The 52,376-nt window shown below is 45.6% G+C and overlaps 1 protein-coding gene and 1 long non-coding RNA gene across 6 annotated transcripts; both read right to left on the minus strand.

Annotated features, from left to right (window-relative positions):
* Nucleotides 1-22,492: 22,492 nt before the first annotated feature.
* LOC128852329 (uncharacterized) lies at nt 22,493-28,816 on the minus strand. The gene is made up of 4 exons (XR_008450090.1): nt 28,610-28,816; nt 27,545-27,642; nt 25,784-25,844; nt 22,493-25,424 (listed from the first exon to the last, which is right to left on the minus strand). It is a non-coding gene; the product is annotated as an uncharacterized LOC128852329 (long non-coding RNA).
* An 11,531-nt stretch (nt 28,817-40,347) lies between these two features.
* Nucleotides 40,348-45,162, minus strand: SRSF5 (serine and arginine rich splicing factor 5). Of its 5 annotated transcripts, none has more exons than XM_054068738.1 (8): nt 45,013-45,162; nt 44,163-44,311; nt 43,902-43,972; nt 43,611-43,706; nt 43,187-43,253; nt 41,830-41,903; nt 41,406-41,516; nt 40,348-41,248 (listed from the first exon to the last, which is right to left on the minus strand). In XM_054068738.1, exons 2-8 carry the CDS (start codon nt 44,286-44,288, stop codon nt 40,999-41,001), a joined length of 795 nt encoding a protein of 264 aa, XP_053924713.1. In that variant the 5' UTR covers nt 44,289-44,311; nt 45,013-45,162; the 3' UTR covers nt 40,348-40,998. The 5 variants fall into 5 exon arrangements, with proteins under 5 accessions (XP_053924713.1, XP_053924714.1, XP_053924711.1 ...); XM_054068739.1 differs by having other exon boundaries at nt 40,348-41,245; nt 43,187-43,256; XM_054068736.1 differs by having other exon boundaries at nt 43,187-43,256.
* Nucleotides 45,163-52,376: the final 7,214 nt, after the last annotated feature.

The raw sequence follows: 52,376 nt of genomic DNA on the forward strand, positions 1-52,376 counted from the left end.
CCTTATAGCGACCTTCCAGTACCTGAAGGGGCTACATAAAAGCTGAGGAGGGACCGTTAACAAAAGCTTGTAGTGACAGGATGAGGGGCAATGGCTATAAACTGGAGAGGGGCAGATTTAGACTGGACATAAGGCAGAATTTCTTTGCCATGAGAGTGGTGAGGCACTGGCACAGGTTGCCCAGGGAAGCTGTGGATGACCCATCCCTGCAAATGTTCAAGGCCAGGTTGGATGGGGATTTGGGCAGCCTGATCTAGTGAGAAGTGTCCCTGCCCATGGCAGAGGGGGTGGAACAGCATGGGCTTTAAGGTCTCTTCCAACTCAAGCTTTTCTATGATCTTTGTGTATAGGGACATGTAGTATACAGTACACAGTATATAGAACATAACATAGTGTATATGGCATATACTATATACTACAGTATATATACTATAGTGCGTATATATATGTAGTGTATATATACTGTAGTATGTATACTATAGTATATATATAGTATATAGAGTATATATGCTATATACACTATATAATACATATATATACTATAGTATATACAGTGTGTATATACTATAGTATATACCATATACACTGTAGTGTATATATATACTATAGTAGATGTAGTATATAGTGTGTACTATATAGTGCTTTGGACACACTGATGGGATGGTTCTGCCAGCCAGGGAGTAAGTTTGGTGCATGGCCCACGTGCTGTTTTCCATTGGTTCGGCACTCTTGGGCCAAAGCTGCTGCAGAAACAACGTTGTGTCCCAGGGAGTGTCGGACCTCTTGTCACTTCCGTGCCAGGGTTCAAAGCGTGGATCCTGCACAGCCACAGAGATACCCATCGCTGAAGATCTCCCTTTGCTTTCCCAACTGCAAAAGTAGCCCTACAGCCCATCACTCTGCATTGCCCAGCTAAGCCAAGAGACTGTGTTGTGGAGGTGGTGTGCTTGGAGTCTTTGGTACCACCTTGCACCTGGAAAGTCATCCCAAGATCAAGTTTGACATCTCTTGAGACAATGCATACACTAGCATCCCAAGATAAAGTTTGAGTCCTCTTGGAAGCAAGACCTTCTGGGCTGCATGTGGGCCCCAATATGTCCAAGCTTAACCAGGCAGTCTGTGAAAAGTGGATAGAAAGTGAGTGTTCCATCACACAATAGGCAAGTAGGTGCAGCTGGGGAGCAGGAAATAAATGGAGGGTGGGCATATACCAGCAGGGCCCAGCCTCTGTCTAATTAGGTGCAGGTATCTCTGTCTGATTAGGTGCTGAAGAGAGATACATGGCAGTATAATGGCAGTAAGATGTAGACCCCAAGCAAGAGAGGCAGGGAGCAGTGCCAAGCCTCTCTCTACCTGCTGACTGAGTGATGGGGTATCTTGTGAACTGGACTGACTTGCATTTACATTGAGGTCTTCCTTTTTAAATGACAAGCATGAGTTGGTGGTGGGCACGACAGGGCAGAGGCCCAACGTTTTGCAAAATAATATACATGGCAGGGCATTGCTGTGCATGTGATAGTGATAAAAACCTTTTCGTGGGACCATTTTGTGGTGCTGTTATGGAAACACAGAAGACCTGCAATTTCTTCATGAAGCATATTTAACTTTCTTTACTCAGTGACCTTACAAGAGCCAGTACTCACACTTGTAAAAATTCCCTAGAGTGTATCCGCTAGGTATGGGGAGAGGCTGCTACACCCACACAAAGAACCTTGTTACACAGCAGAAGTCATATAATTCTGGCATCTTATCAGAGCAAAGCAGGCTGTTTAGCTGTAGCGGTTGCTTTAATCTTTCTTTTCTTTAAAAAAAAAAAAAGTATTTATTTAAAAAATGCCAGTACATAGCATTTTGTCATTAGCCTGGGCAGGATAAGCCGTTTGTTACTCACGCAGAGCTCTGCCAGTATTCATTATTCTTGGCTGGCAGATCTCTCTGGAGCTCCAAACCCAGCACCCCATGCAAGCCTACCCAATGTACCTTAGTCTTAACACTCACCACTCTTTGCTATCCTGGTCCTAAGCTTTGCCAGCTCTTCTTCAGTATGGCCTGTGGTATCCTCTGATTTTCCATTTCAAAGTCTCTCTGATCCACACCTGAACGTCTGCCATTCCACATGACATAAGCAGAGAGACCTTGAGGGGAAGTTGAGGGGGAGAGCTGGTAGATCTGAATATGAGTGTCCTTGTGTACATCAGGATCAGCTCTGTTGAGGTTGGACAAGTTATACCAGTGCACACCTGACATCTGTGCAAAGACAGGCAGAATCTAGTACAGTTTTGTTGAGGCAGTGATCCCACCCTGAAGTACCACATCACCTCATAGTTAGTCTTGATTAAATTCCAGTCCAGATAACAATATCCCACTTGCCTACATTCCCCTCTCCAATTTCATAGGGAGTTTTTTTGCGTCTAACCTACTTTACGTGATGCCTTCATGTGTTTTTTTTTATCACTTGCACTTTAAACATGAATGTATTTCTTTGGTTTATTTTCCACAAATGCATGCATACCAGGATCCCTCTGTTATAGAAACACTCAATACCACCATGAAAAAATGGTTGTTTTCCTATTCCCTGTCAGAGAATACCAGCTACACTGGAAGCCTATCCTCCAGTGCCTATGAAGCCCTACATTGTCAGCATCTTAACACAAAGCTAAAGTTCCAGAAAGATTCAGAAATTCCCAATAACTGAAGACTTTGACCCCTTTCTTGTCAAAGCTGTTCATAACCTTGCAGCACGCGTCTCAAACATCAACCAATATTCCCATGGCCCGGTGTTTCTTTGGAGAGATGTATATTTCCTTTGCAGATAGTAACCACCCTAGTGCAATAACCAGTCCAGAAGAGACTTTATAGCCTGGCCTATTAAACTTCACTCAGCTGTTCTGAGCCCAGAAACCTTAGAAAAACACAATCCAGGAGTACATCCAGCCCCACGTTAAAGACACCAGAAATATATGTCTTTATTCCAGTTGTGAATCACAGTCACCACTGAAAATGTGTCTGACTCTTCAGTACACTGGGCGTGGTACTCTGGTAGGTATACGTACGCTCTACTGGTGTGTCATCTTCAAAGAAAACTCTAAGTAAATAAAATAAACTGCCCAAACAGAAGATTTTGTGCCACTGAATTGTCTGTTAATTTTCTCCAGATTCCTGGCAAGTGAGAAGTGCCTGCCTTAGGCATCGGTGTCACTGCAGAGATGCTGATGAGCTGAGGGGAGGCTGGTGTCCAAGCATAAAAGGAATTGAGCACCTAACCTTCTCACTTGAGCTCTTCCAAAAATCCCTGCCATCATTCTGAGGATGCAGTGCCAAATGCTGCGCTGGCACAGGGCCACTTCAGTCAGTGGTGTCTCACCAGCAAAGAACTTGCCCAGGGTGTTTAACTGAAAATTACAAAGAGAGAGGGACATGGAACTAGAAGATAAATTGTTCTTCATGTCCAGGCATTTGTACACCAGGCCCAACCTTTGGATCCTTCCGAGGAACATGTAAGCCCAGCCATAATGAATTTAACTATGCAATGCTGCTGGAGGAAGTACTGGAACTGGTACCGTTGGGGCTTGTTGTATATACCAGATGCAGCCTACAACTTGCACCTCTGAAGACTTACTCCAACGTGTGCCTGTATATGTTGATGATTAATATCTTGTTGCTATGGTACATGCATATCATGTGCGCCACCACAAACCCATGGCACAAGGTGTATATATTCATGGAATCATGAATTGTAGAACAGATTGGTGGTCTTGACATGGAATATTGCTGGTCTTGACAACTGTTCAGGGAGAACTATTTGATTGCTTTGATTATTTGCCTCTGTTTATACTTGTCTTGTCCTCTGACAAGTTTCAGAAGGTTGCTGTCCTCCTTTGAACCGTATTGGCACTCACAACAGAACCATCATGGGATTTGCCTACCACAGCTTCCATCAGGGAATATATCCCCTCCTGCACGTGTTTATCAGAAATAATCATTCACACTTACAATAAAGTATAACCTGCTGCCTCCAAAAATGAGCTAATTGCTCTTAGGGACCAAATTAATGCTAACTGTTCTTTTTTAAGTCAGTGGATGCTACAATTGTTCCTGCAGCAAGTATAGATCTGGTTCACTTTTTGTCAGAAAAGAAGGCTGTGGGGAATTTTGTGTGAGATTGACTGTTGTAGGTTGTAAGGATGAAGATTTTAGAACTATGTTTTTTAATACTATGCTTATTGATTCATTTGAATATTTATAATCTGAGGATTATCCATTGCTGCCAGGCCTTAATTGCTGAGAACCAGCAACAGTGGAAGAAGCTTTTCTACTATCCCAAATCTCCATCCAAAGGTGAGTACAAGGCACCCCAGAATAAAGACTGAAAAGCCACAATTGAGCACACTCATAACGTCACACAAGCTGGAGTAGCAGCCACAGGATGAGAGAGGCTGTTCAGTCACCCTAAACTGAAGTAAAATACCATTTCCCCAGCTTCACAGAGACAGGTTGAATATGGAGGTAATGGGGAGAAGTAAGTTTGACTCCCAGTGATTACAAGGCTGGAAATCAAAAGTCATTGAATTCACAGCACAGCATACAGCAACTTTACAGTGTCATCCCACTGCCAGCATGGTTGCTGCTATGGGCAAAGTAGTCACACTTGTTAAGGTGTAGAGTCACATTGCTGTTAGTGTGTCTTGGGGCATGCTTGCTGGATTATGTCAACAAAAAGGAGTCTCATCTTCTTATGAAAGCCAATTATATATATGTCTGAATGAAACAGAAACCCTGTTACTAATACTAAGTGTCCTACTGGGCTTCTCATCCTTGAAGATCTTTGCAGAATGTTCACTTATACTTGAACAAAAAGCTTTATTACAAATATGACGGGGTTGCAAGTCTTTTTCCATTAAATCTATCTGGAGTCTGCCATTTCATTCTGTGCAAAGCTTTTCTCTAGAAAGTATATTAAATTGTGTAGGTGCTGGCTGCACTTTTATGGTTTCCCAAAGAGTTGCTAGTAGTTCTGGTAAGTTCCTCATCACTGCCAAACCCTCACCTCTCAGCAGTGCCGTGCATCTGATCCTACTAACCAGCCATATCTTCATGCCCTTCTGTTATTTCACCACAAGAAAAGTCTGTTGGCCATATACCAGTATGGTTATGAAAACAAAACAAAACCCAAAAAAGGAATGCAGTGAAGTGCAAGAAGTAGCAGATGGGCAGTGAAGTCCATTTGAGCTTCAGGATAGTTTTTCATGGTGCTGAAGCATATACCTGTTTTCAAGGATGGAACCTCTACAATGACCTGGCTGACATTAATCCGTAATCTGCCAGCTCCTTGAAAACAAAGATAGTCTCCTTTTTTGCCTTTTTACTCTTACTTATATTTTGCGAATTCTTAGAGTATAATGTTGAGAATAGATATGAGGCCCAGTGCAGTGGTCATGAATGATGGGTATTTATGTGGCAGTGGAAAGTTAAATTACTCTTCCAATAATCTATCTAACAGATTTCTAATGTTCATTGTACAACTTTTTGAATTTTATGAAGTAAACATACTATCACTCCAGGCTCTAAAAAGGAATGCTAATCGACCATATCTTTAGCCTTTAGAATCTTTAAAAGTACTTAGCAACTTGCCAGGTTTTTTTATTTTGAATCAGCTATGAGATTGAATTTGGGTTGGACTCCATATGGACTCCAGAAGTGAGGAGCTCTGTTCCAACCTCATTTATCAATCTTATCAAGGCAAGGATTCTTTCTGCTCATGCTGTCTACCTGGGTGGGATAGATGGAAAGTGGGTGGGGAAAGAAATACCTCCGCGCTGAAATTTTGAGGACTGGGTGCTCTGGGCTTCAAATGCAAGGGAGAGCAGGTGGTGAATCTCCCATACATGAGCACTCTGCCTACACAGAGCAGGCTCACCATCAAAAGCACAAAAAGGGGGTGAGGGGAATAACATGCCAGGGCACACTGAAGGCAGGGTCTCTTGCCTAGCATCCCCTCCGTGTGATTCTCTACCAGGACAAACAATAGCAAAAAGGAAGGAGGAAGCAACTGAAAATCAGGCCCTGTGAGCTCTACAAGTCATAGCGTTGGGATTATTTTCTGTCACTTGAGCACATTTAACTTATCTCAGATTGATGATCCGTTGAATGGAATAAAGTACTTTTGTCACAGGTCGGCACCCTGCTCCTCTGCCTTTCGCCATCAGCAGTACTTAACCTGAGCAAATTCAGAATTAGAATTCTGTCCTAAATGGCATGCTCAAAAACATACTTCAGCAAAGAAGCCCTGGCATCATGTTAAGCACTTAATGTCTTCTGAGTTGGAGAGGCAAACTGGTGACAAAATGACAGAATACGGATTCTAAGATGCTTTGATCCTGCAATTTTTCATCGGGGCCAAAAGTAACACTCATTATCAAACAGGCAAAGTTTGTTTTGTCTTCCCTACCAGTTTCTTAGCACTGATTTAGTCTTCACACTGACACCAGCAAAACTGCACTTAAATCACAGCTCTGAGAACCAGCTACACGTATCCAAAGCTGAGCAGAGTTCAAACCTCAGCCCTGAGCTGATACAGAGTCTTTTCTGTTTTAAATTGCCCACCCACTCACTATTCCCAGCTGCCGAGCCACATAATGTTCAAAGACCACACACAAGGTGCAAGAGCAATAGAGGCCTGTTGAAAATTAAAGTGCAACAGCTTAGTCAAGAGGATAGGCTCCAGCATTGCTGCCTAAAAAATGGGGGCAAAGAATGAGGACAGAAGGGCAGACAGAGACCGTGGGAGATCTGTACAGAAAGCGATGGGAATCTACTCCCGAGTATATTTTACAGAAATCCCCTACCCCCAGCTCACAGATAAACAGAGAGACAGAGCTTCCTGTATGAAGACAGGCAAGAAGCAGCTCAGAAAAGGAGGTGGTGCTTTCCAGAGGGTAGATGATACTGGGATGACAGGGATTGTTCTTGGCTTGTTAAAAGGACCTGTAGCTGGTCAAAAAAAAACCTCTCTTTGTTCCTTATTTCCCCATCTTGAGCAAATGTCAAGTGTAAGAGCCTTGCATGCATGTTGTGCTGCCTCTTACAGCCCGCAGCAGACAGTAAAACTCTCAAAGAGCTCTGGTTTCTTCTCTCCAGTGCTACTGCTGAAGGGACCTTGCTCTGAAAAGCATTTGTTTGAATGCCATATAACCATGTCATCTATTCCTCTTCATCCTATCAAAAACTAGAGTGTGTTGCGACACCACTCAGTGGTGACACAAAGACAGGAGCAGGTCAGCACTGTCACACATGGTGGTACAGCAACCACAGTTTTAGAAAAGAGGGGGACCCTTCTGCTGATCCCTAGGCTATGATTCACAGAGTCTGAGGCAAGCTGGTGAAAACTGACCTTATCCTACACATATCTGCTCAGATGTCCAAGTTTGCTGTTATTTTGCACAAAAAGAGATTGTTCACCTCAAAGCATTTAAAAAACATTCTTAAATTTTGTCCCATTTCTTCTATACATAAAGAATGTGTGCTTATATGTTTATACATTGATTTTGTGCTTAGTCGCTAACCGAGGTTAAATACTTACAGGCTGAGTCAAGCTGTACTCTAAATGTGGGCTGAATGAAACGGCTTCACTGCTGAGACAAGGCAATGTTGTAACAGCACGCAGCACAACCCAGAAGTCGGAACAAGAAACAACGAAGGTGGTTTCTAACAGAAAGCATCCAGGGTGTTTGAAGAGGCAGACTGCCAGGGCTCTATGGGTATCATCCTACTCCCTAGTCCTCAGCTGGGACAGCAGCTCAGGAGAGATGAGAGAAGAAAAGATGAAACACAACACGACGTGATTTTTCTTACTCCGATTACTGCTAGCAAAAGAAAGCAAGCCAAGGAATCACTAGAAGGAAAGACTCGCTCAAGTGCTCCATACCAAATACTCTGAGATGGTGGTTTGAACCCAGAGCCATGTATCATAGCTAGCATCTGTAAAGATCTAAACTAGAACCACAGATGCAAAAGTGCTTGCAGCATTTTCAGGCTCTTAAATTTGATCCCAGATTTGGGCTTCAAAAGCTGCTCAACAATAAACAGAGCAAAAGATACCGGACTGGAATCTCAGTACTTAATGCTATTACTCTATTAATCTTGCTACCTTCTTAAAAGAAATGGTAAATGTCAAAAAAAACCATAGGTGTGCATACGTACTGCTTCCTTCTTCTCACCCCTGTGAGATGCTCAGTGCAAAAAGAAACCTTCCAGCACAAGAGTGCCGACAAGGAGCTTTTGTAAATATTCCAATGATACATAGTCAACCTTTTGCTTTTGATTGATAGACTTTGCTAGGGAAACATGGCAGAACAGATGTATGTGCATGGGTGCCACCAAATTGATTTTAATGCTCTTTTTCCCCCCTGCCCCTTCCACCCACAGGCTTATAAAGTTATTCTGGAAGACAGGCGAATCCTAAATAATGGGGGAAGGGAGACTGGGGATTAAGGGACATCTGAAGAAAGTAGTATAAAATTGCACTGAAAGCAAAAATCCTCCCACTATAACCTACCCTTGTCCACCCCTGTGTCAACAAATATGCAACCAATTAATGTAATTGCAGAGTTATTTATGGTGCACAGGAAAGTGTAGTCAGGGACTCTGAGAAACAAGGTTGTAGGGATAGGAACGCCTAGGTTCCCCCCTCACCCCCTCCTTTGCAGATGTTTAAGTTGACTTGTGGTGTCCATGTGTCTCATAACCAAGAGCCTGTCTACTTTTGCAGGTGTTGCTTGCTGCATGGGGGTGGGTAAACTGGATGAAAGGAGACCTGGAAAAGAGTTGGGGTCTCCTGATTTCAAACTGTGACCAAAAGTTTGGTTGGGTTTAGATATTTCCCCCCACCTTTGCAGCCTACAAAAGCCTCATACTTAATCCCTTCAGATGACCCTTCTGACAGCAGCAACAACATTTGAACACAACAAGGGAAAAAAAAAAATCTTAGCTCCATGATTTGATTGTTCAGGGTGACAGTTTTGTTACTGTTCAGTGCCCTGCAGAAGAGAGGTTTTAATTAGAGCTATTGAGTGGTTTGAATTGGCACAATTAGGGTCAGCATTAATGATTGCTGCATGTGTTCTTTTGAACAGTAAGGGCTTTTTTTAGCCCACGGACAGGAGGGGGTAGCAGCTAATGAACTAGGAGAGTGCAAATTATCTCTGCAAAGCTGGGGCAAGTGTAATACACACTGGGGATGAAGCAGAGAGTAGGAAGAGAGACCACAGCTTGTGGGGCTGATCTGGAAGACTTCCCAGTGGAGTGCTGAGCATCATCAGTCACCTCTGCTTCTCATTTGCTTCTTCAGGTGCTGAAGCTGTATAGCACACTGACAGACATGCATTTCTTGCATCAAAAGGGAAGACTTCAGAGGGGCAAAGCATACACAGTGTTTTCATATTGAAAAATACAAAAGGAGATGGGAAAAAAAGGTTGCAGTCTGCTTCAAAAATGAGGACGTGCTTATGCAGATTAGTAAAGTGAGTAAAGCTTGTAGGCTTTTCCCTCCTCCTATTCATTTCAGTGTAACACTAAATCAGTTCAAAGAAACACAGCCACATAAAGTCTATGTATATTTAAGTACAAGCACCTCTGCTGTGTATGTGTGGAAACACTCCTCAAATATGCAGACCTGCCTTAACTGCTTTGCAGGTGGATGCCAGAGCCCCGTGCAGATGACAGCTCTGCCAAAGGCTGCTCTCACCCGTGCCAAAAAAAGGAGTCCTCACAGCATGTGCAATTTAACCTAAAGACAAGGGCTCCTGGAGGCGTATCTATGATCTCCTCAGAACTTGCAGGTCTCCTCAAATGCGTCCATTACACAGCCTCTTCCAAACCCGCATGGTCCATAGAGGTGTACAGAAATGCTCCTGGGTTGCAGGAGGAATACACTCCATTGCCACTCTAACAGAGTCCAAGAGGCTTCCCTTTCACTTTTAGCTGCTTGTTGGGGAAAAGGCAAGTAGGTGATGGTGACACCAGCCATGTGGGTGCAAGGACTGACTGGCAGCGTAGGACCTGCCCCGCTCCTTTGAGGAGCCTCCATTGCCTTGGACCATGCAGGTCCTCCCCAAAGCATGAGCATTTTAGCAGAGTGAGTTTGTTCACATGCCAGCTCCCTGGCGTAGCAGTTCCTCGCTGCCCTCCACTGTGAGCAGCAAGGGACAGTCATTTCCTCCTGACGTGTTCAACACATCCCTTTCTACCAATGGTGGGGTGACCCTCTGATAGCTGAATCAGCCTAGAAGTCGTTTCTGGCCTCCAGAATACAGACAGGGCATCACTGGTAGGGGTACCTGGGCACCTGTCTCAGGTCTGGCAGTACCAGCCGAGTCAGATGCTGGCACTGGTCTCTTAGTCTGGCCCCTGAATGCCTCTGTAAGCCAGCAGGCCCACTGCAAAATGTCATCTCTAATTGTCTGCAGCAGTAATTTCTCCTGACCATGACCCAAAGATGGACATACATTGTCAGGCACCAAGCATCAAAGAAAAAGTTGATTTTTTGGTAAGCTAAGCTAGTGGGTAGAGCAGAGGATAGCAGTGCAGGTTTACGTACTGTCAGAGCACTGATCCTTGTACACTTTTCAGAAAACATTTTCAGCTAGACTTTCTGCCGCTATCCCAGAGGGCAGCCACCAACACCTAACCACTGACACTTTTGAGGCCAAGCATTAGTACCAGCGAAGGATGTACACCCAACCACACTTTGCCTTTATTGGCAAAGCAGATAAAGCTGTATATGGAGAGAATGGGGCTCTTTGGTGTGGTTAAACAGAGATTTCTGTGTCTTTCTGTTAATAGCTGTTTCCAGATATTTCAGTGTCTCCCTTTCCATCTAAACATAATCTGCTTCTCTAAAAAAGAGAAACAAAAAACCCCCAACCCTGGTTTTATTTAAGTAGGTGATTTAAATTATATTATTCTTATTTAGGATACAGAACAGCCCAACACATTGGGAAATAATCACAGGCCAAGATCTTGCTGTGCAGACAGAGGACAAACAGATGGTTTGCACCCAAAGTGCTCATGTTCTGTAGGCCTAAAACAGCAGAAGTTTACTTTGCAAGATGAAGATCAACCAGTGATGCTGTTGCAATCCATTTGTAGCCTATGGATGGATACAAATCCAATGGGCACTCACACCTAGGATAGTCTCACTTAGTTCTCACAGCCCAAGACAGTAGCCTGAACCACACCTCTTCCCCTCAGGTGTGGGTTACCTACTGGTTTGTCACACCTATGGCTTCAGAAGAAGTTCTTCATCTTACTTCAGTTTTTCTCTGATGCTAATGCCCAAGATCCGCAAGGTCCAGCCTTGTAAAGGCTCTTTCCCCAGATGTGCCAGCAGCGGCAGGCAGAGGGCTGCTATTGCTTGTTGGAGCTGGAGTTGCGCAGGTGGGTGGCTGGAGGGTGAAAGCAGAGCTGCAGCAGCTGCTGAAACATGGCAGCCACCTGGGGCAGGGTTTAACCCCCAGCAGGGCTCCAGCCCTCAGCAGTGGTGTAGTCCTCTCGGGAGCAAGCAGCACAGCTGCAGGTGACTTCACCTCACTCAGCGCCTCTGAGTGGAGAAGACATTCCCCTACCCTGGGCTGGCAAGGAGCAAGTGGTTCCACCAGGGCTCAGCAGAGAAGCAAAAATTGGAGTGGCAAGGGAAGGACAGAGACACAGGGAGCATGAGTGCATTCGCCTTTTTGCCTTTGGCTGCTTCAACATCCTCTGCCCCAAGTCTCTCCCATAAGGACTTCAACCACATCCAGCATTTTAGCTTGGGCAGACTTACAGCATTGCTGAGTGGATCCAAAATGACACCTCACACATTCTCGAAGGTGTGACAGAAACAACCAAGCTGAATCATTTCACCACTCTCAGGGTACTAGAGTTGATATCATAGACTTGCCAATGAACACGCAAGGACATCCACAAACATTTCATGACCACCTTCTTTGTTATTAAACAGCCATGAGCTTTGGCATTAGCTGGAAAACTGAATGTGCAACTGCTCAGAGGTGACACCTCTGAATTTCTTATTTTATATCCTCAAAAAGACAAGACTTTTCAGTAACAAAGTAGATTTACATTGTCAAATAAACATATTAATAGTTTTCATATAGATCATTTGCAAGCAAATAATAATGCTGCAGCCTGGAGGATGGAAATGGGGATACCATCGCAAGCACCAGACTCTCAGGGGGACCCTGAAGTTTAGCTACATGGAAAGGGTGTGAAAGCTAATGGACATGAGAGTGGATATGAACTGGATGTGAGGGGATATTATGAAAAGCTTGAAAAAGCTACAGATTGTGCTGTGAGGGCTGACTGGATCCCTCAAGTGGTTAAGGGGAACATGTGTGGGCAACAGCCAAACCACAAAACCAGCTGGAGTGGAGCACTGGGCACATTCTGGGAAATAGGACCTTGCCAGGCCAGTTCATGCTACCAGTAGTAGCATGCAAGGCTGAGATAACCTGGCTAGCAGTATCAGAAATAAGAAATTCAGGTATGGATACGGCAAAACTAGGATTAACGAGGAAAGAGTAGTCACATGCAGGTTGTCCCTCATGATTAAAGAAAAGAAAAGGAGATGCAGAGGTGGCAAGAGGGGTCAAGAAATACAGAAATGGATAAGAAGAAACACAATTCCTGAGGCTGAGGATGTCTGGGGGCATTTGTTAAGCAGCCCCATGTTTGGCCACTGCAGGTGAAGCCAGACCATAGACCAAAACCCTTGTTCTGGCCATGCCAGAAGAGTCAGACCTGCTTCCACCCCTGGCAGAGGACAAGGGCTGGCAGTGCAGAGGGATTGATTTCACTTGCTGGCAAGTAAACCCTTGATGGACAGATTGAGCATCCAAACACCACCACATTGGTGCCTATTCCAGGTCATATGGCATTAGCAGCTGCCCAACATTTCATAACAGGATTTAGGGTATTCTGGGTTTGTTTGTTTTTTTCAATTCAGCTAATACTGATAGACTCCTGGGACTGAAGAAAGTGCCTTGTCTGCCTTCAAACTCATAGTCCACACCTAAGAAAAGTGTCTTCCATGAAAACAATTTGCTCTGAGAAATAAGTATTGCCTCTCCTTTGCCTTAGCACAGTAAATGATTACAAAATGTGAAATGCATGAGCCTATCAATCTCTGAAGTGGTACTTAGCAGTTCTGCAAACACTCCCAGCAGAAACTATAAATGCAGACTTCAAAAACGTGTCAGGAAAAACAAGTTACTCAGAATTTACTTAATGTAAGCTTTGGCTGAAGTTTTGATACAGTCAGTTTACTGGAATTAGTCGACCCATCTCCAACTTAAAAGAAATACATTTTGACTTCAAGCTCCACAACTTTTCTTTCACTGTTCCTCAGATCACCTACAAAGCAGCAAAGACTTTCCTTTTCATAATTTCTCCATATTGGTTTTTGCCATACCACTACATTTCTGTGCGGCAGCCAGACCAGCAAAACTTGTGAGCAGACTGGCTAAGCTATGGTGATGAATGACCTCCTGGAGACTAAGGTGTGAGACATCTCTCCTTGGCCTGAATACAGAGCAGCAACTTTCTCCTCATGGCCTTTCTTTCACAATCCCAGGTCTCCTTCCCTCAGCAGGTCCAGATTTTGTAGTAGCTTAGATGTTGTGTAGGGAAGCCAGTAGCCATCAGCACCCAGAGCTTCAGCTCTTCTTTTCTAGGGCAAACTGCTTTCTCTCACTCCAGAGCTCCTGTGTCCTTGCCCTCTGCTGTAACCTCTTCTGAAGGCAGTTTTTTCTCCAGCCTCACTACAAGGAAAATAAGTTACTCTGACTCTGTATCTAAGGGCATTTTGGAAAACTCCAGTGTTGCCAAGACACTGGCAGGGGACTGAATAAAGCTGAATATTTTGCTGAATGCTGTCTTGCAGAATAGAAGCATGTGCAAAGCCAGACTCAGTGTATCATTAATTTAGTAACCAATATCCACTACAGAAGTGTTTATGAGAAAGCTAGGAACCTTTAGTATAGCTGTCAAAAGGAACCACCGCGAAGAATTCTCCACAATTTGAACTACTTATCCAGTCACCTTTTTAATTGTAAGCAACATCCCTTTTGGCCACCCCAGGTTTTTTTTTTTCTTCACTCTTAAGGAGATTTCTCAACAGTGTTGCCGTGTCTGGGGGGAAGAGTAGGTTTCCCCTTTTGTCCCGTCAAGGTCCTAAAAGAGAAACATCACGCAGACAAGTTCATTTTCAGTCATGTCTGCTTCCAGAGCAGAGCAATTTGCCTGGTTAAGCAGTGGGACAGAACTGAAGACGTGGCTCAGGAGGCATGTGGCTCTAGGCTTAGTCAACAGGCTGATAGGCTTGAAAAAGCGCAGCTGATGTCAGGAAAAAGCAGTAATAAGAGCGATGTGAACTGCACAATAATTTAGGATCACCATCAGGAACATCAATTCTGATGTAAACTGTTCAGATTTTGTAGGTAAATCCATCATTCAATCCACAGCCACAACAAATTCGTTATGCAAGGACTTCTGCAGATGGGAGGGCAATGGATCTTCCCACCCACACAACAGCTTGATCAGCACCTTTGCAGAGGTTACTGCACCCAACAGCCCAACCCCTTTACAATCACCACCTTGGCCAGGCTCTGATCCTGTGCTGGGCACAACATACAGCAGAGGAGCTGGCTGAAGAAGAGGTGATTTCATATGTGATTTCTAAACTTTCCAGAATCCCTCCTTGCACTGATTTCTCAGCAAGCTTGAAAATATCTGCACCTGCTGGATACCCTACAAGAAAGGAGGTTTGTCACTGCAGGAGCACGTGACATACGATATATGCAATATCAGTTTGGAGTGGTGTTTTAAATCTACTTGAGATTAGGAGCTAGAGCTATGATCTTATGTTTAACACGTCTTCACCATCTTTAGCTGTCCAACTCGTGCTGCCAGTGAATTATTGACTTTCCATTAGTCTCATCTCCTCCACTCTTGAACTAAAGCAACTCAACATAGCCTTCCTCGGTGCTATGGCAGCAAGTGGCTGTAAAACAAAAACTCACACAAAAAATGTAGGAAGTTGTGAAAAATCAGCATTTTAGCTCAGTCCTTAGCACGCAAAATTCAGCAGAGGTGATGCTAGTTGAGTGGCACCAGGTCCCTCAGGGAGAACCAAGGTCTAGGAACTGCAAATCAGTACAGTCCTGCTATCCAGGCAGCTCTGAACCAGAGTGTCTTAGGGCTTCAGCACTGTCACGATAAGGTGGCCACAAGGAAAGCTTCCTACAGGGAGTTATGGTAGGCACATGGACAGGAAAGGTAGAACCTTAAATGTAGTGCAAGTAATGTGAGTACAATTAAGAACATTTGCTGGGTCCTTTGGCTGATGACGTATCACAGACTTTCTGAGAAGCCAGTCCTTGATATATCATTTAAAGTCCAGTTATCTCATACCATAAAATACACAGAGCCTGCCTGGACACAGCCATTCACTGCCCACAATAGTCCCTAGGACCGGTCAAGGTGTGTGGGGAGTTGATCTCCTTCTTGGCCCCTACAGTTCTTTCACATACAGTGGGTAAATTACCAGCTGTCTAGCTGGTGAGATGTCTAGCTCATTTTTCTCCCTCAATGAAAAGCAGAATCAGAAAGACGAGCAAATGCCTGTTGAAATAATGACTCCATGTAAATGGAGGAGGGACAGATTAAAAAAAAAAGGCAGGGGATGGGACTTTAAAAGCATGAGCAGCAATTGTCCGAGCACAGGCACCAGTGCATCATGGAACTTGGATGCTGGGAAACACTGATATTGCAGCAAATGCAATATCCTTTTCTGAAAATTACAGGAAGCCAGTGTCTTGTCTGGGGCAGCAAGGCTAACTCACTCTTCTGTAAAACATCACATTCCCCTTGGCGAGAGCAGCCATTAGAGAATGACATTATTTGTGATTATTTTTAAAAGAAGAAAGTCCTTCCAGCATCAGCTTTCCCAAGGATAGCTGTACTCCAAGAGGTCAGCTATCTTGGTGGGAGGAGGCAGGAACAATTAGCTGGGGACAGGCCAGGAGAAGAAATAATAATAGGCCTGATCATCATTTTTGGAAACAACAGGTTGCAATGCAGCAACTGCTATTGGTCACTGCTGAGAGCATGTAAGATAACTGAGGTGATGCACCCTCTGGAGTCCCCCCTGGTCCCAGAGAGAATCAGGATGAATGCCTTCAGCTGGGCATCCAGCTTTTGGGAAGCTAGGCTGGCAGAGAGGCTACCACCTCAAGAGCTGCAAGACTGGACTCCCTCAAATGTACACTGGATCAAGACTGTGGCTTTATTTTTTGCTTCTTATGAATCTAGATATCACTGGGCTTAACAGCACACAGGTTTTACTCTTCTGCCAATAATTTAGCAGCATGCACAAGCATTGCCAGGTCATATTAACACTTATGGAGTACCTTTCCCACATAGCTATTGCTGTCATTTACAAGGGAAATCATCTACGATTTATAATTGCCACAATTGGAACTAACAGCAAAACTCCCACTGCCCAAGCATGGTGCTTCCCTGTGTGACCTCAGCCCCACAGCACCCCTTGAAGGCAGCGATAGCCACCACCAGACTTTTCACAAAGGGAAATTTAACTAGACTGTCATGCATGCGCAGGTTACTGAGCAAAATAAGTAGCTAATCTTCCAACAGCAATTAACAAGTTCAGCTCTGAATTTGAGGTGAGACTGGTGGCTATAGTGGCCTTCATGGTTTCTGTGCTGACATTTCATTACCCCTCTTCACCACCTACTTCTCTTCAAGCCAAAACAGCCTAGCAAGGGGCCAGTCCATCCTGCCTCCCACCAAGCTGTCCATGCTCCCAAATTGGTACCAGTAACAACACCCTTTTTATTCACCATATTAGCAAGGATCCAGCCTCACTTTCACATCCACAGGTATGTTTGCAGTTAGAATAACTTTTATTATTGTTACATTACATGAGGCCCTAGCCTTTGGGCTGCAGCAGTCTAGGGGGTGCAAAGCTGGGAATCTCAGCAGGCATCTGCACAGCACCCATGCCATGCTGCCCAAGCCATGAGACAGACAGGGAAGGGAGAGAAAGCGTAACAGAGTCCAGCAAAGGCTATTCACAGTAGTCCTCACCAAGTTCTTTCCTTCCTTTCACATCATTCTCCTGAGTAGGAAACAAAATCAGTAACCTTGTCTGCTCTTTGCAGATGTTTGGACTTTTGGCCAGGCTGGCAGGGGGAACATAATTTAAGAGCATCTAGCCTCGTGCTTGGTAAATTGGGCCCATTATACAACCCGCTGTCTGTATGTATCACCTTACATATAGAGTACATATTGATGAAGGGGAATTTTTGCAGACTGAATAACATCCATATGTTACCCGGGAGATATTTCCTGTTCTTGGTGCTGCTTGTTTTGACTATTATCTCTCAAGATGAAGCGTCTAGAACCATAAAAGCCACAGCCAAGAAAAAGCCAGTAATATAAACATCATCAGTATTTATGATAGACACTCAGAGGAAAATATTCCATGATGGAATGCCTTGTTTTCCACATAGCTCAGTTAGGGCTCGAATGCCTCGGACTGCTATTCTGCTTTACCCCCCTTCCATTTTCCTCCAAGCAGCGAGGATGAACTCAGAGCAATGAGGATTTTCTGGCCCTTTAACAATCCCCTTGTCCACCAGACTTCCTCCTTTCATAGCCCCCATGCACTCCCTCCCCTCTCCCCCAGGGCTAGTTAATATGTGCCAAATCCTGACACCCTGAATGGTTTCCCAACGCCGACACTAATCACGTTTTCGGGAGCAGGTCAGCAGTGAAGGAGCTGAAATTCGTGTGAAAAAGTCCCCAGGATGGCCCCGGTTCCTCACACCTGCATGCCCTATTCATCTGCACTGTTTACACATTGTCATCCACAATTAATTCTTTCCAGGGACGCTCCACTGCCTGCCCTCCCGTTGCACAGGGACCCCATTCGGAGCTGTTGTGTCTGTTAAATTGAGCATGGGGTGCTGCGATTAAATTAAGTTTTGTGGCTCTCTCGCTCTCCTTCCCTCCCCTTCTCTTTTCTCTCCATTAATAACGTTGCCTGATGGAGGATTGCTGGCACTGGCGTAAAGGGGTAATTACAGGCACTAAAACGAGGGGAAGAAAAGTTTCTATGTGGAAATGTGAATGGGAACATCTTTTCTGGCTAGCTGACGTTACCCTCAGCACGAGGTGGGAACCACAGCCCCATGCGATGTCCAGGGTACAAGGAGGAGAGGAGGGCACAGGGATGTGCATAAGGGTCTCCCACAGACAAAGCAAACCACAAAAATTTGGATTTGCAGGAGTCTGTACCCTCTGGCCTGAATATGGGTTTTCTTCAGCATGTGGCATTCCTGCCTTCTGCTACAGCTGTATTTGCACATACACGTGGCACACACCAAGCCAGACTACTCTTCCCCCAAGATACCAGACCCAAATGCACCAGGAGAAATTCCCTAGTCTAATGGGCTATCAAGTCATCTCCCTGCATTGACCCGCTGCACTGTGGAGTAAAACAGAATGAGAAGGGCTCACTGGAAATGAGAAGGAAAAAGAGAACAGGAATTTGACCTGCTTTTGCAAAACTTCCACGAGGCAGATGCATTTTTTTTGCAAAACGTTCTTCTTATGCGTGAAGTGGACAACTGGTTTTTATTACTGGGGTGGCTGTGAAGTCAAAGAGCCATTTTTGCTTCAAACAGAAATGTACAGCTCTCCGAGCTGGGTGGATTTGGCTTCACACCTCCACTCACTACCACAATCGGGCTGCAGCCCTCTGGTACAGCACACTGTCCCCACAGCAAGAAGGGCAGAGCTCAGACCCTTCCAGCCAGCAGCCTGGACTAGAGCTTTGGCTGGGCTGAGGAGCAGCCTCTATGTGCTGTTTGCTCATGACAAAAGAAAATAAATACTTGAGAATCACCTTAAGTTCTGAGGCCCTGGTATCAAAGACATATTAAACAAAAATTCATTGTTTACAAGACCAGTCTTTTAAGGTTTGGAAAACAGCAGCCTCTCTGATATTTTATTCTACGCAAGCAAATTGCCCCTGCAAGAGAAAAATCTTCATGTCAGCAATTAAAAAAACAGCCTCCTCATAAATAGTGCTGTAAAATATTGTTGCATGCACATATGAAATGTGCTGGAAAGCACATGCTATATCCCCCTCTAGTGCTGAACCACTACAGAATAACAAACTATTCCTGCTACTGCTTTCTTCAGCTGGAGTGTGGACTTCTCTGTGGCAATCCGTGATTAAGCCCCATAAATGAATCAGGAAGGTGGCTGCCACATGTGAAGCCATCTTTACGAGATCAGTGCTCTGCAGCAGATGGATTCACAGAGACTAAGAAGCCTGACAGTCCTTGAATTTAGTAAGGTTTTAATACCTCCTAAATACCAGTGTGAATCCAGGGCATTCCTGTTTTGTTTTGCAAGTCTCCTTATTCATTCTGTATTTCCCCTGAAAACTGGGGAGCTGTGCTCTGAACAGGTCTGATCAACATTCATCCTATGGCATCATAGGTCATTGGTGCTATAGTTATTACCCTCCCAATGATCCTACATCAGAGCAACCACAGACCTGCAGGTCTTATTCAGGGAAGGAGCCTGCCTTAGTCAGACAGCACCAGGTTTTATCCACTGTCTGTATCCTACTACACCAGCCCCCCTCACCACCTACACCTACAAGGACAGTCAGGCTTGACAAGGTTATGCCAACCCTGGGGGTCTCCGAGGTGCCTGGCAGTTCACACCAAAGCTGTTCAAGACTGCAAGTCTCATCTCTTAATGAGAAAGCCAGAAGGAGGTCAGGCACCAAGGAAAAAGCGCTGCACAGCCAGCGCTGGCTGATTTTGCTCACTCACAGTTTACAGTGTCTGAAGAAGGTCCTGGGGACTGAAGGGAGCGGGGGCAGGGCAGCTTCAGCAGGTCACCTGGGTCAGAACTCAGGATTCAGAACCAGCATGGGCAGCAGAGGGGAGCCTACCTAGCATCAAGTGGACATGGGAGCAAGGCAACAAACACAACACCAGCACCATGCTCCTGCTTACATACCTCCTTGCCCAGCCAACACAGCCTGCTCACACAGTCCTTCCAACCAGATACTGCCAGCACAGAGCACACAAATTCTAGCAACAGCCTCCTGTTAAAACATTATCACTCAGCATGAGAGAGGAAGCTGAGCCAGAAGCCACCCCATACCAGCCAGTCACGCTGCACCACCAGCTGCAAGCACTCTCCCAGACCTCATCACTTTATCCAGCCTGAAGGGGAAACAAGACTTACCCTTCTTTCCAGGTGGGTAAAATCTGCCAAAAACCAGCTGAACACAGGTCTTTATAATGGAGGCTTTCAAGCAACCTCAGTGGCAGGTGTTGGGAGCAGCCCTGCCTATGAAAACTTGAAGGAAGGCTCATAATTAAATCCTTTTCCTGGAGAGGAACTACTAGTACTCTTATGAATATAATCATCGCAAGTCCTGCAAGCTGCCTACCACCCTTTCCTCCCACTGAAACCAATGAGAGTGAAGGATGTTCAGCAAACTATACTGCTTGAGTAGTTAATAAACAATTTACAGAAGGATGCGTGGTTTTGAAGTGCTCTATAAACATGTATTAATCAATCATTAAATAATTAAGATAACTCTCTGCTTTTTTTCTCTGACACTCCCAAGCTGACAGACGTTCCTGCAGCAATGGAGGAGTAGGACTGATGCAGGGGGAATGCAGAGCTTGGGGAGGCAATGCTAGCACAAGACCTTTGCTCTCCGGCCCTCCAAAAGTCAAGCAGGGCAAGCGGAAGGGGGCTGCGGGAGGTGACATGCAGGAAGGAGGCTTTCAATTTTAATGGCGATTCTTATGATGACAGTCTATGCAAATGGGTACATGAAAGAGGAGAGGAAACAGATGGGGGGGAAGGGGGAGAGAAATTAGCCCTGGTTCAGATTTCAAAGCAAAGCCAGGAATAATTTTTTGGAGCTAAGAATAGTTGCAATGCACCTTGTTCTCCTTGGGCTCAAGCCCTGCATAATCCTTAGGCACAGAGTCTGAAATTACAGTGGGAGGGGGCTGGGGGTGCAGGGGGAAGGCCAGCCTGCACAGTCCAGGAAATGCGGCTGTCCAGGCTGCAACTCCATCACCTTTATGGTTCCTTTGTGTCACCAAAAGGCACTATTTAACAAAGGACCCGGACCTCAGCTTTCGCAGGGCCCTTGCAGTTGTTTTGCAAATGAGATTGCTTGATTGGTGAGCAAAATCAGAGATCTTTTGAAGCTGTTGCCCGGGAAAGGGGGAGGAGAAGGGTTCAATTATCCCCCACAGTAAGTGGTAGAATCTGCCTGGTCCTATTGAGAGCTGTCGAGAATGAACCAAAGCAAGTTTTGGATCAACTTTTAGATAAAATTCTTCAGAAAACCCAGGAAGACCCTACAGTCACTTCTATCAAAAGAGCGGTGTCTGTTGATGTCCTAAGAGAAACTCCTGTTCCCATTGCAGCCCCTTTACCCAGTTTGAGGACAGCTGAGCCATAGGTTGCCCCCGCTTCAGCCAACCCCTGAGTAGGCGAGCCAGGGATCTTTAGCTTGTTGGAAAATCTGTTGTCCGAAATGCAGATCCATTACTCGGTGTGTGGTAAGACCATTTCTACATGACTGAGAGAGACATTTCTTTATTTAGAGTTCGCGCAAATTCTGGACACTCTGGGAACAGACCCTTCACATTTTGGACAACAAATCTGCTCGACTCACACTAAAGGACAGATTCACCGCTAAGTCCAGGGGAGCAGTCTGCATCCCCCAAGGAGCTTATTGGTGCAGATCTTGTCAGCACCTCTGCAGGCACTCACTAGGAGATCTCCTTTTTTTGATTAGAAACAGCTTCTGCAACACAAAAAAGTGCCTGTGGGAAGACAGGGATGCTGCTGACAAGAAATGATGTTTTGTTGGACATGAACCGGAATGGAGCACTTCGTCTCAACTGCCTCTAATTTTTCATTTTAAGTCAGGTTCAGTATCAAAATGAACTTCCCCAAAAAGGCCTCTCTTCTTTCCTGTGCATGGGGCTTGCGGCTGAGCTGCATTTACTGAGAACAACGTGGACCTTGCCCAAGCTTTATGGGAGCTGGGCAGAGCTCCCAAGGAGCACAGCCCAGAGGAGAGAATGGGACCCAAACCCAAGGAAAGGTGCCGCCTGCCTTAATGTTAAGCAGACTAGAAACAAAACATTCATGTCAGCTCAACAAATTGAAACAAAACATTCCTACCTCAGAAACGTCAAAATGCTTCACTTTGATCCAAAAAATGTCAAAACAGAATATGGAGACATTTCTGAACACAACTGTTTTAATTCCAGGAAGTAATTCTTTCCTATTTTCTTGCCCCAGTTTGTTCTGTTCTGGAAATCAGAAGCAGAAATTCAAGATTTCACATAGCTCTACTTAGAGTCAACTATCACAGCAGGGACCAATATTGCCGACACACGCATGTCTGTGTGAGCACTCTCACTTGCACATGTGCACAGGGTATGTTCACTGTGCCTTTCAGCCTGGTTTCATCACCCATAAAGCTGCCAAACCTCCAGCCCCATGACCAGAGTATGCCCTTCAGTCTGCAGAAGGTCCCAAGCGTCTGGACATACCCAGTACAAGCATGCTGCTGAACACAAGCAGTGGCTGTCCACAAAGTGTCCTAAACAGGGTGTTTAGGATATGCACAGCCATCACTACCATCACCGCAGGGCTCATACACAATCCAATGCCCTTTGGAGTCCTCCTGCTCTCAGCCAAGGCAGATATGGGTTTTGGTCTGGACTTTGTTTGGTGCTGATGTGAACAACAAGGAATTAGTTTGAATAATCCCCTGCTTTAAGGAGTAATGCTAAAAGCAATGCTCATCGAAAGAGAAGAGGGAGGGATGTGGGAATTTCACAACTTTAGTACAATTTGACCACTGATGTTAAATTATATTGCTGAGGATTATGGATCCTTTGCCCCTAGGTATGGTTAAGAGCATGCTAATGTGGAGAAAGGTTACACACTGATAAACATACGCTGCATGACAAGTGTGAATCCACAGGCCTATTTTCACCTCAGTAAGTGTAATCCTAACACTGCAATATGGCAGGGGGATTGGAACTAGATGATCTTTAAGGTCCCTTCCAACCCAAACTATTCTATGATTCTATGATTCTATGATCTATAACAATTTGACAACTTCATGTGGACTGGATTTACAGTGTTCTTGCCCTCCAGTCGAAGGATGCAACATGACTGCCTGTGTCAACAGCCTCTTGGAGGAAGTGCTCCCCCCTCTCTGTCAGGTATCCGCCAAAACACAGAATAAAGTCTTCCCCTGTGCTTCCCCTGCCTAAGCTTTTTAGTCATTCTGTGTTTCCCATATGCTTGGGATAGCCCTCTCCTTCTCGAAAGTTAAAAGACAACCTAAATCATCTTTGTGCATTTATTTTTCACAATCTTTCAGTCACAGACTCTCCATCATATATCTGCAAACAGGGGCCCTTGATGCCAGGTCCTATCTCTTCAGGTTGAGGTGTCTGCACATGGGTACGCTATGGCTTTCTTGCAGTGGTGGGAGAGTTGATATGGCCAGACAAGCCATGTATACCTTAGCCCTCTGGAGCAGGCTGGCCAGGACTGAGTCTCAGCAATCATCTCCTGCCAGACTCCCAGCGTATGTTGCATAGGTTTCCCTGCTACAGACCAGTCTTTCCCTGGTCCCCTCATCTGGGGGAACTTTTCTGCATCTTGGTCTCCTCCTTACCCGGGGAAAAAGCTTCTTTAAGTGTTTCTCAGTAGGCATTACTGCAAAAGCAGCAAGTCTCATCGGTCCTGAATATACACTATTGCACCAGGAGATATATTTCTCTCATTTTGTAAAAATAACCCCTAATAATTCATTCTGCTGGTTCCTTCTGACTTTCCAAACTCATTCATCCTCTAAGCATGTAAAAATAAACTGCAGGAACAATTCATATTGCATCTACAGCTAAACAAACTCTCTTGGGTTCCACTGTTACCCGAACAGTACCCTCCAGTCTCGTTCCCTGTGGGTTGGCAGTAGCACAGTGCTTGCAGGCTCTCTCAGAGGCTTGGATTTGATGCAAAATCAGTCTCCTTGCTAAGACCTTGCAGTCTCTTCACGAGGCTCCTGCAAAAGTCTAAAAGAACATCCAGAAGGCCTTATCCATCACCAGGCTCTCCTGGACTGGGAGAAAATAGTCGATCCGAGATGGGCTGGCTTCCAGGTGATGATTGTTCCCACCTCCTAGAAACAGCTTGCAGCAGCCTTGCCAATTGCTGGGATGCATCCCTAAATATAGGAAGGTTTTAGGCCTTAAAATGTGATGCAGATGGTTAAGAGATAGTCCTTTTAGGGATAAAATTGTAGTGACATTTTGTGGAAGCAATATATCACCTTTGAGAACTGAGGCATGCATTGTTTTAAAAATAAGAGATAATAAGATAAAATAAAGAACAACCACGGGAACACAGAAAACCTGCATGTAGGTTTTGTTCCAAAAGTCTCCCCAGTGAAGTTTCAGATGTGCTGTGTTGCCATGATCCCCCTCAAAGATTATTTCAAGGCTTTACTAATATGTGGATCATGAGTGTGGCTGTTACCATGGGCACATATTTAATCAAATGGAGCCTGATTATGTATATTACCCAATTTGGCACTTTGAGAGAGCACTTCAGTGATGATTCTTCTGCTTGTCTGACAAATAACATGATTATTCAGTAAGCTGCATATGTTTTAATGTTGCGATTTTGTTCTTTGGTAAGAAACTGTCAGGCTAATGAAAAGTGCTTTTCACTTGCAAAGGCAACCAGATTCAATTAATTATGTTTAACAATCTAATAAATATATTTAGGACTCTTCATGCTATGCTCAGTTACCTTTAAAATAACTTCATTGTTAGTCACCAAAAATGAAATGTTCACTTTTTTTCAAGGATGAGAGCACTCTTAAAAATTCAGTTTAAGATTATAAATTACAATGCAATTAGCTCTAAAAATTGATGTTAAAATTGATGCTTGTCTTTAGCTTTAAGACTGAAAACAAAATTTTTATATGTGTCTCAGATTTATGGGAGGTGCAAGGAATTTTTCAGGAATGTGTCAGGAACAAGTTGGTGATGCTAATTCTTATTCCCTCACTATATAAACAAAAACGCAGAAGATTCTTTCTTCTCCCACCGTGCTACAATGCTCCCTGGCATCAGCAGAAAACAAGGCTTTTCCTGTGACACCCATGGAAAGAAGGAGATTGCCAGCAGAAAGACAGCAGGGTGGGTAGTGACCGAGGCTGCTTGCAGAGTCGAGCCATGCTTCAAATCATCTGTGACAATAAGCTGAGAGACAAAAAAGGAGAAGCCTGTCAGACTTGGGTCAGCAGGAGTCAAGCTTTTGGGGAGTTGAGCAATCCTACATGCACAGGTACTAACACCTCTCTTTTTCTTCTCTGTCTTTCCACCAACTCTTTACTCACATAATTTTCTCGTCAGTATGTTCAGGGAAAGGACAGAGAAAGAACCCCTGGAATTTGCCCTCACCCCATGTTGTTTTACCTTCCATCCCCATCACACCCACACAGCTGCCAGCAGAAGGACATGCTGTCATCGGGAGAACCCGCCAGTTTGAGCGGCCTCTTCCTTCCCCTCTTCCATGCACTGAACAGATAATGTAAGGAGAAAGAGAGCTTGTAAATTACCAGGTGACTAGAAGCACAACCCCTTCCGTGCTTTTCTTCCTATGACAAGGATTCTTAAGGCCTGCAAGAGACAAGTAAATATGTGAATCGTAGAATCACTAAGTTGGAAAAGACCTCTTAGATCATTGAGTCCAACCATTACTATCTGCCATTAAACCATGTCCTTGAGTAAAAAGACTTAAGATGATGGGTGCAGGAATGAAGTGAACTGTGCTTAACAAAGAAATGGTGTAACAGAGTAGGAAACCACCCATAGAAAACCATGCAAACTGTGAGGGGTTTAGTTAAGACTAACAGTAGAAAAGCACGATCTACCAAAGTCAGGACTAACTAGAGGCTGACAGATGTGTCATCCATTTACAAGAAGGACTGGAGGGAGGATCTGGAGAACTACAGGTCTCTCGGTCTGACCTCAGTGCCAGGCAAGGTCATGGAGCAGGTCATCTTGAGTGCTGTCACACAGCACACACAGGACAACCAGGTGATCAGGCCCCATCAGTGTGGGTTTATGAAAGGCAGGTCCTGCCAAACTAACCTGATCTCCTTCAGTGACAAGGTCAGCCGCTTAGTGGATGAGGAAAAGCCTGTGGATGTAGCGTACTTGGTCTTAGTAAAGCCTTTGACACCGTTTTTCACAGAATTCTGCTTGAGAAACTGACTGCCACTGGCCCAGACAGGCACACCCTCTGCTGGGTAGAAAACTGGCCAGATGGCCGGGACCAGAAAGTGGTGGTAAATGGAGTTAAATCCAGCTGGAGGCTGGTCACAAGTGGTGTCCCCCAGAGCTCAGTGTTGTTCAATATCTTTATCAATGACCTGGATGAGGGGCTTGAATGTACCCTTAGCAAGTTTGCAGACAACACTAAACTGGGAGAAGGTGTTAATCTGCTGGAGGGTAGGGAGGGTCTACAGAGAGATTGTGACAGGCTGGATCAGTGGGCTGAGGCCAACAGGATGAGGTTTAACAAGGCCAGGTGTCGAGTGCTGTACTTGGGACACAACAACCCTGTGCAGTGCTATAGGTTTGGGGAAGAGCAGCTAGAAAGCTGCCTGGCAGAGAAGGACCTGGGGGTGTTGGTCGACAGCTGACTGAATGTGAGCCAGCAGTGTGCCCAGGTGGCCAAGAAAGCCAATAACATCTTGGCTGTATCAGAAACAGCGTGGCCAGCAGGATCACGAAATGATGGTCCCCCTGTACTCAGCACTGGTGAGACCGCACCTCGAATACTGTGTTCAGTTTTGGGCCCCTCACTACAAGAAAGAGATTGAGATACTTGAGTGTGTCCAGAGAAGGGTAACGAAGCTGGTGAAGGGGCTGGAAATCAAGGATTATCAAGCACTGGAGCAGGCTGTTCAGGGAGGCGATTGCATCATCGTCTCTGGAGGTGTTTAAAAGACAGGTAGATGAAGTGCTTAGGGATATGGTTTAGTAGTGGACAGGTACTCAAAGGTCTTTTCCAACTTAGGAATTAGGATTCTATGTTTCTATGACTAGCTAAGATTGTGGCAAGGGGACTGAGGAAGTAACTGTCAGGAGGACCTGTGTGATGTCCAGATGACAGATCACTGATACAAGCACAAGTTGTGGCAGATTGGCTTTGGGAAAATTCATTTGGAAACCCATTGGAGAACTCAGTTGCTGTTCAGAGAGAGGACAAGGACCCTCTGCCCTTCCAGTCCCGGTGTGGAGGGGCGAAAGACCCTCAGGTCAGTGCCACTTGCTCACTGTCATCAGCTCGAGTATCCTGTCTGTCGACTTACCTGGTGTGGCTGTGCTGTGTTCAGATGGGATAGTCCTCCTCCAGATGATCAATTAGCATGTGAATGAGCCAGTATGACTGGTGTTTGTATGGCTGTCACTGTAGAGTTCAGGTTAGATGCTGATAGTGTATAATTGAACCATTAGTAATAACACACATAATAGTAGTTGGAGTATGAGAGTCCTAGTAAAAGATAGGATCGTATCATTGAATATTCCCCATGTTGGTTGTCATCTAATTCAGCCAGTGGTCTCTGTGCAAATCAGTCTTGAAGTTCCCAGCTTCAGCTGCTTTGTGACACCAGGCTCCATGCAGCCTTCCCTCCCTCCACCATCCCCCACATCATTAAAAACAATTATACTCTTGTCCCGTGGTGTCCAGGTGCCACAAGACACCTGGTAAGTCTCACCTCTAACAACCCACTCAGCTGTGCTGGAATGGCAGTACTGCAGATGCTGCCTGTGGGGCTCAGCCTGCTCCCACCAAAGGACCGGACAAGCTGCTGGAGGGGCACCCCAGCTCTGCTTAGCTACCCAGGGCACAGTAGGGAGCCACTTCTTAATCAGAAGTGTTTCACCACAGATCAGCACACCCAGCTATCTGTATTTTCCCTGGTTTGTAATTTTCCATCAACCTCCATTTTCCTCCAAATCTCTTCGGTGTACCAATTAATACAGAGGGTTTTGATTTACTCAGGCTGTCCAAACCAGCAATACACTAATACCCCCCACAATCGCTGCCAACAGCTCGTAATACATTTTAACTGCTCCTTGGCCTTTGATGTGTTAGCCTTCTGGGCAACATTATCATTACACTTTATATACCTCCGTAGATGAATGCAGAGCCGCACAGCAGCTCACATATGCTAAGTGCAAGCTAGGGTTTGCTTGTGTCTGAAAGAAAGTGCGTTGTCTTAAGAACCATGCAAGAATTGTGCCCCCTGTGCTAGCAAAACCCTGAACAAGCCCAAAATAAACACCAGTAATATCCCGCCTCTGGAGAGCTTATTTTCAAAGTGAATGAGCAAACATAGGAAGGAATGGGACAAACCAAAAGAGGCACTTACCTAGGGATAAGCCTTAGCAGGAGAAAGGAGTCCTTCCTAGTAGAGTCTGAAATTGAGGGCACCGCACCGGGGTAAGCAGATAGTGTACCTTGCACACGTGCCCATTCTGGAAGTAAAAACACCATTCTAAGTGAAGCATTGGACACAGCCAATTCAGGAAAATATAATGGGCAATTTTTAGGGAAGCAGGGGCATTGCAGTCCCAGACTGGGGCATTCTTCACAACTTTGAGGCCATTTATGGCTTTGAGGCCTCTCTTAATGGAAACAGTTACAGTTGCATTTCTCAGGGAACATAAATCAGCATGGGTGGCGTCAGGCTGATGACTTGGAAGGGCGCTCAGCCCAGCTAGGAAAATGTGAAAACATTCAAAGCCCTGAGAACTTCATTGGAGACGGTACAGGTTAGCCAAGGGTGTTCCACAGTGGCGACACAACTCACAGGTGCTCGCAGAAGGGGGTAGCTACGTGTAATGATGGGTACACAATGTTAATATGGGCGTGCATAATTGGGGCAATTGGGAAGTGGAGCAAAGTCATTTCTAAGCACAGTTGTTGGAGTCTCCAAGCCTGGCCAGTGAGGGAGGAGATACTGGCCTTGTCCAGCCAGGCTGTAGCCTCTGAACTTTTCCACTGGTCTTGTGCTTTTCTCTGGCAAAAGGTGATAAATGGCTCCCTCAGTCACTGTGGTCATCCTATAGCTGCAGAACGAAGCCCTGTTCATCATTGCCCTCCTCTATCCAGACAGCTGATAGTTTATTTTTTATAATTCAAAACTATCTTTGATTGAGCAGGGCAAAGCATAATTTTCCTATTGCCGGCATCATTCAGGTGTTCAAGGCCTGGTTCGATGGGGCCTTGGGCAGCCTGATCTAGTGGGATGTCCCTGCCCATCACAGGGGGGTTGGAACTGGATGATCTTTAAGGTCCCTTCCAACCCAAACTATTCTATGATTCGGTGATTCTATGATTCTGCAAAGGATACCCTGGTCTGTGCCTACACAACAAAGACCTTGGTGTACGAAGCATGGTGAGACCCCAGTCCCTCCAGTTCTGCTAGGCACTCACACTGGATTAAACTAGGACTGCCCAAAAAAACTGGGAGGAAGGCAGAGAACGGAGTTGCTTGCAGCATGTTGCTACATAGGTCCCTATAAAAGGAATGAACCCTTCCCCACTCCCCTTTGAAAGCACCAGGGGATAAATAGATCACAGAGAGGAGCTATTTAAACAGGTTCAGGGGGGACCTGATTTCAAGCAGGGCTTGGGACATGGAACAATAGGCTACCATTTTGAAGCAGCTAGAGCCCAGGGTGCTCTTGACAATGTGATGGAAAACACTGTCACAGGATATGACCCTTACTTGCAAACTAAACGGGCCCCTGAGATTTCATTGTGCAGTGGCTGCTGACATGCAAAGCTAGTGCTGAAAAACATAAACTGTGCTTTCTAAAAATATAAAAGAGTAGTGCCTGAGGGAGGATGGCTTGGGATGGGAGAAGCAGAGGGAAGAGACTGGCATTGTTGCCGCATCACTGAGGGGTTTTCGGGAAGGCGCTGTGCCTTTCCATGCCCCGCTGAGAGCAGAGTCACGTTGAGGACCCCGTTCAGAGGAGCCACCGTGCTATACAAACAAGCCCCCAAAGGAAAGAGGTCACAATCCTCCAGCAAGTTTTGCAGGCTGGAGGTACTCCTACAAGCAAAGCTGTCAGTTTGCAGCCTGGCTGTGACTGAGCAAATAACAGGGGTGCTGCTACCTCTGATGAGCTCCTCGGGTCCTTCCCCACCAGGACAGAAGGCTTCAAGACCTTGGGGAGGTTTTGATGCCGGGCAGGTCTGAAGCACATGGCCACATGCATCCGCACAGGGCAGCACAGTCTCTGCCATATGGGCAGTCCCAGCCACCACTGCCTCCAGCTGCCCTTCCCAGGCCCCTAGAGGTGGAGGGGCTCCTCAGCTGCAGGAGAGACCAGTCAAGAAAGAGGTGCAGAAATGATTAAAGTAGCTGGTAAATAAAATTCCTGCTAGAAATTTGATTTGGGCAGAGAAAAACATCCTTACCAGCACTGCCACAATGCCATACACTCAAAAAGTACGCATCAAGCTCCAGAGAATCATGGCTCAAAAATGATAACAGGTTTTGTTCTTTTTTTTAGAGAAAATTATGAATGTTTGAGCTTTTCCTAATTGCACTCTGGTTTCTTGAACTTTATGATCGCATTTTCAAACTTTTCTTCAAATCCCTGGGGGCTATGAACTTCTACATTTTTATTATAAAATAAAGTTGAGAAGCTCACCTAATGCCCACAGCTCTGGGGCAAACAGCAAAGATCAAAAGACTTACATTAAAGTGAGGAGAATAGGAAATACTGGAAATATCGAGAATGAACAGAGTGAACACCCTGCAGTATATGTGTTTCGCCAGTGTTGCACAAAAAAAACACTTTTAGAAGATATTTTGCTGTTTTAACAAACATCATGTGGGTGAAGTATTTTATTTGCCAGGGCCAAGAGCAGGTCTTCCGTGATACCTTGTCTCTGAGAACAATGTTTCTTGCAGCCAAGAGCTGCAAAAAGAAAAGTTAAAACTGAGACTGCTGTCTCAGACTAAAGGCACCAGAGGAGCACATGGTTTCCACAAGCATGTTGTGAGCTCTGGCTTGCTGCTGTTCACAGAGCAGAGAAGGTTGGGAAACATTGTCCACAATCAAACCTAGACCTGACCTTCCATCTTTAGACTGATGCATATAGAAACTTATTGCCCAAAAGGGGCAGGTGTGGACCATCCAACTTACTTCCTTCATCTCCAAAGGCACTGAAAGAACTGTCATATGTGTTCACAGGGATACCTGTGGTACAGGGCAGATCCACTGTGATAAATCTATCAGCCTGTAAAGAGCTTTGTGACCCTCCAAGAGTAAAGGCTGATCTACGTGCAGACTCACTGTCATGCCTCTTGAAAGTAGCTGGCTTGTAATAGCCTGATTATCGATTGCTGCCTTTAAGAGAACGTGATACTCTCTTTTGCATCAATCTAGTCAGCTTTATTTACTGTAACACTTGCAGAAACATTCTCTTGTGGAGATAATGGCTTCCTTTGGTTGCTGTCAGAATGAACAAATGGAAATAAAAACATCCCCCTAGTAATTGCGTCCTACTCTAATTAAAGCAAAACAAAAGCATTGCACTGCTGGGTTTGGCTCACCATTGTCTGGGTGCTTGGAGAAGCCCCCACACATGGGCTGACCACAGGAACACCAGTAACCAAAAGACAGCGGTGCCCAGTTCGTCTGTGGAACTCAAAGCCGTGAGTTTTCCAGCAGCCCAGAAACTCTGCAAAACATCCAAGAAGATGAGCAATATGTTTGGGATCCAGCCTGGAGAGGTGCTGCTCTAGGACAGAGCTGAGCACACGCAGGCCTAAACCACTGCAAAAGGTGAAGGCTGACAATGAAGCACACAAAAAAAAGCAAAGGTTTTTCAACAGTTCTCTTGCACCACTCAGAAAGGCAAATGACTCAGTTCGGGCAGAGTGCAACAGGACTTCAGTAGAATGGTGGAAGAGAGGCAGAAATTCACTTGCCTGTGTCCTATAGCAGAAGTAAGGAAGGAAATAATGCCAGATGTCTTCCCCTGCAAGCAAGCATAACTTCTGCGTGTCCTGCCTCTTCAGTCTGAATCAGCATCCCATTACAACAGGTACAATTGGAAGAAAATGGCAACAAAAGAAATGGGTTGAAAAAAGCAAAAATCTCCTAAAATCCAACCTGAAATGCAGTGGCATAACCACATCACTAAGCACTCACAGAGCTTTCTCTGTAAACAAACAGGCAACCATATCCAAGTATTTCTGTACACCCAGATCTTTATTTAGGATTACTCAATCGATTGTGGATCACACAAGAGCTTAGCCAGTAGTCCAGGACTGACCCAGGGGTGGCTTGGCTTCAAACATCCCTTGAAACAAGGTTTCAGGTGCCCCATCTCAGCTGCAGAGCTGTCTTGCGAAGCCCTGCTGTCCACTGTGCCCATTTAGGGTGCTCCCTCTGGGCCTCCCCTTGTGCTATGGGAGCTGTGCTTTCACACCGGCCTTTCCGTGACTGGTGAGAACTAAAGCAGGCTTAAAAGAAAACACTTCTGTAGCAAGATGGGCTATGCTTCTCTCTTATTAAGCTCAAATCACTTCAGGAGCTTCCCCCACTGCTTTCCCCACACAGGAGACAGTCATAAAGTTGGAAGCAAGATCTAGACCAACCCTAGGCATCCCCTCAGTAGCTTGCTTGGTTCTCAACCTCACAAACAAGTGCAGTGTGGCTGCTGAAGCCATTTCTGCCTCTTGGGGGGATCTTAATTGCTAAGTAAGCTAACATGTCCTCTTCGCGCAGGTCCTAACATTCACAGGAGAGAGAAGTCTGACCTTCTAATACACCCAATCTACAGCTTCCCTGCAAAGTCCGTGAGTAAACACAAGGGTGAGAGAGAAGAGAGACAAAATTATTTCCAGGCACTGCAGTCAGTGATGCAAGGATGCCAAACGAGCAGACAAGAACCAGACAAAGCCATGGGCTCCATAGCGGCAGCACTATTTTCCTCCCTAGTAACCCTGTAACTCCAAAGTATCAGCTTGACCCTCCTAGGTCAATGATGCACTTAAAGACAGCTCTATTTCAGACTGTGTTATAGAATCATAGGATGGTTTGGATTATTATATTTTTTCCAGAGGAGAGATTTTTCTGCCTTATGCTGGGAACGATAATGGCTGAGGGCATCACGACAGAGCTGAGGGACAAGAGGATATGGGGGTCAGCACCTCAACAGATAATTTACTCAAATTGATTTTCAGGTGAGAATTAAAGCTGTGGCTCAAGCTGCTTGGTTACTGTCTGGAGCATTGTCTCAGCAGCTCAAGGACAGTCTCCAGAGCTGTGTCAGGACCCAGGCCTTTGCACCAATACCTGGAAAAGCACTGAGAAGCATGAGATGCACTCCTCCAGGGTCACATAACCCAGCAGTCCCACCAAGAGTGACTCTGATGCACTGCTGCTCTGTGCCCAGCAGAGCACCTTGCTTGGAGTTAATCCCCTTTATGTAGCCTGGCCCTTACGTGCCCTTTATAAGTCTTCCTCGCAGCCACCTGGAGACTCGTTTCTAAGATTAAGCCCTGCTGGTAGTTTCCATGCCTTCTCCTTGACAGGAAAATTTCTCACTTATTAAGGCAATTTGGCAGACCTTCAGATGGGAGCTTGGGAAGCAACAGGAGGGGAAAAGACTGGGAGGTGAGCCTGCCTTTTCATAAACTACCTGGTTCTTCCCTGGGGTTTGCATAACGGTCTTGGGCTTTTTAGGTAATCCTTGGCTATTCCTGACCACCTTATTTCTTACTTCCCACTTTCCTAGCCATGTCCTTTATTAAACTGTCAGACTTATCGTGTAGGAAGAAGAGCTTCATGCCCCTGATGGAGCAATTAAAAGCTATGGAGATAAACACAAGAACAATCTACTCAATGAAATTATTTAAAATAAATAACTTTGATGCAAATGAAGCACACTCACCTGAGCTTAAGGTGCAATTGTCCCTCGCAGGTGTACAGCATCCACAGCTGGGAAATGGACAAGGGACTAGGGAACCTTCTGCCACACAGACCAGCTCTGCCAGGTCACGCCAAAGAGGCTTCTCACCTGACCCAGAGAAAATACAGCATTTTCTGAATAGTTGTCACCCTGCAAAGGTCAGAAGAACAGCAGACAAGGGTCATTTTGCCCATAAAGCCAAGAGCAATGGTCATAGAATCACTTGGTTGGAAAAGACCTTTAAGATCATCAAGTCCAAACACACCTGTCCACTACTAAACCATATCCCTGAGCACTTCACCTGTCTGTCTTTTAAATACCTCCAGGGATACCTCAACCACATCCCTGGGCAGCCTGTTCCAGTGGGTGATAACCATTTCGGTGAAGATTTTTTTCCTGATGTCTAATCTGAACCTCCCCTGGGGCAGCTTGAAACCATTTCTTCTCATCCTATCCCCTGTTATTAGAGAGATGATAGGACAAGAGGAAATGGCTTCAAGTTGCACCAGAGGAGATTCAGATTCAACTAGTCAAGGCTATACTGATAAGATACAGGCTTAAGGACAGTCCTGCTGGCCTGCTGACAGCATTTTAACAAAGTTTCAAGGAAACATAAGCTGTCAAATTTTTATGAGCTGTCTTTTATATCTGGTCTCTAAGGAAGTGAAACAGTCAAGATTAACTAGATGCACCAATTATATACTTAACAAGTGATTGCAATAGACAATAAACAATATCTCTCTTGCCATGGGAAAAAACAAACATCACGGACACCAACACACTTCCTTCTGTGGAGTTCCTCCCCAAAACACCCACCCTCAAGGTGAACCTGCTTCAGCACCACACTGACACCCTTCCTGCAGGCATAGGTGGCAAAGCCAAAACCACCTTCTTTATCCAGGAATCTGGGGTACCCCTTGACCCATGCAAGGATTCCCTTCCCATCAGGAAAGGGAGGTTCTGCCCTAGACCTGCAGACTGCTCCCCATCAAGGGAAAACAGAGACTCTCCCATGTGTCACCAGGTTGCACTGGCTGTTATGGGCTCCTTAGAGAAAACAAAAGAGCTATCACAGCAGTCAGAAATCCACAGCAACCTGTGTTTGCTAACCATAAAAATCACCCTTCTGCAGAAGTGGAGCTCTCTGTCTGGAGTAACATAAAACCCCTTAGGGCTTTTTCACCTACCGAAATGTTTGTCTCAAAGGCTAAAATGCTTCACTCATGCTCCTGGAAACAGCTTTCCTTTCTCCAGAGCTCCACACGCAGCTCAAGGCATAGGCAATGCCCACCTGCCAGCAAGCTCAAATTTAAAACAATCTCTGGTTTAGAGGGCTCCAATCTCTGTTTAGAATAAGCTCGTTTTTCACTGCTAATTGACCAAGGGGTGTGCCAGCTGACACCCTGGGTTCCTCTCTCTGTCTCTGGCTGAGACAAAGCCATCAGTAAAATCACTGGATGGTGCACTATCCCCTCCTCTGGCTGTTGAAAATAAGTGTCACTATACCAGACAGATGCTGATGCTGTGTCTCATCAGGCACTAATTTAGCCCATACAGAGCGCTCTTACATCACTTGTTCTGGGCACAGCTTAATTGCAAAATTAATTATTTTCCTATCAAACAAAAAATGTATAAGAGAGTAGTCAGGAGATTTTTTTAAAGCCTGATGGACTCTATATGGGATTTGAATAAATATAAACAACTTTGCTTCCCAACCGTGCTTGGGACCACTGAGAAAGTAGCACTGCTGGGGAAGGGAGCCAGTAAACACCCGACAGTGGGGAATAGGGACCAGCTGTCACTGGGAAGGCAGGGGCACCAGGATGGGGACCCCATTGGAGCTGGGATGCTGCAGCAGACACGTCTGCCAATGAACCATGGATCACACCACTGCCCATCTCTGGCGACTGCAGGAAGCCTCCAGAACATGCTGGTGGTATCATGGCAGGACTTCCAGCCCTGCTGCAGGGAGCCACCAGGACCGTGTTGAGCTGGAGGAGCTTCTCCAAACCCCCTCACCCTGTCCCACTCCAGATGTGCTGCTTCCTCGTGACGTGACAGGTAGCAGTCCCCAGCATGGAGCTGGCATGGCAACATGATGGCATCAATCATGGTGGTGAGGAGAGGGGAGTGTGGCCAACACCGTGGCGTCAGGCTACAGCTGCCCCAGCCAAGGGTACATGTCAGCTTGTGCCCAGACTGTTCCACACCAAGTGTTGAGTGGTTTGCATTTCAAGACAAGCCTGTTCGATTTGTTCTCATTTCTGACCCCTATCGCAGGAGGCTCAGATACAAGCAGAACTAACCACCACCCCAAACACACAACTTTTCCCATGACAAGGCAGACTTGACCTATATTTTAATTGAGGATCATCTCATTTAAGCAGGCTGCATCCCCAGATGATTACAGAAGTGAAAAAACATGGACAAGACCAAAATTGTGGCCTGGGGGAGCCACAGCTGGAAGAAGTTGTGAGAAGGCATCATAGACTCGCTAGGTTGGAAAAGACCTTTGAGATCATCAAGTCCAAGTGTTCACTACTAAATCATATCCCTGAGCATTTCACCTACCTGTCTTTTAAATACCTCCAGTGATGGTGACTCAACGACATCCGTGGGCAGCCTGTTCCAGTGCCTGATAACGCTTTTGGTGAAGAAATTTTTCCTGATGTCTAATCTGAACCTCTCCTGGTGCAACTTGAGGTCATTTCCTCTTGTCTTATCGCCTGTCACCTGGGAGAAGAGACCAATGCCCCCCTTGCTACAACCTCCTTTCAGATAGTTGTAGACAGTGATAGAGTCTCCCCTCAAAAGTGCCCCTGCAGAAGCCCTCCCTCTGCAACCCCCTGACAGCCACTCCAGCACAATGCCTACCGTGTGGACAGGGCTCTGATGGGCAAGTTGCCTCAAAACCACACAGAAATGAATAAATTGATTAGCCACACACGCAACCATACAGTGAGAAAACCTTACCTGAGCAAAATATGGGCACTAAATGCCAAGGGCATGTCTCAGATTTTGGGTTAACGTAGTGTGAGATCTGGCACAAATCAAGTCACTGCTGCTTTTATCAGGCACATCTGCTGAAGTATGGCCTTCAGATAACAACTGGGCTGAGCTCTACATACAGTGAATTCCATAAAAGCACGAAAGACATGACAATCCCAGCTGCAAACTGGAAAACTGGACCTCAGCTCCCCATCAGTGAAAGGAACACGTGAGCATTTCCCATTTATCCAATGAATTTATGAAGCTGCATTATGAACACATGAAGTACTGACTCCTTTGGTGTCCTTAAAAAAAAAAGTCCATAACACAGCTCATTTTGAGCTCCAACAGGAAGCCTGCAAACTTATATACGAGTTTTTTTCAAATGTCTCTTTTAATGCCTCACATTTGTTAAGCATCTTGTAACGCCTGCTGTATCATAGGATACCTCTGAATTTGGGAGTATCAATAAAAAACGATCTAAGCCATGGTACCTGTGTTGAGACTGCGTTGGTTTATGTCTTTCATCCTCAGAGAGCAATGAGGCCCTGGGCATGCAACCACTGCCCTCAAGTGGCACAAGCTGTGTAGGACCTTCAGGAAGCTCCTCGGCTTTGCAGGGAGAAAGCAGTTTGTACGTGGTTGAGCCATGAGGGGAAAACAAGGAGGCCATTTGAAGAACATCTAGAAATGTATCTTTTAAGAACTGAGCCTGGAAAGTGGTCAAATGAAGGAAAAAGCACGCTTTGCCTAGAGGTTAAACTAGGGGCTTGTTTGCGAAGCAGGCAGCTCCTGCTAGGCCACCTTCCTCTGATCAGAGGCAGGTGAGGTGGCCATCAGGTCAGCAGCAGCCCATCGAGGGCTATCAAGAGCATCCCATGCACCACTGCCTCCCAGTATGGGCACCTGCTCCCTCCTCCAGCTGCACACCTCAGTGGTCCCACCTGCCAGGTCCCACTGCCACCAGCAGCAGCAGCTTTACAGCCGAGACGCAGCTCTTTGGCCACGTCTGAATTCAAACCACCAGCTCTGGCACCCAGGTAAAACAACTGGATGTCCCTGGCATTGAATCAGGGTGAAATAATGGTCCCAATTTATTCAGCTTCTCTCAACCAGTCTCTCCCTTGGTTCCCATGGTGTTTCCTGTATTAACTACTGGGAACCAGCAGGAATGCTTGAAGAGCAAACTACTAGGAGGCATTTTTTTAATTATTGGTGTAGTTGAAGCATTCTTCTACAGCCCTGCAAAGACAAAGAGTGAGCACATTACAACATCATTGTTTTAAAACCCTAAGCTGCACTGATCTTGCCAGGGCGTCCTGGGCACTGCCGAGGCAGTGATGCTGTGTAACCACTTAATTCTTTGATTTGACCTTTCCCACATATTCTGATAGAACTCAGCATACAGTTAGAAGGCAAATACAAGTAAAAACAAGCTTTCCTTAGGCTGACTGGGGATCTACTGGAGAACCTGATGGGGGGGGGAGGGGGGGGGGAAGGAAGAGAAGAAGGAATTGCTGTGGGAATTGCTTGCTTCTGTGTTTTTTCTCCTAATTCCTACGGGCCTTATCCATGTCCTACTTGGGCAGACCTTACTCGTGCCTGGAAATCTTGCAGATGCCCAAGATGAAATGAAATGCATGCTGCACTGCAGGCCATCCCACCTTGCTTCTCCAGGGTTCAAGCAACAAGGCTGGACAGTACATTTTGGCACCACAACAGCACAGAGGTCTCAATGCACCACCTGCAACTGATGAGGAAGGGCCCTTGTCCTCAAACGTGGCAGCGTCACCCTCACAAGGGTGCAGAAGCAGCCACGGGCATGGACACACACGGATCTGCTGGCACAGCTCTGTCCCACACTGCTGCAGGCACTGCACTGCCTACCCAATGGGCTCAAGAGCTGCTGTCAGTGCTTTTCTGTCCTGGCTGTCAGCCTGGAAAACAAAGTTCCCAACCAAATCAAAAGCAAATGGGAAAGAACACCTCCAACATTCCTGCTTGCTGCCAGCAGCATTTCCAAAGCAGTGGGGCTGGAGAGGCAAAGCCCACTGAGCTCCCAGATGAGTAGGAGTGATTATAACACCCTTCAGCAAACGGATTAGAACTTAGCCATACTGCAGCAAACCTCCCTCATTAAAATCCCCCATCAGAGAAAGACTGCTGTCTTGTAACTTAGCTATGGTATAACTCCTCCTCTACAAGACTACTTTAAACCCAGCCTTTACATTCTGCAAGCAGAAGGCAAGATTTTGCCAAGAGGGAAATTTTCTTAAGTAGCAAGACTGAAGGACCGAGTTTGGCAAGAAAAGAATGGAACCGCAAGTAATCTGACCGAAGTCTGCCATAGCCATGTAAGTTACCAACATCCACCTCACTCTTGTGTTTGCCTCTATATATAGTTTCTGGAGCCCCATGCCTGAACTAGGGGTTTGCGCAAGTCAATTTGCTCCATAAATGAAGGCAAAACCTGCAGAAGGATCAGGGATCACAGCACCTAACGACAGGGCAGGGAACGTGCTGTTCCCCAGCATGGCAGATAGAGCAAAGAGCATCCATCTCTGGGGAGTACAAAGGAGACTCAAGCTCACAACTCAACTGAGGAAACCCAAAGGCGTGGCAGCTGCTGTGGTGGCTCATCACAGCGTCATGCCCTCGACAGCATTTGTTGCGCAAGCTCTTCCAGCCAGGTGCTACAGAATCCCTGGCCATGCTCATCTGCAGTTGCTGCCCAAGGGGAAACCTCACCACCTTCCCCAGAACGGCTGAGCACAGCACTTCTACGGAAGGCACACATGCTCCGCACTGAGGACTGATGCCTGTAACAATGCTTCATCCACATCTCCATGTTCTCTTACACATGCTCAGACCAACAAAACATGCTGATGACGCCTTAACATTCCATGCTTATTATCTGAAGCGATCACAGCCTAAAGCACTTGGCCATTCCCCTTTTTGCTATGAATTATGACAGCATTACTTTTATCATCACAGTTTTATTTCAGAACATAGCAGCCTACGAAGACATAGCATCATGTATTTAAAAGGAAGGTGGTCTCCCCAACACCTACAACACTCAGCGATTGCTTTGTTGCAGACCCATCTTCAAGAAACATTTTAACGCTGTCCACCAAGAGACAGGGTCACCAATACTTTATTAAAACACACTGGAAGCAGAAACAGGTTTCTTTATACTTTATTAGAGCTATTTAATTCTCAGGTGTCAAGAAATAGGGTACTTTATACAATATTATTACCATAGGGCAGTGAAATGAGCATCTTCTTAGTGTAGTGCAATTCATATTAAATGAAAAGCTTTTAAAATGAAGTTTTATTATCAATACTGACCAGCACTTAATCTGCTGACCTCTAACTGAAACAGTAATTCAAAAGCACAAAAAAATACCCTCTGGAATAAAGCGTTATGTACAGCACATGTAGAGCTCTTACATGCCTAAAGCTTTTAGTGTAATCTGAGCTATTACACTACTGTCCCAAGTTGCTATTCACAGCTGAATATTCTGGGAGTTAAGTGTTCAAATGACTTTTTTCTTGAGTACAAAAAATTTGTCTGCTTTAGTTATAAAGAGCTCTGGCAATATACACAAACTATACACTTCAGACATTCACAAAAAGATATGAGCAAGAAAAGGGTTATCAAAAACACTTAATACAATTAGTCAATAACCCTTCCCACCATGGTCCACATCTACAAAGTTCCCCCATCCCTCCCCCTCCCCATCCAAGCCCTTTCCCCACAAAGTCACATACTTACCACAAGTTTTAGCAAGTATGGTTTAAAAAAGGGCCCTCAGGGCAGTAACTTATAGTTCAGTTGCCACTGTCAACAGATCTGGACCTCGATCTAGACCTCTGCCGATCCTCAGATGATGCAGATTTAGATCTACTGGAAGAATCACGTTTCTGGTTCTTCTCTGGCACTGGAGATCTACTAACCGATCGGGACTTGCTCCGGCTCCTACTCCTTGATCTGCTGTAAGACTTGCGGCTGCGTGAACGGGAACGGCTACGAGACTCAGATGAGCTTCTGCTACGAGATCGTGAACGGCTTCTGGACCTACTGAGGAAACAAAGAGCACCAGTGTTAGCCATGAAACATCACAGATCACGATAATAACCAGGCCATTCACTGGTCTCCAGTTTGGTCGCCTGGTCACTGACTTCCAAGATTTCTTAATGAATATTTAAGCATTATTCGACTTGACAGAAATCAATACCTGTGCCTTTTGCCGCCTTCAATTAGTTTGATTTTCCTTCCATTTATTTCTTTACCAGAAAGCTTTTCAATAGCATTCTTTAAATCACCGTAGGAGGCAAATTCAACCACCCTACAGAAAAAGAGGAGAGAGGGGAAACAGCTCACTATCCCAAGTTCTATTTTTTGTGATGGAGGAAAACACTCGAGAGAAAAAAAAAAAAACTCAAAATACCTCACACTGGTCAGTGTAGTCATCCCATATAAATACTCAAGCATGAACTGAAGAATGCCCCTCCCCAAATAGCAGAGAATAAGTTTCCACAAGGCAGCTAAATTAAACCACGAACAGCTGCTGGAAGTAGCCAGCCTCCCTTCCCAAAATACCCACGTAATATTTACCAATATTACTCTACAGCTTTCAAGAGATGATTTTACAGGCTTACCCTTCATTTAACTTAGGTCTGTGTGCATCTGCAAAGGTTACTTCCCCAGCTTGTCTCATGAAGTCTTTGAGATCCTAACACAAGACCAGTTACGTTATACAAAGAAGTGAAATTAATACTATCTATATAAAAATAGTTTAAAACAAACAAAAGCATCTTATAACTACTAAAGGAGAAAATGTTAGGTAAGTTACAAACATGGCAACTGCCGTATTTGTATTCTATCAAAATTGAATTATCTATATCAGGGCACGAAATAAATGAAAAAAAGCAAATTGCTTTAAGCAAAATGCTAATGAAGTGTCTTAACATTAAGAAAAATTTCAGTCTACAAAGATTATATAGATTAAATAAGAAAGAAAGAGAGAAAGAGTGAGAGAGAGAGAAATAATAAAGAACATTTGTATATATACTGGACTGAATGTGAAATATTGCCCACATATTTTTGTACTACTTCAGTCTTCAATTACATTACAGATTTTAAATGCACAGAAAATTACATTTACGTAACACCAATTATTTTGTGCCCCATATGTCATTAAAAATATAGTTTACTTTACCTTTATTAACATATCCCTAGGCTAGCCAAGCAGCAAACTGCATTAAGCGACCGGAGATACCGCCATGACATATGCCCGACTGGCTCTTCACCACCCACTTGACGAACACTACCCAGTCGATGGAAGCCATTAATCGCACTGCGCTCCCTACTGGGAGACTACTGATGGATCCAGACATTCTCTATGCTTGATGTTACCAAGGACCACTTTACTGCGATCAGGATTCCAACGACCACCTAACTTCGTATCTTTCAACTCTTTTCGACCAGGACCTCGTTATTCGGAAGCGTTACAGGAAGAACAGCTCTCAACTTAGGAATCAGATCTCGTTAACGCTCTGGGATCGCTGCAATGTGGCACTTCAAGGAGTGCATCGATTACGTCTAGACCGGCAAACACAGATCTAGAGGTGGCCAAGTGACACTGTAGGAGCTGACTGGAAAGTCAACCAGGCCCGACCAAGAGTGACCAAGACTGAACGATTAGGATAACCCACAGGCACTCCTCGTCATAAGGCCAACGACACAGATAGGCTGGCAAATAAAGGGTTTAATATGTGGTTAAAATGGATTTTTAAAACAAGTAAAAAAATATATATCCTCAAATATATACATTATTATTATTAAAAATTAAAATTAATTAGTTTTCATTCAAAATATTTAAATTACATTATTAAAAATTACATTAATTACAAGCAATTTAATAAATTAATTTAATTTTAATTAATTATTTTACAAAATAATTACATTACATACCCATTAAAAGAAGTCAAAATAATTAATTGTGTGTCAACAAACCTGCCAGCTCACTCTGGAAGACAAATTTTCTACTATGAGGCGATTTTCTGTTCTTAGAGGTGGGGCACTTCTGGTCGGAAATAAACAATTGAGACTCTCATTAGTGATTAAAATATAACTGCATGTTACTGTTATTGAAGGCTGTACCAATAACCAGTATCAAATCACCATTGCTACTACAACTTCAGTATGGAATGCCCTGAGTAATCCATGACAAGCAGTTAAGTGCTTTGGTGGAGGAGCATAAAGATGACCAAGCATATCTGAGACATTCTGTAATCCCCATTATACAACTGCCACGTCAAATGGTTGATTAAGATGATAAATAGCATCTTTTCATCTCTCATTCTGGGTCACGTTCTTCGAACAGATCAGCCCACAGTATCCTTTTTTTTAAATGATGACAGTTCAAAGCTATACATACCTCCTGTCACTACGCAGACGGCGGCTACTAAAACGGTCAGAGTACCTCCCTCTGCCTCTACCCCTAGAGCGTGCTCTTGCGTGCTCGATTGTAACCCTGGGGACAGAAAGAGAAAAGGAAAACCACACATTTTCACATTTTCCTTCTTCCATATTCCTTCACAGGCATAGTTATTGGGGGAAAAAAAAACCCACAATATGGTTCCAACAGTAGCGATAACACAACGCAAGTTAAAATTGACTCACTTATTATTTTAGGTATTCGCGTTTCTGTTTTCATGGGATACCTTACCTCTCACTGCAAAGCTCTTTTCCATCCAATTCATAAACGGCATCATCTGCATCTCTCGGATCCTCAAATTCCTGCAAAATCACAGCAGTAAATCCATAAAAATAGGAAAACTCCATCACTAATAAATTAATGCTTAATGGCCACACAGCACATGTAGCCGAGCATGTTCAGGGCACGGTCTGAAGCATTTCCACACACACCAAAGGTGCACGAGTGACACCAGGGGATGAGGCACAGAGCCCCACCGAGAGCCACACTCACCACGAACCCGAAGCCCCTCTTCAGATCGATGTCCCGGATGCGGCCGTATCCCTTGAAGAACCTCTCCACATCCTTCTCCCTGGCGGCCGGGTTCAGCCTCCCGATGAAGACGCGGCAGCTGCTCATGGCTGGGTGCGCGGCGGCTGCTGCTGCGGGCGGAGAACGAGAACCGTCAGCCCCGCCCAGCACGGGCCCCGCCTGCGCCGACGAGGCCCCGCAGCCCGCCCGGCCCCGCCCAACAGGGACCCGCCCGGCTGAGGCACCGCCCGCGCCAATGCGCACGACCCGCCCCGCCCGGCGCTGCCGCAGCGCGCCCGGCCCCGCCCAACGCGAACGCGTCCAGCTGCGTCTCCTCCTGCGCCAACGCGCACGCGCCGTATCGCCCGGCTCCGCTTCCACCAATGGGCACGCACCGCCCCTCCCGGCCCCGCCCAGCAGGGGCACTCCCAGGCGGGGGAGGACGGCTCCGCCTCCGTCTATGTGCACGCACCGCCCCCGCCCAATAGGAACGCGCCCGGCCGAGGCACCGCCTCCGCCAATGGGCACGCGCCGCCCCGCCCATCAGGCGCGGCCCCGCCCCCGCCGCAGTGAGGGGGAAGAAGCCAACGCCATCGCTCCAGCACAAAATGGCGGCGGCGCCCGGCGCCCTTCCTCGCGGCGCACTCTCCGCAGAGAGCGCCGGAGCGAAGCGGGGCGATGGAAATACCATCCGCCGGCCAGAGACAAGCGGACCGCGCAGCTGGGAGCCCCCTTTATCCTTTCCCGATCCCCACCCGCATCGCGCCGCTCCGCAAAGGGGACATCCCCGGCCGCTCCCGCTCCGCCGCTCCCCGTTTCCCCCGTCACGAACCTGCGCTGCTGGGCTCGGTGCGGGTCGGTAGAACGCTGGGACCGAGCGGCTACCTCCTCCCTGCGCGACGGCCGGCTCCGCACTGCCGCGAAATGGAGGCGGCCCCCGCGCGTCACCGGCGGCGCGCGCCGCGATTGGCCGGGGCGCGGCCACGCCCCTCCCCCCGCGGAATCTGGGTCACCGGGGGGGTGGGGGGGCGGTTAGGTAACCGGGGCTGCTGGGGGGAAAGGGAGTGTGGGGTGTGCAGCGATGGCCGTGCATCTGGAGGGCGTTCTGAGCGGGCAGGAGAAGCACTAAGCCAGCCTGTGCGTTCAGAGAGGAGCTGAAGTGCGGGGTCGGGCTCTTTTATTGGTGCAGCACGTAAACACTGTGCCGCGCAGGGCTGGGCAAGCGTCCCTCTCTTGGCCCAGGGTGAGCTAAGAACGAGAGGAGAAAAATGCGTAATGAGCGCCTGATCTGTTTGCATCCTCATTGGGAATCGAGTGTAATCATAAAATCACCAGGTTGAAAAAGACCTCTTGGATCATCGAATCCAACCATTCCTTTCTGCCACTAAACCATGTCCCTGACTACCTCATCTACCTGTCTTTTCAATCCTTCCCGGGATGGGGACTCAACCTCTTCCCTGGGCAGCCTCTGCCAGTGCCCAATGACGCTTTCTGTGATTTTTTTTTTCCTGTAATGATAAGGTAGAGAGCTGGGCTGCGTTTCTTGTCTTACGTAACTGCAGGATTTATCACAGCTTGGCTTCAACATGGTTGTGGTAAAGGCGACAGCTCATCCCAAGGGGCGTTCGAAATGCAGAAGGCATCTGGAATCTGAAGATACACCCACTAGTTTTCTCATAGAGACAGAGATTGCTGCTGTCATGGCCAAATTTGTACACTCTGGATCATTTGGCTTTACACGAGTTAGCTGGCAATTACAGCTACATCAGGCTGATCTGAGGACAGTATATCCCTTTTCACAGCATTTCCCTAGCTTGTCACCGGGAGTCCTGTGCTGTCTCCAGTCCTACTCCCTATCCATTCTCCTTGTGGACTGTGAAATGCCATCTTTGTTACAGCCATTCTATTAATCATCTCTATGGTGATGAACTTCTCTTTCATGCTTAGTCACTGATGCGAATTTCCCTGCAACAATACCGCACATGACACCACTGACATCATAGTTTTATATGACTCCTTCCCCTCCTCCAGCTTTGAACTGCAACAGTATGCAGTCTCTCCAGACTGGGGAAGTTATTTCTGCTACATGCAGGCAATGATTCGCCTGCTTTTCTGTTTGATTACAAGGATGTGCACTTCCATTCTCCGCAGCATCCAAGTCCATGAGAAAAGCAAGAATGATGCATGCGTCAGACAACCTGCAGTAGAGAGAGAGGACTTTAAGCAATGAAAGACAACACTTAAGATTATTCCTATGGATCATAACCTTTACCTGCTAAGAAACATACATTGAGATGTGCCATCTGACATTTAACACTGCTAATTTCATAATGACTTACAGTGTTCTAGCAGGTGCCATGGGAACAGGCAGTCCTGTTCCTGCCAATGCCATCAATACTGGGACTCTCCCAACTGCAGAGTGAGCTGGTTCACAGAGTTAAACCAACGAAAACCATAAAAGGCAGAAAACAGATCTCTGCTGGTGTAACTCCCTGAAAAATGGCTTGCAGTGGCATAAACCAAGGATTAATGCTGCACAGAGAGGAGAGAAAGGGGCAGGAGCCCCTCATTAAGGAAGAGTTGTTCATTTTAGCTGTGTGAAACTGCAGCCTAAAAATCATTGTCCTTATTGCTGCAAGGCAGTAATCTGCTCTCTGCATCTCGTTTTTTCAGACCACTGGGAAAAGAGGAGCAAAAGTCAGGAGGGGATCCAGGAGACAGCAATCACTCTTTAAAAGGTTCCTGTGTTACCCAAGGATGTTACCTACATAAAGGTCACATGCTTTTTTATTTACGTGGGCTTGCATGAAGGTCATGAGCAGGCACGGCTGCTACCTGCTTAGTTTTTCAAAGTTTATGTTAATGGAAAGGAGTATTTCTCCCTTTGGCTTGTGTCCGTTTGAAGACCACATAGAGCTTGTTACTATTCTTGCTGCTGGCTAGGCCAGTGATGTCCACACTCCTATCTCCCTTGCTACTCTGGCTGCTGAAAGCCACACAAACAGGCTGAAATCCTTCTAGTTAATTCATCAACGTACCTAGGCAAATACAGTCACTATTTGGAAGCAGAAAGAGCACGAGGCAGCAGAGGACTAAATGAAAGCTGTAATGAAGTCCCAGCTACCTACCGTTACTGTCTGGTACTGCTTGTGGAAGATAGTGGATAGGGATTAACTCTTCACTGTCTCTTCCAAATACAAAAAAAATAGATGCCATCAAATGAAACTAATGAAGCCCAAGTTCAAAACATGCAAAAGGAGGTGTTTCTTCACCAATTGGTAGTAGACCTCTGGAATAACTTGCTGGAGGATGCTCTGGATACAAGAAGCTTATATGGTTTCACCGTACAGACAGCTTTAAACCAAGAGGGAAGAGAGAACAGGAAGAAAAAGCAGGAGAGAGAGAGGAAAATTAAAAAATGGGAGCAGAAATGTAGTTAGCATCCTCTCCTGCTGCTGGAGAATATATTTGTTATTCCTTTCATTATGGTTCTACGTGTTAATGTCCTTTACTTTTCTTTACTTTCTCCTTTTCTGTACACTTATTCATCTATGCATACTCTGTCCTTTTTTTCTAAGGCTTTGTGAACTAACATATTTCTCTTTCTGTTAGTCTAAACTGTAGCTCTCTTACAGGATGCAGCTATGAGGGCTAAAAAGTTGCTTTGCTAAAGTCTTTAAAAGTATGGGAAAAACTGAACAGAGAATTTAATCATTAAGCACCAATTGCTTTTCTTTGAAATATTAGAAGAAAATGAAAATTGACCTAGAAATAATAGAGTAAAAGACATTCAGAAGTAACTGTCACTGGGTTGTTCCATTTTTCCACTTTTCAGGAAAGCTAAACTCTTGGAAGTTCTTAAATCCAAATATATGGATTTCTTATATATTAGTTCCAGGCTGAGAGTCCTTGCCCACTAACCAGAAACATCTTTAGCTGTAGCATCCTTTTCCCGCTAGACTAATTCAGAGAGAAAAGTGCTGCTGTGGGGCTGCATTATTTGGCAGTAAGCAGAGTTGGGGACACTGACTGAGGGCCACTCCTCCACAGTTTGAATGTGTCCTCGTTGCCTAACTGGCCTTGGTTCAGCTGGCTCCTCCTAGAACCCCTTAGATGCAGTTCCTCTTGCTCATCTTTCCTAGACAAATGCAATAATTAACATCCTATTAATTAAAGCTCAGCAGCAACATTCAACTAGTCCCAGAGGTGCCACTTGGCAACAGGGGGATCTGTAGCTTATTGCTGAAGTTGCAGACCTTAGCTCTTAGTTCAGGTGAGTCTGTTATTCAGGGCTGTGCTAATGGCTATGGCTCAGGAAAAAGCAGTGGAGACAGGAACCTGCAGCCTCCTCCTCTCTAGAATATGGAGCCAGCACTGTTGCTTGTTTCAGCTAGTAAACTAGCTAAACTCTTCTTACAATCACATTCTTTCTAACTGCAAGCTGGCCAGTATTTGCTTAAGCTTATTATTATTGCTTAAGGTAATTTATTCCCTTAACATAGTGATTTATTCCTTCCTTCAAGAGCATGCAGTGTTAAAAAAACCAGATGAATCAGCCTGGGAAGAGTTTCAAACACTGAAGACAAGAACAGAAATGCATGGAATTTTTATGCCACTATAGTTACTCTGAAAAGGTATATTTAAGCATTACAACTCTTTAAAAGTGCTTATACCACTACAGAGATCTTTCTTTTGATATTGCCTAAATATTCAAGAACACATGGTGTTTCTGTAGATATGATTTGATGCTACAGTCCATTCACTGGCACACTTGATTCAGGAGATTTCCGCTCTGAGCTTCTCTTCCTTGCTGTTCTCCCTCCTTCAGTTTTACTGACTCAGTTTTCAAGGCTACTGTAATATCAGCTGCTCTGTTTTCTGAAGCAGAACTATCACTCCTCCCCTTGGCAGGGCTCTGCTGCCAGAGGAGTAGTAACTGGATCGACATCTCACCGTGTCGACACCAAAGAATTTACCTCTAAATGCTTTTTCTCTGCTGAGCACTGTGGCACCACATGGCATCAGACCCTTGAGCTTTAAACCATCCTGTGATCTGTGTGACAATTGACAGCCCAGAGCGAGGGATTAGGGAGGACACTGGAATTCACACTTCACCTAGCCCATAATGATAGTCACCCAAGCCCTCAGGAAGACAAAAATTCATTCTCTGAATATTTCCCTTACAGCTACAAATGCTGGAAAACTCGTCTAAATGAAAGAAGATTCAGCAGATTTTGGATCATATTGTCCTCAGACATGAGCAGTTTCTGCAAGAACCACTCCATCAGCACAGAGGGTATTTGGTGCTACAAAGTGCTCTCATCTCCAGGCATTAAGAAGTGATTTACGCCAGCAAATACAGAGATTCAGGTGGGACCGTTCTTAGGGTGCAAGAGCTGGAAGGCTCTAGAGAGGATTTCACATGCATCTCTTGATCATTAAGCATCTGGCTTTGACAGTGCTACTATCTGCGTAGACTTCGAAGGCCATAGGCTATGAGGGTCGGCTCATACCAAGTTCAACCTGAAAGCCCTGACAGAAGCACATAGCAAGCTGCTGCCCACACCAGGCAGCAAAGTAGCAGTAACTTGAGGTCACATACATGTCTCCAGCATTTCATCCCCTTTTCACCTACCTCAGCAGGCTTCTGAGTGGCCAGCTGTCACCCAGCTGGGGTCAGGGAAGCCCAAGCAGCATGCAGAGCTGGTCAGCATTATCAACCCTTTGCTTCTTTCAGCAGTTTACTAACATGGTTAGGTTTGACAGTTTCACAAGGAGTAGTTTGGTATCTCAGCCTGGCTCCCAGACGACCTCTTTCTGGTTCTGGAGGTTTCAGTTAATTATCTTCCCTCATGATAGCTTTGTGTCAGAACTTAATGAAACTATCAATCTCAGAGACAAGGGTTCCTCTCTCTCTGAGTTTGGGCAGAAGGACCATCACCAGGAAATGCCAGAGCTGCTGCCTGACTTGCCCACTTCAAAGGGAAAGGCAACTCAATTCCCAGACCTTCCGACACCAGCACCTGCACTACCTTGGGCTTGCTGGGTCATCTGGAGCAGTGGATTCTCCTTGCAGAGCCAGAGAGGAGCAGGGCTTAGAAAAGAGATGCAGAGGCAGGCATCCTGGGGCTGTCAGGATGCTTCAGAGAATGAACCCAGGAGTTCTGGTTCCTGCCGGTGAATCATAATCTGTTTGATTTAGCTTTGCTTCCTCTGCAGTTCCTGCTCCAAAACGCCTGCTCGCTTAGCACTGGAATTGGTGTCACCTCCCATAAGATAATGTTGATGGTGCGGCTGCCTCCCCACTGATCTGCACTCAGATCAGTGATGCTGCTACTTTTTCAGCATTGAGCTGAGAATATCCCTTTTGGTGAAAATACAGTGTTCGTATACTTTTTGGGCTTTGCTCACGATCACAATGGCCAGAAAGCCTACTGTTTAAATTGTATTTTAAATTGTTTTAGGAAGATTATGTATTTTGGGGAATAGCCACATTTCTTATTTGTTCCTCCCGGACCATTCAGTAGTACACATTGCACCTATCTCTCTAGAATTAAGCATTCAACCACCACAATGTCCTGACCAGGTGCCCGCCAGTAACAAAAGACATGATTATGCAGATCTCTTCTATTTGGCATCATTTCTGCAGCTCTGAAATAGCCAAGGCATCTCTTATGCAGTCCCCTTAGCCGCACAGTGCATTAACTAAAGATACATCATCTTTTGTGAGGGTCTGATTCTGCTACAAGATCCTGCAACATCTCCAGTCGCTAATTCCCAGCGCATACACTGGCAAAAGAGTTTTATTTCTGTTGTGAAATTCAAGTGTCAGACAGCACATAAGATAAGCAACAAGCACAGGCCATTCTTTCTGGCAAGTAGAAAGCTGGAATACCGAGAGCCTGGCAGGCCAGTCCATCACTCAGCACTAGCCTCAGCTCCTCACCACCACCTCCTGCCTTTCCTAAAGCACAGGAATAGGCATCCCCTCCCCTGCGGCTTCTACTGCTCCCTTCGGCAAATCAGTTTAACAAATGACATCATGAGGAGCAGGTTTTTTTCTGTTTAACCCATGTCTGCCTTTCAAAAATGCTGTCACATTGAGTTTCAAGCTGTTGAACTAGGGTAAAGGCTCCCTTTTCCTCCCTGAGGACTGTTCCCTTTGGATGGTAGTATCAACCTTCCTTAGCTGTTCCTGCTCAGCTGAGATACCCATATTTATCCCCTTTAATCTTTTCTTTTAAGGCTTTCTAGCCTGTGATAATTTCATTCCTCTGTTTACCTGCATCTTAGATGTAACTGCACTACCACTGATTAAAATGATAAATATCACACCGAATATGTGGCTGCTCCCTTGGGTCCCTCCTGCCCCTCCTTCCCATCTGTCAGTGAGAGCAAACTCCCTGGCAGCCCTGGGGGCTTTTCTTCAGGAAGGGCTGAATTCATGTTACCAGGCTGCTGTGGTCAACCTCTGCTGCTCTGGGCTGGGCTGCCAAGAGAGGAAGGAAAATGGACACCCTAACCGGTGAAAAAAGGTATCGGGGAACCTAGCTCAGCTGTCCCACTGAGATGGAAATGCAAACATTATTGCACTGGATTTGGCAGGCAGCTTCATGGCAGAGGGGAATAGTGACCCAGGAAAAATACTATCAGGCTCTGCACTCAGTATGTGAAACATTGCAGCCAAGTGGCACATACAGGGAAAATTGGAGAGTTCCTGAGAACTGCACTGGTGTTTCATTCAGTCCTACTTTAGGTTTGTTTTTTTCCCAAGGCTAGGAAAAAAAGAAGGAATGGGGAAATAAAAGGACTTTTTAAAATTTAATTCCCTATTTAAGACAAGGCAATTTTAATAATCTTTTGTTTTTTACCTGATTATTGTCACATTCAAGAAAAAAAATTAGTGACTTTGTGGTTAAACCATCAGGTTCCCTGATTACAAAGGTTAAAGCAGCCATGGCTATATAATAGCTGAGTGTTTCGTGATTTAGGCTTCATGCTCTAGTAGATGGGTAGGTACACAAATGAAAATTCAGGCAAGATCTGCCCTGCATGGCTATGAAGCATCAGCAACTACACAATATCACACGAGCTTCTGAAAGAAGAAATAAAGGCCCTTACCTAAAAGTTAAGCTCCATTTTCTTTTTATACATTCTGACTGTCGAATTTCAACAGCTAAAAGACATACTGGCTCA

This window comes from Cuculus canorus, chromosome 5 (genome assembly GCF_017976375.1).
Source record: "Cuculus canorus isolate bCucCan1 chromosome 5, bCucCan1.pri, whole genome shotgun sequence".
In the NCBI taxonomy this organism is placed as follows: Eukaryota; Metazoa; Chordata; class Aves; order Cuculiformes; family Cuculidae; genus Cuculus; species Cuculus canorus.

Excerpts from the sequence above, each read along its gene's own strand:
- SRSF5 (XM_054068736.1), bottom strand. The coding sequence starts at position 44,288 with ATGAGCAGCTGCCGCGTCTTCATCGGGAGGCTGAACCCGGCCGCCAGG. Across the intron at positions 41,517-41,829 it reads AGACCTAAGTTAAATGAAGG|GGTGGTTGAATTTGCCTCCT; the intron begins GTAAGCCTGTAA and ends CTTTTTCTGTAG. Across the intron at positions 41,249-41,405 it reads GAAGGCGGCAAAAGGCACAG|TAGGTCCAGAAGCCGTTCAC; the intron begins GTATTGATTTCT and ends TTGTTTCCTCAG.